Here is a 56,618-nt window from a genome sequence, read left to right on the forward strand (position 1 = left end):
AAGCAGCCAAATGGTTATCAGTACTCCATGCACAGCCATTTTAAGTTCAATTTTGCACATTATCAGTTGATAATAATAAAAGTCGGCAATTAATTGAAACTCTCTACCAACAACACTGAAACTACTTTGACCATGTGTAGTACTGTGAGTCATTGGAGCAACATAATATCTTCTTTTGAGGCCTAACAAAGATAGGAAGTAAATGCCAGCAAAATTTACATTAAATAATTTAATTTTAAAATATTCCATATACACTTTTATTCAATTATCTCATTTAAGACTGTTTAAAAATATTCTTTAATCATCAAAATATTCATTGCCTGACCTTAGATCAAGTAATGGAACTCCTGTTATTCCTTTCTGCGTTCGACATGTTGTGAACTGGATACTGACATTCTTGATATTTTTTTTCCCCATTGACTCCCTAACAGCTGCTCTGAGTTTTGAACAGCTGTTGTCCAGTAACATTTCCAGCTTTCTTGTCAGCGAAGCATCACTTGCCATCTGTGATGCTCAGCCACAATATTCAAGGTCTGCTTTCCTTGGACTGCAGTTATTTAATCTTGATAGATAGCCTCTGAGCAACCTTGTGTGTGTGACTGTGAATTAGGGAGGGGAAAATAGCCTTGCCGGTGTGGAAATTCACTGCTTTACATATTGCACAGATTCTCTGTATTGATGACGAGCATTAGGAAAATTTGTATTGAGCAAGCTTTCAACTCGTCAATGTTCTAAAAATGCCTAAAAGCATTTGAACAAAACATAGTAGGTGATAGAAGTAAATGTTCGACTTGGCAGTCAAACCCAGTGGGGTGCAAATGACTGAGATGATTCACCGTTTGATAAAGGCCAATCCCTCTGGGAAGAACAGAACATCAATAACAATAAAAACAAAGTGTCACAGTAACTAGTCAGCAAGTTCTCCTCATTTGACCTTCTTCTTCTTTCTTCTTTGGCTTGGCTTCGCGGATGAAGATTTATGGAGGGGTAAAGTCCACGTCAGCTGCAGGCTTGTTTGTGGCTGACAAGTCCGATGTGGGACAGGCAGACACGGTTGCAGCGGTTGCAAGGGAAAATTGGTGGGTTGGGGTTGGGTGTTGGGTTTTTCCTCCTTTGTCTTTTGACAGTGAGGTGGGCTCTGCGGTCTTTTTCAAAGGAGGTTGCTGCCCGCCGAACTGTGAGGCGCCAAGATGCACGGTTGGAGGCGATATCAGCCCACTGGCGGTGGTCAATGTGGCAGGCACCAAGAGATTTCTTTAGGCAGTCCTTGTACCTCTTCTTTGGTGCACCTCTGTCACGGTGGCCAGTGGAGAGCTCGCCATATAACACGATCTTGGGAAGGCGACAGTCCTCCATTCTGGAGACGTGACCTACCCAGCGCAGTTGGATCTTCAGCAGCGTGGATTCATTGCTGTCGGTCTCTGCCATCTCGAGTACTTCAATGTTGGAGATGAAGTCGCTCCAATGAATGTTGAGGATGGAGCGGAGACAACGCTGGTGGAAGCGTTCTAGGAGCCGTAGGTGATGCCGGTAAAGGACCCATGATTCGGAGCTGAACAGGAGTGTGGGTATGACCACGGCTCTGTATGCGCTGATCTTTGTGAGGTTTTTCAGTTGGTTGCTTTTCCAGACCATGAGTAAATATCACCATTTTTTTCAAAGTGAATGATTACCAGTAATACAATTCCTTTCTTTCCATATATTACTCCTTTTCAGTATTAATTTGAACAACAACTGAACAACTTCCGTGTGAATCATCATCATCTTCTATGTGCATCACTGGTGTTGCTGACTGGATGTTATGATGAAACATGAGTAAACTTGTTCTTAATTTGAAGACCTAGGGATGATTCATATTAGTTTATTTGGTCTTGTTTTCTGTTGGCAACAGACACCATTATCTGTAAATTTTAGACTTCTAGTTTTATGGTATTCTGAGTTGTCCTCAAATGGTCTCAGTCTGAGCAGGCATCTAATTGACATCTTGGCATCCTATCTCTCATCCCAAAGTTAATCCCCATAAAATAGTCTGTCAATCTGCTGACTTCTATTTCCTGAGATGAACCTCATTTCTTCAGTACAGTTTTTGCCAATGTATTGCTTTCAAGCTAATGTTCTCCAGGGAGTTTGTGGATTGCACACGAAGTCAAGTCGAGCAATCAGCATCTCAATGTCAGGGTTGTTAAGAGGCGGTGATAAGAACAGGGTATGGATATTGTACACGAGAACCCTGATGTGTCTTCAGATGACATCATGAAGCATGTAGATTGGAGGAGATAGAAAGTAAATCTCTGGAGCACTCCAAAGAAAGAAGAAATCGATGATATTTCAGGTTTCCTGTCTTAGACTAGAGGGTAAATGAGAGAAATTCCCATTAAACAAAGTCTGCTGGGGTCGAGTGCAATACACAAACATGCTGATGAAACACAGCAAGTCCATAGGAAGGATCCAGGCCCAAAATGTTGGTTACCCTTTCCTTCCTATAGATGCTGTTAAGTTTCTTAAACATTGAAAGAAATTCCCCTCAATTAAGTTTGTGCATTGATAGAAACTTAGCTGGAAAACCTCTGAGCCTCATGGTTCAAGATTCCTTTATAGTCATGCACACTTGTTCCCTTTTGTTTGCACTAGACCAGTGCCCCCACCAATAAGAGAAAGAGAAGTAAATGACAGTCCCTTCAGAGGCCCAGTGTCTGTGGATTTTCCTCCTGTGCTCCTGTAAACACTACAACCACACAGCCATGTGTCTGTTAAGCAGTGAACCTAAACTCTTGGTTCCACACCTCCGATAAAATCAAGAAGCTGTTGCTACCTGAGGCCCTTTGGGACCCCTGCTCACCAGTGACTTCCTCAAGAATCCTGGTGCCTTGACCGGTTCCCTCGAGCCTGCCCCCAGTATCCCACAGCATGGTGCAAGTCCTTCAGCCTCCGAGCCCCCTCACTGGTACGCCGCTGTGGCCACCTTCCCTGCAGAACCCTCTCTAAAACATCTCCTTCTGTATTCTTCCATTTTGGCACCCTGCGCCAGTCCACTGATTTCTCCTTGAGCCTGCAATTCTCGTGGTCTACTGCCAAGCATGTGTACCATGCTTGGGCTCAGACCTCCATGGGTTTGCCAATGCTTTTTGTAAAAATAAAAGTCACCCCGTTGCCCCCTTCTGCAGGCTGTTTAAAACCTGTATGGGGTTGCAGTTGAACCCCAACAGCAAGGTGAAAAATGTGAGGGTGAACAGTGCATCTGGGGAACATCCATGGTGGTTGGAATTTCCATTTGTTTGGGGCCCCTTAATACTTAACTCTCACCCTTAATGCTTTGGGAATGGGGGAAACATGGTTGAAGATGTTCAGAATTCGTATTACAGGTGAACTGGGCATGGATCTGAGTGGTGACTGCATTCCAAAAGTTTGGATATGAAAGGGATAGCTTTATTTTGAAGGGGTGCCTAAAGATGGACCATCTGAAGGGAGAAAATCAGGCAAAGGCAATGAATTGTTGTGAACTTCAGGTAATGTTGGGAATGGAAAGAAGGTTGGGTTGTCAACAGGTTGCTGGAGTGTGTCTGCAGAGATGATAGGAAATCGGGGAGACTGCCAAAAATGGCATGGATTTTATGGCAAATGTTGAGGAGAATATTGTGGAGAGGAGATAATAGATTATGTTTTAAGACCACAGTTACAGGGCTTCCACCCCCTTGAACCCCTCACTATGCATATCCGAACCATGCTTGTTGAGATCCTGCCAGGTCCAGTCTAAACATTGCTTTATACTTCCTTTGCCATTTAATCAGGCCAAGTTGAAACTCAAAAGTTTCAGTGAAAGGCTGTGAGACAATTCAGGACCATTGTTAATTCAACCAAATCACATTGAGCACTAACAGTTGTCTGGGTATCTTGAACAAGCCATAATTTTATTTTGCTGCAAGCTCTGATGGAGATGGGAACCTGTGATGTGACAGCACCAGTGATTCTCCAGGATGTTGCCTGGAATGGAGCATTTCAGAGAAACAGAGAAGCTGGGTCTGCTTTCCTCGAAGTGGAGGGGATGAAGAGGCAAAGTCATTCAAATATATAATATTTGATGTGTGTAGGGAGGATAGACTGCAGCAAATGTTTCCCCATACCAGAGGAAAAATGAAAACTAAAGCACATTGATTTGGAGCAAAAATTAAGAGACATGGAGGAGATCTGAAGGGGAGTGAGTAGCTGGAATGCCTTGCCTGAGAGAGTGGTGGAAGCAGAGTTGCAAACAGCATTCATGAGTTATCCAGGCAAGCAACTGAATCACCAAGGATCAGAAGGTAAAGGGCCAAGTGCTGACAATAGGATCAATCTAGATGGGTGCCAAATGTGAGTGTGGACATGGAGGGTTGAATGGCCTGTTTTCATGCTGTATGATTCTTTGATTCTGTGATATACTATTAAAATGGTCTTTACAGTTGTTTTCAAATGTAAGATTTTAGCAAGAAATTGCCGAAGGTATTAATGCTCACCCATTGGAAAATGTACAACAGTAGTCTATATTACCTACCATTCATCAAGTTCAAAAGGTGCTTCGAGAAAGAATTTTACTTCTGTTCCAAGTGTGGTTGCTTCATTAAAATTTTAACTAAATTGTTGAGTTTTGCCCAAGATAGCCAAATTAAATGGAGTGAAATGGTTACAGTGCAAGATCTAGTCTTTCTTTTCCTTCGAAGTCCCAGATTTTTTTTTAACTTTGTGAAGAAATGCATTTTTTAAAAATCAGTAAGTCTAGGGAAGTACTACCTCAAGTTTTAGTTCTTCCTTTAAATACCCAGTGAACTGTTCTCACTGAGGTGCTGGTCAGTAATGAAAGCATAATTGTATCTCATGAGCTCAAGGTTTAAAAGCCAAGCAATGACACCAGCTTCAAGGAGAACTCTGCCCAATAACTGTCAAAGTTACAGCTGTGACTGCAGCTGGGCTCATGCCAAACACCGCTTTATTTGATCACTTGGAATATTCTGTAAAATGCTAACACTTCTGCAGAGACCAATGGCAGCAGCATGAGAAAACAAAACAGAACTCTTTACTCCCTTGGACTCTCGAGAACTATGGATCAAGTTCATGGTATCATTATGTAGAATCAAAATAATTACAGAGAAATTCAGACACATTTGGACCATTGCATCCTCTGCCAGGTGAATCAAATGATCAACCTCTTCATTGGTCCATTATCTTGATTTAATTAACCAAATGTCATTAAATAATGAAAATCAGTTTGTTTTCAGATACATTGGACAATTGCATCCAAACAGATACTGAGTTTTTAAAAAAAAATGATACTTGTACACATTCAATTAAAATAGACAATTAATGCAGAAGAAAGATAGATGAAAGATGAATGTTTTGCTGACAGAATATTGTCTGAATCATTGAGCTACACAACATAGAAACAGACCTCACGATCCAACACATCCTTCCTGTATCCATTTGAGTAAGTGTCATTTCTCCCTGAACCATTCCTTTTCATGTACCTGTCCAAATGTCTTTTAAAAGTTATACTCGCCTGACTACTTCATCAAACAGCTTGTTCTGTGAACCCACCATCCTTATATGGAGATAATTGTTCCTCCGGTTCCCTTCAAATCTTTCCCTTCTCATCCTGAATTCTCATTTTAGACTCTCCTCCCCTGGGGAAAAAGATGACACAGTCCTGTCCAAAAGAGCTGGTCTTCCTCAAATACCATATTCAGGCTCAATATTGTTAGCAATACCCTCCATCATTTTGTTCATTTCTAATGTTCCATTCAGCCTCCTACAAGTCACATAATTGTGAAACTCTTGTGTACCCTTTCCAGCTGAATCCCATCCATGTTAAATGTCATTCTTGATAACTTGTCACATAAAGGTGTTTTGATGGGAATGTTTTGAGTTTATCCACATTTTTGAAGATCAAATGGATTTGTTTTACTCCAGGAATGATGTAAGCTTCAACTTCCCCAAAGGGTTTTGGGAATAAATTCAGACTTTTTCAAGTCAAGCCAAGATGATTGACTTTCTAAATCTGTGGACAGCAATTTGATAGGGGTGCAGAGATGTGAAGAGAGGGTTAAACACCATATACATGTCAGGTTCTCCTTTTCTTTCACACTCACAGTTGACCTACTCCAGAGATCTTGCTATTTCACAGTGCTCTGGGACACAAAATTTGGTCCAGTTTTGAATGGGATCCACAAAGCTTCCTATACCATGCTGCCAGTCAGCTCTGTTTCTGGAGATGCAGATGAATGTGTGCTTGTGCAGGTTTGCCGACGATGGGTTCATCCTAGTTTAGGCCCTTTATAATCTTATCTACTTAAATAAAGTCTCTCCACTGCCTCATCTGTCCCAGAGGAGAGACCCCTAATCTATCCTCTGCGCACAAAACTATGCTCCATCAGGTAAAGAAAGAACTTGCACTGATAAACCACCGTTGGTTTTCTAAAACTGCAATACTCTGAGGCTCAATTTTGCCTGTAAACTGCTGTGCTTTCCAAAACAGCACAAGTGAAACTGTTTTAATGCATCCTAATTCTGAGTCACAGCTGTGCAAGAGGATTTGAACTTCTCCCTATTAATTGGCTGCCTGTTGTGAGGGGAATATAGCTCAGCTTCTCACTCAGAAAGTGAAAATAACAAATTAATATGTAAACCTACAGGCTGTTGTATTCCAAAAGGCTCCTGATGATCGACACTTGAACACCAAACAGTGTCTCAATTGCAATTTCCAACCCTCTGCCACTTTAATCTGACATTGGCAGAGCCATGGAAATGAAAGTGTCAAAAACCTTTTTGAGCATGTACCAAGGACTTAGAACCACATTGGCAACTTAATTATTGTGACAGTTAATGTCATTACTGTTGAGGGAAAATATGAATAATGATGTCAAACTCAGTATTCTGATGAAGATTTTGATGTAAAATTCTATTTTGCAAAAATTTGTATTATTAATAAATGAAAGAATATCAGATAGAGTTATGTTTCTGAAAATCTGTCACATCAGAAATTTTTGTTTATGATTGTGGCTTGTCCTGAAATTAGGATTAAGACTTGCAAGATTTACCCATTTGATTTTTAGTTGTGAGAATACGGAAATAACTATTGAAAGTAAAATATTTGGAAATAGAAGGTAAAGGGGCAGCACGGTTAACGTAGAGTTGGCGCAATGCTCCATAGCGCCAGCAATTGGGACACGGGATCAAATCCCATGCTGTCCGTAAAGACTTTGTACATTCTCCCCATGTCTGCATCAGTTTCCTCCGGGTGCTCTGGTTTCCTCCTACTGTTCAAAGTATACTGGAGGTTGTAGGTCATTTGGATATAATTGGGCGGCACAGGCTCATGGGCCAAAATGGCCTGTTACTGAATTGTATGTTGAAATTAAAAATAATGATTCCATACTACAGCAGCTGAAATGTTTTTTGGTGAAGGATAATTCATTATGATATTCTTTAACAAAGGATAATTATGTTAACTATTTGCCAAATATGGTGCAGCTAAATTGATAAAATGGTGATTTAAAAATTTATATATGTACATTGGAAATTTATTGGAATTCACCAATAACCAACCACCAGAATATGCCCAAATTTGTCAACTTGTACATAATCTGCAGTTTAATTCCAAAGGTTTCAATATAAGACACTGCCAAAGTATTAAAGGATTAAGAAAACTAATTTCAGACATGAATTCTTGAAATTTTACTGAGCCACCCAGTTTTGGTCTCTGTTGTTTTAAGGTATTAGGTTTTTATTAATTGGCATTATTTTAAAATGAATGATGACCACTGACATTAAAATAACACTGAAAAGAAAATTCAAGCTTCGACGTGTCTGCAGAGAGAGAAAAAAATCTTTATCTTGCTGGATTGAGTCATGAAGCAGGATGTAGTCTGATAGTGCTTCTCTCCAATCTCAATAATTTACTTAGAAATTTCTTTTTGAATAAAACAGAAAAAAAACTACAAAGAAACTGTTTCTATTCCCTTTTCTATACGGTTAAGAGTGATTAACTGTGGTGTTTTTTACTTGTAAGAATATTGAAATAACTGTTGAAAGTAAAATATTTGGGAAAAGAAGAAAATAATAATTCCATACACAGCAGCTTCTTTCCTTGGGATTAGTTAGGGTTAGGGTTAAGGAAGATCAGTCATTATTATTTCTATCAGCATGACCCTCTCAATATTCTACATAAAGACAGGAATTTAAATTCAGTATCCATTTTACACTTTGGGGGGAATGTCAAAACATTTTTACAACTTGCAACTTGGCACATTGTGTTAAGTCTTGCAAGAAATAAAATAAGTTGGAAAGAAGTGTGTCTTTGAATGCTGGTACTAAACAGTTGTAAAATTATCTGCTGCCACTTGCACTCTTGTCCAAAGTATTTGGATCCATTGACTACTGTGCAATGATGATGGCCAAGACTGTAAAAGAAAATAGCACCAGTAAACTAAAATAAATTTATTCCGCACAATGCACCCAAAGTGACAAACGTGATTGAGAATCAGTTCAGAGTTCAATTGAAATTGTTGAGAGAGCTGATTAGGAGAATATTAGACTTGTTTTAAGGTCATTGGTCAAAGTGCCAGATTTAAAAATTGCATTTGTTCAAATAGTCTGCTTTTTGCATCAACAGCAAATGTTAAAAAAAATATGAAGAATGCATTTCATATTTCAGCAATTGAAGGAAGAAACTAGCAACACTTGATCACTAAATTTGGATAAAGGGAAATTGATAAGAGTTTTTGAGGGAATCTCAGGGATAAAAAAGGGAATGTATTGAAAATGCAGAGTCATTTCTCAAATATTTAGTTCAAAAGGCAGACTCATTCACAAAAAAAATTGCAATTGCTTGAAATCTGGAAAAAAAGAACAAAATTGTGGAAATACCCAGCAGGTCGAGCAGTATCTGAGAAGGAAACAGATTTTAAGTTTCAAATTGAAGACCCTTTCTCAAATCTCACTGAGGGCATTGAGTATCTTTAAATGAGTGATTGCCTTATCGAGATCTGTGAACGAAAACAGCTTGGCTCCCAACTGTGCCCTTTGACAGCTCTCTTAACACCGAGAACTCCAACCTTTGTGTTGAAAGTGGACTCGATCACAGTAATACAGTGCAAACCAGAGCCAAGCGGGACTGCATGCGGCAAAAGAGCGTGTATAAAATCGTGGGGAGCGCTGTGAGCTACAGATTGCCTTTGTTGTGGCAGTTCAAAGGCCAATGGGTTGCTGGATTTGTTTGCTCTTCATCTGGACTGGAGAGAATGGAATGCTCCTCAGTGCCCATAAATCAGACTTGACAACAGATGCACCCCTTCATCTTGGTATTTGTCAAAAGAGAAAGAAAAGCATTAAAAACTGAAAATGTTGAAAATACTTGGCAGATTAGGAAGGATTTATGAAGAGAGAAATGGCTTTAATATTTCAAACTTCACTGTCACTTGTCTGTGGAGAATGAAGAACATCTTCTGCTTGCTGTATTGGATCATCATGCTGGATATAAGAACTGAAAGTATGTTTTTGATGATCTGAAACATTACCTCTGGTTTTCTATCTTTGTAAGCTTTCTGGCCTTTTGGGTATTCCCAGCCTTTCCTGGATTCATTTTGCTTTTCTGCATTTGTACATTATCTTTCATGGAAGAAATGAAGATTGTTCTCTTTGGAGGGCTTCAGCAACTTTTTTTTTGCAGTGGATGGATGGCAAAGTAAAAGATATAGGGGGGAAAAATCCTCTAATTTCTGCTTGAAAAGCTCCAAATGCACAGTGTCTGAACCAGAAGTACCTGTGCTGTTCTTGCCATATTCAACAAGTGCAGCTTGGGCAGATGGCAGATTTCACTGAGAATATCCTGATGGAAATGCAAAGATCCCAAACATTTCTCTTTTTAATAAAGTGCAGGCTGGGATTTGATCCTGGAAGAGAACATGAGGTGAGTTTCTCTTTGCTCTCCTTGTCCTATAACTTTAAAAAAAAACAATAAGAAAAATAACCCCAGATGCTTGGAATTGCAGAAACTGTTTGGAGAAAGCAAATAGTAATTGACGCTGAAGTAATTTCCAGTTGTTCAAGGTTAAAAGAGGACAAGAACTGGGATTTGAAAGCTCCACAATAACAACAACAATGACATGACTGACTCCATTCCCTAACTGCTCTGTGTACAGTTGGTGGATGTCGATTGTGCCTTTGCAAGTCAAGTGATCAATGCATTTCAGTACAGAACTGTTGGACCTAAACACAAATCAGAATTGTTCTATGTATAATGCCCTTCTTTAATCACCTCTCTTGCAGAATACCAGATTCACTCATCACTGAGCCTGAGAATCTCTCCAGTATTTGTGAAATGCATCAAAAAGAAAAGAAATGGGTCATTTGGATTTGTCTTTCACTTAACCAGTACAGTGATTTTTTTTTAAATATGCTGCTTTTATAGACAAGAAAAAACATAGGATGTATTTCCTATATTTTCCTTCACTCACCTTAAACAGATGTCCTCTGTTATTGACATTTGTTGGAAAAAATGTTGGTTCTCCACCTCAATCTTAAGTAAAATATGAAACTCTGCAGACACTTCAGTGGTGAAGTAAAAACACAATGCTGGAAAAACTTAGCAAATCACATGGAGTACTTAATATAGCAAAGATAAAGATAGATAACCAATGTTTTGGGTTTCAGCCCCTCATCATAAAGGTACCTAGATGAAGGCCTCAAGCTCAAAACATTAGTTATGTAACTTTATCTTTGCTATATGAAGTACACTCTGTAACCTACTGTGTTTCTCCAGCATTATTTTCTTTAAACTTTTAATTCTCCTTTGTAATCTTAGATACCTCTATTAAGTAACATATCAAACTTCATTGCTCCAAAGAGAAAAACCTTAGCTCTATCAACCTTGCTTCATATGACAGGTTCTCCAATCCAGACAGCATCCTGGTTAATATCCTCTGCACCATCTCCAAAGCATTTACCTCCTTCTTGTAATGAGCTGAACGTAATGCTCCATCTCATGAGGTGAACAGGAATGAACATGATAATCCAAGATCTTTATTCTGCATCTGTATATAACCCAATTAAAAGCTTTCCAACCTGACAAATTTGCATGACTTCCAAGCATTTGTCCTGCATATTCTAGAAAACCTATTTCTACAAGATTTCTCCCCATTTGTACAACATAGTGAAAATGTTTGTAATTAATTACCTTTATATGGGATTTTGTTTTCTAAACCTGCAGTGAACTGGAATTCACTGTCTATGTATAGATTAGACAGCCTACCCCTCCTCTTGCCTCTGCCCCATCAGTCCCAATGTAAGCCCCGTTTTCCTGCCTTACCTCCGATTTACCTGAAGACTATTGCAGATACCGACAGTTAATTGTAGGCTAATAAAAGCGTGTTTGTACTCCACACAAATTTCCGAGTACCAACAATCACATGACAAAACCAAAAAACTGATTTCTTAAAAATCCAAGCGGGGCCTGATCAGAGAATTTGCATTTACTTCACATGAACTCTGTTCTGTTCAATGGAAAATATTTGCCAGAATAATCAAGTCTTGCCAGCAGCCAAATTTTGCTCTGTTAGTAATGTTTCAAGAATTATTATATTTTTCCATATGTAGGTCATCCAACCAATTTATTTTGTTCAGAGAAACCACCTACTCTATACATATTTCTGGCATTAGTTTGTCGCAGAACACAAACACGAGATTTGTTTTATCACATCAGTGTTTCTGGTCAAATATCAGCTGATTGTGTTTCATAGCTTATCAGCAAATATCTGAGGAGAAGAGGGAATTCTGACATTCAATCCCCAGTCTGCGTGTAATTAGTTCATCCCAATTTAAATGCTAAAACAATTCCTTCTTCTAGCTAAACAATAAAGTCTGCAGATACTAGAATCTAATGCAATGCACAAATGTACTGGAGAAACTCAGCAGGTCATGCAGCATCCAGAGGAATTAAAGTCTAAACAATGTTTGTCCAATAGCTAATTAGTTGAGCCAATAATAGAGAGGAGAGCTTAAGTGGAGTGACCACTATGGGAGTGGCCAGTGTAAGAGAGAGGCTATGGCAAGTAGATGCTGAGGTGGAGGTGTATGAGTTGAGGTAAGGACAACCCTATAAGGAATGACTGGATTCATCAAGAAGGGATAGGTATGGACAGGGACATGCTTCTCTTGCAGAATGTAGATGGTCAGGGAGGCCAATAGTATTTCATCTGTGAGGAGTACATCCAGCTGCAGCTCCTTGCAAACCATGTTAGGGAACACTGGAGATGGATGAAATTCTGGATCATTTGGGAGGCTGAGGAGGAGATAGACAGGACTTACAGGGATGTAATCACACCTTGGAGGAAGGAAGAAGGTAGCAGGATGACAATCAGGAAAGGGAAAGGGGACAGGCAGTCAGTGCAAGGCATCCCTGTGGCTGTTCCCCTCAATAACACATAGACTATTTTGGATACTGTTGAGGGGGATGACCTACCAGGACAAGCCATGGTGATCAGGACTCTGGCATAGAGTCTGGCCATGTGGCTAAGAAGGGAAGGGAGGAGAAGAGGAAAGCTGTAGTGTTAGAGGATTCAACAGTTAAGGGAACGGGTAAGAGGTTCTAAAAATTTTTAAATTTAAATTTAGTCACACAGCACAGTAACAAGCTATTTCAGCCCATGATTCCTTGCTGCCCAATTTACACTCAATTAATCTATACCCCTGTACATTTTGAAAGGTTGGAGGAAATCTGAGTTCCCAAGGAAAACCCACCAGACCTGGGGAGAATGTACCAACTCCTTGCAGTCAGCATGGGATTGGAACCCTAGTCTCGATTGCTGGCAATGTAAATGTTAGGGCATTGAGAGTTGCAGTAGAACAGAGGGATCTGGGAATATAAATACATAATTCTCTGAAATTGGTGTCACAGGTGGATAGGGTTGTAATGAGAGCTTTTGGCACATTGACCTTCATAAATTAAATTATTGAGTATTGGAGTTGGGATATTATGGTAAAGTTGTTTTGGACACTGGTGAGGTTAAATTTGGAATTTTGTGTGCAGTTTTGGTCACCTAACTACAGGAAAGATATAAACAAGGAGTGCCAAGAAGATTTACTAGAATCTTGCTGGGACTTGAGGAACTGAATTACAGAGAAAGACTAAATGGTTAGGACATTATTCCCTGGAGCTTAAAAGAATAAGGGAAGATTTGACAGAGGGATACAAAATTATGAGGGACATATATAGAGTAATTACAATTAGCTTTTTTCCACTGAGGTTCAGTGAGATACAAATGTCAGGACATGGGTTAAAGGGAAAAAGTTTAAGGGGAACATTAGGAGGAATTTCTTCACACAGGGAGTAGTGGGAGTGTGGAACAAGCTGCCAGATGAAGTGGTGAATGCAGGCTCAACTTTGAAATTTAAGAAGAATTTGGACACGTAGATGAATCAGAAGAATATGGAGTGAGTGGAACTAGGCAGAATAATAGTTTGGCACAGATTAGAAGACCTAAAGGGCCTGTTTCTGTGCTTTAACATTCTTTGCTTCTCTGGTCTGAGACACAAGTGAAGTGTTATCAGAAGTTGTCCAAGATTTTAAATTCTTCAGAATTTCTTTGGTACTCGGATGCATTCAAAATTTAATAGAAATATAAATCTCGTAAAAATAATAGACTTGTTTTTAAATAATCAATAATTTAATACCTTTTTATATTGAAGTAAAATACAATTAAAACAATGTAAATTATCTAAATATAACCCTCCCTCTTTGCAGTTTCTGTTCTGGTGAATGGACTCACTCTTCCTGTGCCAGATCTGAAGGAAGCAGAGGGAGTGATCCCTGCGAAAAGTAGGAAGTGGTGATGAGGGGAACTTGCGACTGTTGATGGGATAGCATAATGACTTGGAGAAAAGAAGGTGAATGATGCCTGGAGGAAGAGGTTGATCAGTTGGAAGGTGAGCACTAAGGGAACCCTATTCCTATTCTGTCAAAGGAGAGGTGGTGTGAAAGAGAGAAAAGGAGGAAATGCTTTGAGGGCTGCATCAACCACAATGATGTAGCCTGGGGAAGGAGGATATTACAGATGAATTGGAAAAGAAAGCCTCGGCATGAGAACAGATGTAGCAGTGATGGAGAGAGTGAGATGAAAGGATGGTAACCTTTAAAGAGACCAGATGGAGGGATGTCTCCGTTGGAGTTTATGGAATTATTTGTAATTGATGGTGGATAGTTTTGTCTCTTGATATGGAGGCTGAAGTGGAAAGAGAGAGAAGTGTCAGATGTGGTCCAAATGAATTTGTTGGTATGATGGAATGTCATCACAAATTTGATCAAATTGACAAGTTCTGGAGGCAGAATCAATTCCAGTCAGCAGTGCAGCAGAGGCAGAGTTAGGAATTGATGCCAGTAGGTTTGGAACAAGGCCTGATCCACAAAGCCAATGATAAAGCAAGTCTAGCTGGGACCCACATGAATGCCCATGACCCCTACTTTTGATTCGTTGATCCTGAAAATTTGTTGCAAATTGATGATCTTCCCTTCTGGCCAATGTAGTCTGACTTTAGAACATAATGAGTAATTTGACAGCAGAGCTTGGCAGCAAGTTCAGGACCACTGTGTCACCACAGGAGTCCAAAAATGGTGACATTTGCTGGGAATTAAATGATAGCTTCCAACTTGAATGGGTTATGCTCCTTCCTTCCTGACCATGAGAAACCATGTCTGCCTTTTGCCTTTTACCCAATTCGGTTACTTTCATGTGGCACTGCCCATGACAACTAAGCAGGAATATTGCTGCCGACTGGCATGTCTCTGAAGATTCTAACGGATTCTCCCACAGGTGCTGGAACAAGACTTTGTATGTTTATGATCTTTCCTCAGGATATTTTTTAAATTGTGTGAATGTTCCATCACAGAGGCTGATTCAGTCGAAGGGCTGTGCACAATATGGACACAGGCATTGGCTCATGTTGTCACTGGGATACTGCCCCCTCACCTCTGTTACTGACTTCTGCTGTGACATTCCTAGTACATCATCAAGTAAAGGGCAATTCTGTTCTGTTCTGAGTCAGGATTGAAATTGTTCCTGTCTGCCTGAGAGGTTGCCATGTCAGAACATGTTCTCCAACCTTCATTGTGCTGTGATAGCTTATTTGATTTGTTCTTTGTCTTTTAATTGTTTTTCAAACTCTAACATCAACTTACCTTTGCTTTGTCCCATTTATCTTCATTTGCTATCAATTAAAATTCCACAGAGTGTACCTTGTCTAACCTGAACTGAAGCCAAACGAGCTGAAACCTTCATTGAAAGTTTATTCTCTTATTAATCATTGATCAACCTTTGTGCCATTGGTGGAGTTTAAAACTGCTGTTGTTTGCAGCTGATGGCCTACCTTTATATTGCCTCCCTGGTGACCTCCCCAAAATAATTTTCAGCCAAAAAAGTAATTTGGTCACCATTGTGATGTCAAAAGCAAGAGCCAGACTTAAAGTAACATGAGCAGGCAATCTTTTCTTCTTTTGCTGAAGGTGATTGGATGTGTATGAGCAAGGGCACATTGTTCTTTCTTGAAATATTCTCATGGGATCTCTTATGTCCACCTGATAAGATGTAGTGTTCGATTCAGTGTAAGGCTGCCAAAGATGTAAGGCCTCCTTGATGACACACCAGCCGTAAATTTCATATTGACAACCCCATTTCATACAGGGATAGCTATCATTTACTAACATATGGTTAAATAAGGCAGACAAATGCATAAATAATCCATTGGCTGTCATAATTCCTTTATTTTACAACGGTCTTCTGGCCTTTTTTTTAAAAGGAGCAGGCAAATGAAAGAACTTCTAGGTACAAAACCAGAATACTCTCTGGAGCCCCAGTTGTTCTCAGAAGTGCAGTACCTCCATTCAGATATCAAGGAAGTGCAATTAGAATTGTGCACTCAATTTTCAGGTGAGATGCATATCAAGGATAGGAAAAGAGCTGGGGGTCAGCCAGAAGGAATTGTACAACACAATGCCAGCTGAAAACAAACGTCTGAGATGAAATTGGGTGGGATCGATCAATTCAAATTTTAGGTGCCTCAAATGAACAGTGAAGAAATAATGATATTAAGAATTAATTGGGATAAACACCATGAGAAGCTCAGGTAGGTTCAGTTTAGAGAGTTCATACAAATGATTGTTCCTCAGAATAAAGTGATGCTCTTTCATAATGTGATTTGGGACATCTTTATTTGGTAATTTAGCTAAACAGATGTGAACAGCACCAACCCATGCTCTGTTCATTTATAAGTGAGATTGCCGAAGTGATGAACAGTATATTGTCAGACAAATTGGTGTTTTGGGGCATACTTAATTTCTTGCAAGTTGCAGGAATTTCAAGACACGGTGAAATGTATTGAGGGATTATGGAACGATGGAAAGAATGGCAAGTACAACAATTTTAACAGTGGGAGCATCTGCAGGAATTTTAATTTAGCTGATGTTGAAAAGGACACATCAAACAAATGTGAGAAATGCACATCCTTAATGTACTTGGTACTCATCCCCTAAGGTTGCACATCCTTGAGTCTAACCCTTGTGTGCCCCTATAAGAAACTTTCCACACTTGTTCCCTTTATCTCCCACAGTAAAATTTTGTACAACTGCTGTGTAAAATGTGTTCTGCTCTTTATAGTACTTGTTCAGATCACTGTAAATAATCTTGATATCTTCATTTGGAGCCTATTATGTAGTCTCATTCATATACATCTATATTGTGCAACAGCTTGAAATGATTTAGGATCTGTATGTCCAGAGGGGATGAGATATTTGCATGGATAGAAATCTGAGAGGGATTTGAAGCTTGGAGCTTTCTATGATCAATCGAAAGCAGAGGTCAGAGCTTACTCCACTCTTATGCAGGGAGAATGCTGAGGTGCACAGATGGAATATGAGTGGAAATACTGTCCCTTTTGGCTTCTATACTGTGATACTATCCTGTCTGTTGCTTCCATTGAGTACCTTCTGATGCAGGTGTCCATGTGCTAACTGCCAGAGCAGATGCAGAAGTTATATAGCTGGTAATTTGGCATTCTGATCTACACACTCACAAACTCGCCTCAGGTTCCATCTTGAATGATGTAATTGCACATTCCAAGGTGACCTTTAAAGTTTTAGAGAAACACAAAAGCTGCTGATGCCAGAATCCTGAGCAACCAAAGATTTGTTGGAGAAACCTGATAAGTCAAACAACATCCATGGGCAGTTTCTGAATCGTCCAGTAAATTATGATATTGTTTATCAAATCCAGTTCTTCAAGTGAAAGAACCATTCAGTGAAGACCTTTAAAATTGCACATCAATGAACATTGAAGGGCTTGTGATTCATGCATCAATGGAAGTTAAGTAAAGGAATGTCCAACCAATATTTTCATTTGCATACAATGGGTGTTCTATAAATATCTCTCGACTGGTTATCCAAAGTTCCCCATTGAAATGGGACTCGGGCTCTCTTCAAAGGTGGGTGACAGGTTGAGCTATTCCGTAGATTTCAGCTTGAACAGTGAAACCGTGTAAATTACAAAGTTGCTGAGATTTCTGTACAGTACCATGGAGGTCAATCCAAGGTTGGAATGCATAAGCTGAGGACCTCTCTCCTACACCTTTGGCCAATATTTGGAAAGCTATGGAAATGCCTCATGGTCACATAAATACATTTTGTGACAAACTCTTGCAGCATTACTGAATATAAACATGATGAGAATATAAACATGATGAGACTGGAGCAGCTGTTGTCCTCGTCTCTCTCACTCTCTGCTGTTGGGCTCAGGAGTACCCATTTGTTTCACCACACCCAGCACTGCTTTCAACACAGGCAAGTCATCTGACCTGACAAGTATATCTCTGCAATCCTTTAATAGCCTATGAACTGACACATTTTAAATCTATTTGTGGCATGCACAAATATCCCCCCCTCCCACCCCCAATCCTTCCTTGTGTTCAACCAATGAAAGAGGCTGCCTTGGGTGTAATGCCCAGAGTCAAGGCAGAAACAAAGCAGACATTGAGATCAGATGTTGCATCTTGCTCATTCATCTGCCTCCCCACACACACTCAACATTCCTATTTGATGCTGCTGCTTATCCTGGCAGGAAAGCACTGTCGTCGGCTTTGGAACTGAACTAATGCCTTTACCGAAGAAGCCTGTATGGCCCTTACCACTGAGCTATGGGTCATACTGAAGTTCCACTGTGGAGCTTTCTATGATCAATGGAAAGCAGAGGTCAGAGTTTACTCTACTCTTATACAGGGAGAATGCTAAGGTGCACAGATGGAATACGAGTGGAAATACTATCCCTTTTGGCTTCTATACTGCGATACTATCCTGTCTGTTGCTTCCATTGAGTACCTTCTGATGCAGGTGTCCATGTGCTAACTGCCAGAGCAGATGCAGAAGTTATATAGCTGGTAATTGGCATTCTGATCTACACACACACAAACTCATCTCAGGTTCAATCTTGAATGATGTAATTGCACATTCTAAGGTGACCTTTAAAGTTTTAGAGAAACACAAAAGCTGCTGATGCCAGAATCCTGAGCAACCAAAGAATTGCTGGAGAAACCTGATAAGTCAAACAACATCCATGGGGAGTCAACATTTCAGGTTGTGACCCTTTCTCAAGTCTACAGGGAAGGGGGGGATATTACGTACATCAAGTGAGAAAAGCTCGGGAGGAGCCCAGAGGTGACAAAATAATAGGTATGAGAGGTGGAGAAACAGGTAGGGGGAGTAATCATGCGGCAGGGAGAAATAAAAGTTAGAGGGGAAAAAATTTCAGTGCAAGTGTCGATAAAGAAGAGATGGAAACAGCTGAACAAATTTGACTGGCAAAGGTACCTAAAATTAGAAAAATCAATATTCATGCCATTAAGTTTAAGGGTGTCCAGAAGGAAAATTGTGTTCAGTTCCTCAAGTTTGCATCTGGCTTCACCCTTAGAATTGGTCGGGGGAGTTACAGTGGTTGCCACAGGAAGCTCCAGCTTATACCCACAAACGGAATATAGGTGTGTGGCAAAGCAGTCACCCAATCTGCGGTTGATCTCACTGATGTAAAGGAGGCCACACCAAGATGCTTGGCACTTCTTATGGTTATGGTGGGAAGTGCCAGGGTGGGAGGGAGGGAGGAAGGAAGAGCAAACCCAGGGGATCTTGAGAGGCTTACACCTATGAAAAGCAGTTAGAAGTGGGAAGGGGAAGGTATGTTTGATAGTGGGACCGCACTGAAGTTGGTGGAAGTGTTGGAAGATGATGTATTGGATGCAGAGACTGATGGGGCAGAAAGTGAGGACCAGAGGGACTTTGGAGGGAGGTGGGGTAAGGGCAGCAGCATAAGAAATAGAGAAGCTATGGGTGCGGGTCTTGTCAATAATAGTAAAGGGAAATGCTCATTTATTCAAGGGGCGGCACGATTGGCAGAGTGGTTAGCACAACGCCTTTGCAATGCCAGCGATCAGGACGGAGGGACAAATCCTCCTATCTGTCAGGAGTTTAAACATTCTTCTGGTGTCTGTGTGGGTTTTCCCCGGGGGCTCTGGTTTCCTCCCACCATTCAAAATGTATTGGGGGTGTAGATTAATTGGGTGTAAATTGGGCAGCATGGACTTGTGGGCTGAAATGGCCTGTTGATGTGCTATATGTCTAAAAATTTAATAAAATAGAGCAAGGACTTTTTGGATGTCCTGGAGTGGAATGCTGCATGGGAACAAATGCAGTGGAGGATGTCATGGAGATAGAGTTCTTTTCCACTTTGTCTTTCCCACCAGAATCAGCATTAATATCTGACAGGTCAGGAACACAAAGGGTCTGGAGAAAACTATGGCTCTGTATCCATCTTGCAGTTCACGGTTGTGGAACCCAACAATTTTCTTCAGCTGTCCACACCACTTTTAGCCCTATTATTTTGTTCTGCCGTTCTTCATCAGGGTGATTTTTATATCCAGTCATGGTTTTGGAACATCACTGATTTTGGAATTTTGCTATCATGACCCCTTTTCCTTGCTTTTGAATGATTAAATATTTTCTACAGTGTGACAGTAATTCATTTGCTTCCAATTGCAGTGGGCCATCTCTCTGATTGATCTTGTGTTGGACTTGAAAGTCAAATGAGATTGAAGAGCAACAAACAATTGAAGAAAATGGAAGTAATGTTAACACGTCCATTTGAGCTTTCAAACCTTCAGAACTCGATAGAAAATAGGAAAGGACAAGAAAGTCTGCAGATGCGGTGATTGTATTAAATACATGAAACTGCTGAGGTAAAAAAGGCTTCAGCTCGAAGTGTTAGTTACATATCTTTACCTCCTACAGCTGCTGTGTGATCTGCTGAGTTCCTCCAGCTTTTTTGTGCATTTATTAGCAAAATGTTTGTCATTTCCCAAATATTTCAGTTGAACAGTTTATGAAGTGCAAGAGCCAACTGACCACTTTAACTCCTCCTGAAAGCTCCCCAAGTTACACATCTGAATATCTGCAAGCCAACATAACATGACTGGACAGCTACCCACAGAACACAACAAATTCGACGTGCTTGTTGAGAGTGTGGATTGATTCTCTCCTTCAGCCTCACACGAGCAAATCAATGCCCTTCCATTTGTTCCCAGAGATGTTTGTCAGCACTGTAACGCCGCCCCCCCCCACCCCCAGATTGCATAAATTGAAATGTATCAGGGGAAAAAAAATAATTGTGCTAACAATTGAGTTTGTCAATAGTTAAATACATCTGTAATTGAATGCAACAAATCATCAGTCTGAATTTTAGCAAGTTTAAGCATGGAAGCAAAAGAGCCCTTTGATAAAGTTTTGAGTGGCACAGGTATGGCTTTTACAGAGTAAACAATGGAATGATCGATATTATAAAATCGCAATTCTGTAATAGCTGCAGCAAATACAATGAGATTTAGCTTGCAGTGCTGCTTTATGACCGAAGTAAGTCAGATCCAGGGCATGTCAATGTGAAAGCAGCATCATTATTTTTGAAAGGTTTTTGCCTTCTGGTTTCATTGGAGCCAAGTCTGGATCTGTGTCAATACACCACGTGGTCTATACATTGAAGAGACTTTAAAAAATCCAAGAGGGTATTAATATAAATCAGTCATCTCTTTGGCAGTAAAGTTGTGTTTGAATGCAGTGACATAATTCGTACAATGGTATTTGAAAGTAGCTGAGAATATTTTAGTTTTTAATGAGTCAAATGACAGCAAACATGATGGAAGGAAGTTTATGAAGATGCTGGTTGATTCACAAGTAGCAACACCATCAATGTGGCTTTATATTTCAAACCTCTGGTACTTCAACATTATTCTCTCATTTTCAAAGTCATCCAGATGAAAAAAAAGTGTTTGTTTATCTAATTTATTTTTTTCAGTTCCAATAAAAGAAGCATCTTCATTGAGTATCTGTTTAGGAAAATGGGAGATGCAGAGAGACTTGGGTGTTGCTGTGCATCAGTCATTGAAAGTGGGAGTGAGGAGGACGAATGCTATGTTGGCATTCATAGCAAGAGGATTTGAGTTCAGGAGTACAGAGCTCCTGCTACAGCTGTACAGGGCCTTGGTGAGCCACATCTGGAGTACTGCGTACAGTTTTGGCCTCCTTATTTGATGAAGGACATCCTCGCCATGGAGGGGGTGCAGAGAAGATTCACTAGACTGATACCAGGGATGGAAGGATTTGCATATGAAGAAAGGTTGGATAGACTAGGCTTGTATTCTCTGGAATTTAGAAGATTGGGGGGGGGGGGATCTTAAAGAAACATATAAAATTCTTAAGGGATTAGACAGACTAGATGCAGGTAGGTTGTTTCCAATGCTGGGAAAAAACCAGAATGGAAGTTTTTTAGGACAGAAGTGAGGAAAAATGTCTTCTCTCGGTGGTGGATCAGTGGAATTCTTGAAGTAGTTGAGGCCAGTACCTTGTAAATATTTAAGAGTAGGTTAGATTTGGCCCTTGTGGCTAAGGGGATCGGGGGTATGGGGAGAAGGCAGGAATCGGAACTGATCAGGCATGATCATATTGAATGGTGGTGTAGGCTTGAAGGGCCAAATGGCCTACTCCTGCACCTATTTTTCTATGTTTCTATGAGTAAATGCAGGGACAGTTGAAGAAAAACAGCTGTGTACTCTTACATTTATAGAATATCTCCGTGAAACCTTCCTATCTATTATTGTGGTATTCCATTGAATTACTGTAGTGCTGGTTGGATAAAATAGAAATTTACAGACTCGAAAGGCTTTTTGCTTTCCCAAAGGAAGGAAATAAAAATCAATATGTGATTGATCCACAGTCTTGCACCGGGATACTTAGTGACTACAGCACAGGGTTGTGAAAGTCTCAGAACAGGTCATCTACCTTTGATCCTACAATGAATAATGTAACAAGTCCAAAAAAATTGGAATTTTATTTTTAGAATTGTCAGGAACAAATATTTCCATACATGGTCATTTGCCTGTAGAATCAGATTGTGCACAAGATGACAAATATAATGTGATATTTTAATGCCATCAGTGGCAAAACTATCCAGGGAACGAACCACCTACGCTACCACCTGACCACTTGCAAGATGCAGTTTGATGTTGGAAGTGGTCAGACTTGCACTTGGAATGTGCGTAAATTCCATTAACATTTGTCTTCTGCAGATAATTGCACAGTTAACAAACGGGTAGTCCTTTATCTTGTGTAACTCGGTCACTGGTTGTACAGATAAGAGATGAATGTTTCCAGAGATGTTTGAGGGGAGTCCTGCAAGGGAAAGCTGAAAAGATACTTGGTCACTTTGTGTTTTGTGCTCCTGTGGAAGGTGCAGCATTCACTGTGCCACCAGGAAGCAGTGCCCAATGCTTCTGGTAGTCCCCTCTGAGATACTGCAGCCAGAATCCAAAATTGCTTGGGTTTCCAGATTCAATAACTATGAATGGTCAAAAGTCACCCATCCAAAATATGCCCAAAGTGCCAATCACAGTCCTGACCTCATCACTCCATACCCGAGATTCTTCAACATCAGCCTTTTACAAATATAAATATTATGAACACTTAACATTATAAAAACCTTAAATGAAAATACTAATCTCAGGTTGTGAGTTGTAATTTTCTTTTACTGTTTAGCTGATTTTAATTGAGAGAACTAATATTGAAATTTAATTATTTAAAACTGGCTAGAATGAGAAGATTTTTCCTCCTCTCTCATCTGTTAAACTGAAAAATATTAAAATGCAGGGCAAGTCAAATGACCTTCAGGTCTCCATATTTGACTTTCTGCACTCAACAGGATTTGCAAATAAAATGATATCATAGCATTCTTTCTTTCACAACAATCTTTTCTCCTGCACGGATGCTGCTTGATTCGCTGAGTGCATTGAGTTTGCTTTTTGCTCGAGATTCCAGTATCTATCATTTCTTGTGTCTCCAGCATTGGAACATTCTCCACCAATCGCAAAGCATATTTGACAAATATAACTAATGTTTTAAATAATCTGCCTCAGTCTGATACCTTTACATCTTATGAGTAACAAATCAATTCTTGTTTGATACACAAGGGCTGATGTAATCATTTTGCTTAAAATAATCCTTAAATAATATGAATAACTGTATTTATTTTCAACACAGCAAATACAAATGATAATCCCAATTAAATTTTCATTCAATAAAACAAACTGAAGTCTCATTCCAAACATGTGCTGATTGATCTGTTCCCTCATTGTATAATAAATATTCTAATTACTTGCAAGTTTGAATGTGCATTATGTCTGTTTGCAAGTTTGCATGTTTTTGCACTGTGGGCTGGAAAACACTGTCGTTGGGTTGTATTTGTACAATCGGATGATAATAATATTGAACTTAAAGTTTCACTTTGGAAAATGCAGCTTCATTGACAAAGGAAGTCAGGATGTTTTTGGTATGGAGCCTCTGGACTTCACTGCCTGAGGCATAATGACTGTCCCAACCGTGTTGCTCGTGTCAACAGGGAGGGCCAGTGAGGTGGGCCTTTCCGTCCAGCCCAGGTGTGGTACACCACTGTCTATATATTTATCTGTCGGGCACACCCATAGGCTGACTGCACCTGTGACTCCACCCACAGACTCCTGAATAAAGATGTCCGTTCTATGGCTCCCTCCCCAGTTCAGGACAGTTGAGCAGCATGGACGTGCCTCCATTCTATTGTGAATAAAAGCCTGTCAGTTTTGCATAACTTCCAGTCTTTTGGAATTATTGATGGTCACAAGGCAAATAAGGATATGGGGGAAAACTTCAGATAACAGGATATGTGAAGCATAATGAGGCCCAATGACTCAACTGGAGAAATTCAGAGCAGAGACATCTGATGCCAATGCGGTTGCTCAAGACATTCTCATTCTTCAAGATCTTGCAAACATCCAACTCTGTATTTTTTTGTCTACTTTTGCTCAGTTATGTTTTCATTCATTACACATTGACTCACATTGAGCACTAAAACACAAGTGAATGTGGAAAGATATTCCCCTCCCTGCCCGAACCAACTTCTTGAGACCCCTTGCTTGAGTCAGAGTCTGAGCATATAATCTCTTACATCTGATTTATTACTCGCTGTTAATTACGCTGACAAATTACTTCTATCAACTGTAGACTAAGTTGGATTTTTACGGTTAATGCCAAATTTAATTATTAGATTAAATTTCACTTTGTGATCTATGTACCCATATCAAAGCCGCTGTTGTTCCCAAGCAGTTCAGTAAAGACTTCTCTTCATCTGTGAGCTGTACTATTTATAGTGGCTCATACCTAGTCCCCACCCACTCCCTGATGTTTTTCGCTCTCTTATCTGACAGGGGATGAAAAAAGCCAACGTGAATGATTGTAGTTTGTTCGTGGGATTCAAGAATCAGCAGTGGTAAATGAATAGATGAGAAGCTGGTGTTGGAAGGGAGTGAACTTTTCTGAAGCATAAGGTTGAGGAGGAGAGAAGAGATGCAGAACATATTTTGTTGCATCGTTGAAGGAATCCATTCAGCCCATCAAGTCCACGCTTCAACACCCCTACTTGTACCTTGACAAACTATTCTCTCTCTCATGCCCACAATTCCACCTTGATTTTTCTGCCATCTCACTTACTCAAGGAAAAGTTTAAAGTCCTCCATAATCCTTCCATTCAGCATGTTTTTTTAGGATGGTGGAGGAAACTTAAGCACTCGTCACACAGCCACAGGGATACCCTGCAAACCCCTTATGATCTGTAGAGGAATCCAGGATTGACCCTTGGCTACTGGAGCTGTGAGCCAGCAACACTAAGTTCTGTGCCAGTGCCCTCTCTGCCAGGATTCGTCTTTATTTTGGAGATCTCCATTGTCAGGCCCTGAAGAGCCAGAGAAGTAATGGATAAAGAATTGCAATTTGGCTTCTGAGTGTGTGCACACTCCAGCTCAAAGATTGTAATTAGGAAGGCTTTTCAACACATTATTGCCAACAAAGAGGATTCATCTGATTTTTACACGACTACACTGCCACATTAAATGATCTGGTTCGCCAGTTCAAAGACATTCCCTTTATTCCACTTGTCTCTCCTCCACCTTCTCTGCTACTCAAAATTAATGTGTTCTTCCTCTGATTTCCATGTCTGAGGAAAGGCCCTGGACCTGCAAAATTGGCTTTTTTCCTCTCTCCTCAAGCCAGCAATTTCTGTTTTAATTTCAGATTCCCAGTGACTGCATCTTTTAAAAATTTTCATTGGTTCTGGAGCTTCAGCATTGCAAATTAAATCGCTTTCCATTTGAACTATGGATTGTCTGCATTCCAATGAAAACCTGGTTATAAATTAGCTGCAACATTGAACAACAAGGTCTAAATAAAGTATCAGGCTGAAAATGCAGCCTTTTTTTACATATCAGTCTCGGCTGTGAAGGAGTCTGTGGTGTACTCTTTGATTTAGATCACTGCTTGCAGGCTCTTTATGTTGTAAAAGTCAGATTGAGTCAGAGTTCTGTGGGCAATCAAGTTTTGGAAGGAAACTCCCTTGTCCCCCTCAATTGTCAATGCCTTTGGTAAGGCTTACAGTGTCTGATGCTGCTCCCTGCATCTCTCTTGGAGTTGATGAGTGTTGAAGGTTATGTTTTGCAACTTTGGGTGGACACTGATTCAGGAAATAGTTCTCTGGCAACTGCCAGAGCTTTGAAAGGATGACTCCACTGGAAAATTTCCACTGGGTCATTCCTCTGTGGTTGCTGCAGTTCCTTGAGAATGGCCATGACAAAAGGACTCCTGGGATATTCTCTCCTCTTGGATGTGGGAGGTGAAACCTGAATTTATGTCATAAATCCCACTGTCAAGTTTCAGAGCTTCAGTAGAGACACTATTTGCCCCCAAATCTGTTCTACTTTTAATTGGCTTTCCAAATTCTTGATGGTAATCTGAGACACAATCATTTACTGTTGAGGGGGTCATATTGATGACTTTGTCGCAGCTGAAACATTCTTCCAAGTGCTCCTTTCACCAGCTGAAGTCTGCATCTCTGTCTTTGTCCAAATGTTCATCATCCTTTGTTTCATTGGGGTGGGAACAAGGATTTTTTTGGGTGGAAGATAGCTTTAGTTGGAGCATGGCATTCATGTTCATGTTGAACTTTCTCCACTCTCTTGAGGTGAGGGAGAGTTTTGAATCCAGGAGTATCTTGCAGTTGTAATTTAATAATTCCTGTGTTTCCCGTCACTCTCATGAACTCTTTCTTGGTTCTTTCTGGTCAAGAAGCTAAGGATCCCTTGACAGATGCAAAATGTGGTGGCATTTGGGGTTTTGCAGATACACACAGAAACTGAACAAATGTAAGGCATGAAGCATGACACATTATTTCAACAATAAATATGATGACATTTTTCTTTATCTGGTTAAATAATTAAATGATTCTCCACATTTTGTTCTTGACCTGGATATAATTGTCCTACTGCTTACCTTTACCTGTCTTTTCTTGGTGAGAATAACAGGTTTGTTACTTCATAGCTCAGGAGAAGTCTGTTATTCTTGCGAGAGGTCAAGGTGAACTGTAAAACCAGCTCAGCAAACTTGTTAGCTGTCCCTGCCTTCCACCCATCACTCCATGAACATGGCAACCACCTTCAGATTAATGTATAAATCTTAGGAAAATGTATTTGGAATGGTATGTATGTGTGAAATGTGCAATTTTTAGCAGCAAATTTTAAATTGTGCCATAAACAGTAAAACTCCTGGTATCCAGCACCTATGGGGATTGGTAGATGTCAGATGAGTGAGTTTTCTGCTTGCTTGAGACTCTTTCTCACCAATACACCTGCATTAAAAATTAGCAGTTCAAAAGTCAAAAATACTACCCTGTACTTATATCGAACAAACTTCACTTGCATGAATATGTAAACCTTAAAGCATTTTACTTTATTTTCAGTTACATTCTTTGAAAACATTTAACCATCACTGCATTGCAGGTTCCTCCCCCTCCATGGAGCCTCCCGAAAGATAAACAATAGCATCATGATTACCCCCACCCAAGTTTACAGATATTGCCTGACTTAATAATATACTAATAAACGTAAAGACTCTTACTAAGCAGAATTAAGAAGACACTTCAAGAGATTCAGCCCAGCAGCGATCAGCAACTAGCTCTTCATCCTGATGAATGCTATTTCATTCAAATGCAACTTCATGGTTGGCATAGTGGTTAGCATAACGCCTTTACAGTGCCAGTGATCAGGACTGGACCTGGTTTGAATCCCATGCTGTTTGTAAGGAGTTTGTACATTTTCTCAGTGTCTGCATGAGTTTTCTCCAGGGGTTCTGGTTTCCTCCCACCCTTTAAAAAAAACCGACTGTGGTGTAGATTAATGAAGTGTAAATTGGGCGGCACCGACTCATAGGGTCGAATTGGTCTGTGACAGTGCTGTATGTCTACATTTTTAAAAATTCAAACAGCTGCTGTGAGCAAAGCATGACCAAGGCACTCCGCTAGCTGAATATTTGCTCCCATTTTCACCAAAGGTTTATGTTACTTCAGCAAACATTTACTTCTACAATTTTAAACTTTTATTTAAATGTTTATTTATTGTTATTTATATTCCCTTTTTTGGTTGATTCCTTGAGGTTGCTGATTGTTTGCATTCCGCATACCAGAGTGGATTCCTCTCACTCAACCACATGCATTTTAGATCAGAATGAAAAATGTAAAACTACTTAATGGCAAAATATAAATGTATATGCATCTCTCCACACTTTCTCCAATTATTGGAGTAAGAATTGTATTAATTCACCTTTCTCTTGTTCCATGTAATTGTCAACCACTTTTAAAAAATATTTTATTTTGGGTTTTTTTTTCAAAAATTAGAAATAGTAACATTTGAAATGTACAATATATTCAAATTTTTCTCACAAACAAAAACAAAAACCAAACAGTCCCTCCCTCCCTCTCTCCCTCCTCCCCTTCCATACATACAGATCCATTCATTGTGAGAGCTTGCATATATTTTAAGTATCTAGAGAACAGTTGGGGAAACTATGTTTTTGTATATATAATAGTTACTTTCATACCCTTTTTTGTTCCTTTTTATTACTATATCTGGGTCCCTATGTGGGTAATTTTCAACCACTTTCAAAAGATTTTCCACATTTGGATTGCAATTTCCTATACATTTGAAGGTATCCATTTGGAAAAGTACAGCAATTATCTATCACAGCTGCAGTTGTCCATTTTATGACTTTTTTAATTTCTGAAATTTTCCATTCAGAGAATTTCCAACAAACCTTGAAAATGTCCATAACAGAAATGTAATGAGGACTAATTTATACGTCCAATTTTAATTCCGATGTAACTGGGTGTGGAGGAGGCGGCCTGATTCTTTTGCTGGTTTGAAACCCACAAGTAACAGAACCAATCAACCAATCATCTTACCCCCTTGATGGTGAGCAAATTCAACCCATTGAGTCCATGCTGGCTCTAAACCCATTCCGCTCATTCCCATTTTCTGTCGCATGGATTCCCTTTGACTTTCTGCCTTCTTCCTGGAGATAATTTAGAATAGCCAATTAACCCACCAACCAGTATGTCTTTTTCATGTGGGAGGACTTCATCAGGCACCTACCCTCTGCATTGAGGTGACAGCTAGAATGCCTCCCTCCCCATTTCCACCCAGATAGAGTATGTACATTCTTGATGAGAAAGGTTAAAATAAGCACATCACATTTCTCTTGGGTTGCCTCAAACCCAAAGTTATGAACACTGAATTCTTCAATTCTAGCTGGCCCACATCCTGACCCAGTTCAATTATTTTCTCTCCTTTACCTGCTATTGTTCTCATTTTTCTCTTAAACTCTTTTCTCTTAAATGAATCTCCATGCCTCATTTTCCACCTTCACCCCTTCCTCCCTTTTCATGTTTGCTATCTTCGCTTTCCACTTTAGCATGGTCAAAGGGTCTGAAACCAACTGTGTCTCACTATGTCCCTCCAGCTTCCTGAGGGCATAGCTGTAGAGCGCGTCAAAAGAACCAAAGACTTATTGATCCAAACCAGACTTTTATTAACTAGAAGACTGGAGCATATCACATGTAGGTTGCCCAGTCCAGAATGACCAGGTCTGGTTAGGAGCAACACTTTAAGATAAGACCTGCCAGTAGGCGTGGCTACGCTCTCAGCCAATCACAGTAATCCTACACTACAATCTGAACATATACACATTGGTGATAGAATCTGTACTATCACATTCACCCCTTCTTTGAGAACTGACCCCAGGGTGGATGGAGAGCTGTAAAAAAAAAGAGAAAAGAAAGAGGGCCCAATGGAGGTTAGGGGCTATACCGGTCAGGGGGTCTGACCATCCGGTGTGACTGCCGTGGTGCCGGGATTGGGTTCGCTGGAGTCGTGTCGCAGGCAGGCTCGTCGGGTGCGGCCACTGCTTCGCTCAATTCCCCAATGGCATTCTTGTCAGTCTGGTCTGAGCTGGTGGGGTTGTCCCTCTGTTCAAGCACATGACCTGGGGGAGAAGGATTTGGGGGAGGTTGGGTTAGAAGCACTGCTGGGCCTGAACTGGCTTGGGCTAGGTCCCTTACAGAGACTGGGACCTCCCGCCCGTCTGGGTACTCAATGTGGGCATAATGCGGGTTCGCATGGAGCAGAGTCACTTGGTCAACCAAAGGGTCATTCTTTGAGTACCAGATGTGGCATCACAGGAGGACCAGCCCGGGAACCGTGAGCTACGCTGGTATGATTGTTCCCAATTCGGATTTCCTCGGGAAGGAGAACATCCTTTCATGGGGGGTGGCATTGGTCGCGGTGCATAGGAGGGAGCGGATGGAGTGTAGGGAACTAGGTGCATATCCTGCCAGCAAGAGGTGGGGAGACCTTTGGACTGGAGGGCAAGCCTAACCGCTTTCCAGACGGTGGCATTCTTTCTTTTGACCTGCCCATTACCTTGTGGGTTATAGGTGGTGGTCCTTGTTGAAGCAATACCAAGCTCCAGAAGGTACTGCCGCAGCTCTGCACTCATAAACAAGGTCCCCCTGTCACTGTGGATATAACTGGGGTACCTGAAAGTGTGGATGTAACTGGGGTACCTGAAGATGGCGAAGGTACTGTGCAGGGCCTCTATGACTGAGGAGGCGGTCATGTCTGTGCAGGGAACAGCGAATGGGAAGTGGGAGTACTTGTCGATGGCTGTAATGATGTAGGTATTATGGTTGGTCGACAGTAGGGGCCCCTTAAAGTCCATGCTGAGATGCTCAAAGGGGCGGGTGGCCTTGATGACATGGGTGTTCTCCGGACGGAAGAAGTGGGGCTTGCCCTCAGTGCATATCGGGCACTTCTGGCAGCTGGCTTTTCTCGCTGGGCACTGGGACCTGCTGTGCTTGTCCCTCCCGCAGAAATAATTCTTTGGGGTCGCATCAGGCAGAGTAGCAGCAGCCAACAGGCCGTCGGTGTGCCAGGGGGTAGTAGGGTAGAGGGAGGGCATCCTACTCACATCAGAGCATGGGGTCCAGCCCCAAGAGTACACGTCCATCCTCCATTGTCTCTGTGATCCAGATCATGTCCTCTAGGTTTTCTCCCCTGTGCTCTAGCAGGCACTGCCTCACCTCATTCGATTGGACCCCGGCCACATAGGCATCCCGAATGAGAATGACTGCGGTTTCCGCAGCAGTTCTGTCTGTGCAGGCACAGTCCCTGCCCAATGTTCTACAGGACTCACCGGGCTGTTGCCTCCTTGTCGCAAGTTTGTACCAAGCATAGACCCTGTTCACCGGTCGCTCGTAGAGCCCTTTCAGCACCTTCATGGCTGCAGCATAAGTGGTCGCGTCCTTGATGCTCTGGTAGACTCTCGGGGACACCATAGTCATCAAAATTAGTAGTCGATGGCTCTCCTCTATCACGGCAGGGTCAGAGAGCTGTAAGTATGTTTCAAAGCACCTCACCCAGTGCTTAAAGTCATTCGAGGCTGTAGCTGACTGTGGGTTGATGTTGAGGCATTCCAGCCGTAGCATACACTCCATCCCTCCAAAACTTTATAGTTAATAAAATGGTAGAGTACGTCAAAAGAACCAAAGACTTGTTGATCCAAACCAAGGCTTTTATTAACTAGAAGATTGGAGCATATCACATGTAGGTCGACCAGTCCAGAATGACCTGGTCTGGCTAGGAGCAACCCTTTAAGACCTGCTAGTAGGTGTGGCTACACTCTCAGCCAATCACAGTCATCCTGCACTACAATCTGTACATATACACATTGGTGATAGAATCTGTACTGTCACAATAGCCTTGATCATACACTCTCTAAAAAGACTTCTGAGTCAGAATTCAACATGAGTTATTGGATAAGGTATAAATAAGGGAGACGCAGAAGCCACGCTTCCTGGAATCTTCAGCAGACCAATAATTGCTGGAGGAACTCAACAGGTTAGCAGCATCCATGGCTTGGTAAAGAGCTCCAACTCAGAATCAAAATTTGTCCTGAACATGACACGAAATTCATTGTTTTGCGGCATCATCACAGTACAAACATTTATATAAATCACCTTACAAAATAAATAAAAATAGAACAAGAAAAAGTCAAAGTAAGGCAGTATCTGGGGTTCATTGATCATTTAGGATTCTGAGGGCAGAGGCAAAGAAGCTGTCCTTGTGCTGCTGAGTGTTTCTCTTCAGGCTCCTGTATCTTTTTTCCTGATGGTAGCAGAGTGAAGAGGGCATGGCATGGGTGGTGGGGGTCCTTGGATAGAGGCTAAGACACGACCTCTTGTAGATGTCCTCAATGGAGTAAAGACTGGTGTCCATAATGTTGCAGGCTGAGTTAGCAACACTATGGAGTTTCTTTTTCATGTCCTGAGCATTGGCATCTCCGTACCAGACAGAATGCTTTCCATGGTACACCTTTAGAAGTTTTCAAGAGTCTTTGGTGACGTACCAAATTTCCTCAAACTCTTCATAAAGTAGATTGCATTGTGATTGCATCAACTTGGAGGTTCCAGAACAGACCCTCGGAGTTGTTGACACCCACGAATTTGAAGTTCCTATCCCTCTTCACTGTTGACCCCTTGATGAGGATTGGTTTGTGTTCTTTTGATTTCTTTGAAGCATTGACTGACCATTTCTGCCCATGGGTGCAGTCTGACCTGTTGAGTTCCTCCAGCAATTCTTCGTCTGCCATAAATTTTAGGGATTTTTAAAATTCCACTAAATGTCCTCATTTCTTTTGTAATGTCAAAGGCAAAATGCAGATTTTATTATATCGTCAATAGATTAGAAACTGTTGATCACAGAATTGTTTTGTGAGCTTCAAAATATTTAGTTTTGTGGATTAAAGCCAAAAGTCTGAACAACTCATTAATGTACAATATGCTTTAGATATCATGTCTGCAGCAAGTGGGACTTGAAAATATAGTCCTCAAAACACAACAAAGTGAATCAAATCACATTTGAAACAGTCATCATCTAATTACTATCACTTGTGAAAATTTACACCTTCTTTCAAACTCACAGAATGCTCAAGGGAAACTAAAAACTTTCAAGTGGAAGAAAATATCATTCGGAGATTACATTATAGATATATTAATTAACTGGCCACTTTCCTGCAAATAGATTATCAATGTTTATGAATGCACACATGATATATTGGCAAGAACAATTATTGAATATACTCTCCGGAGCCCCACTGAGAATTTACGAGGAATTAACGAACAGTTCCTGAAGCATGCATATGACCAATGTCCATGCATGTTATTTACTCAACCTCCGACTGCATTTTGAAACAGCAAATAACTATAAATCCAATCAATCCTCTAAATTAGTTCCTGACTGAATTTAAAATGCATTTCCACAATTACTATTACCTTGGGATTTTCTCATACACTCTATTTAATCCTCGCTTCAGTCATGTTAAGATGTATATACTAGTTTCTTAATCATGATGAATTTTGATAAAAACACTGCACAAGAAAGTCCTTTATATTGGGTCATTAAGGGATGTATTGGCTAATGACTCATGCTATCAAATGCGGCATTTGAGAAATAACCGATGAAGGTCTCAATCATTTTGCCCTCAAAGAGAATGCAACATCCAAATAATTTTTCTTTCAAGCCACAGCAATTAGGAGCACTTTCACTGGCGAGAGGGTCCCCTAATCAATGTTAACTTATCCATTGAGGAAAAACTGCACAGTTCGAAGTACTGTCTTCCAAATGAAGTACGAATTGAAAGCCTTGTCTGCCCTCCAAAGTGGATGCATCAGATCCTGTGATACTACTTGAAGAGCAGCAGAGTTTGACCCAATGCTTGAAACTAAGAACTGATTTTTTTTAGAAGAAAGAGTGAATGGAAGTGATGTGGTTGATGCTGTGGAGATAGACTTTCAAAAGAAATTTGAACATCAAGTAAACTGCAAATGGTTAACAAAGTTCAGTCCTATGAGTTTGCGGGTCCGTGTGGTGGTTCTTCGCTTCAAGCTACTAGACTTTTTAAATCTAAGTCTACGAAAAATGTAACTTGTCTCTGCTGTGACCACTCTCTAGTTTTTCATCTTTTACTGTATTGTTTGCACTTTTTTTATTCATGATGTAGCTCAGTGTTAAGTGTGTTTCAGTCTCATGTAGTTATTTTTTTCTTTTGTTTTTTTCTGGTGTAGGATGGCGTAGTCTTGTGTTGTCTACGATGTTTTTGTGTAATCTTGTGATGTGTTGGTAGCATTATGGGTTTGGAGCAATGTTGTCTCACTTTTTACTGTTCTGTTTTACAGTCTGGTCTTAGAATTAGAAGTATATGACAATAAAGGTATCGTATATGGGGGCCAACAGCAGCATAGATAGAGGACAATATTAGCCTCGTGATGATGTTGATAGACAATTTACAAGTGACTTGGGATACAGGACACAATTTAAATCCATTAAGTGATATGAAATTTGGAAATATTATGAAGAGTGAAGAAGATTTGACTTCAGGATGACAGGCTGGTGGCATGCAAACAACCACTGAAGATAATGTTTGCAAAAGAAAAGTTGCATTTTCAGGGAAGATTTGAATGAAGTAACACAATCTTGATGTTATAATAAGTGGGAGATTGGCTTCACAGTTTAATTTAAAAAAAACTATGATGTGCATTTGACATTAGTCTGATCCCAGCTGTGCCTATTTTGCAAAGACAAAAACGTTTTGAGAAAGGTGCTGTAAGAGATTTACTGGAATAGTTCTCAGGATGGAGGAACGCTACATAACAGAACTGCAAAGCTGATATCAATGTCACAACAATGACTTCACTGCACAAGTGCTTAATTGACTGGAAAATGCTTTGGGATGTAAGGTGGTGAGTTAATGGGAGTCTGCTTTTCTTTTAAGCAGAGAATACAAAGCAAGAGTTGAATATACTCTCCGGAACCCCACTGAGAATTTACGAGGAATTAACGAACAGCTCCTGAAGCAGGCATTTGACCAATGTCCATGCATATTATTTACTCAACCTCATGTTTAAAAATCATATCGCTGAGTGTGAGACATAGAAAAGGGAGTGCTAGAATCACAGACTGCAAAAAAATCAAGGAGAATCCTTTTATTCAGAACGTGGTTCGGGTTTGGATTTGCATTGCATTGACTGATAAGTTTATATTGTAGAATCATGGAGTCGTACAGCAGAGAACTAGCCCAGGTGTCCAGGCAGACTAAATTGGCATGCTGGACTCCACCCATTTGCCTGTTTGGTCCACATCCTTCTGGGTCCTTCTTATCCATGTATCTGTCCATGTGCCTATGAACATTGTAATTGTAACCATTTCTATAGCTTCCTTAAGCAGCTCATTCTGATGTGATTTATATGCCAGTGACTTCTGCATGTAAATCTTCTCAACAAGCAAGAAATTGTGAATTCACTGCTGCTAATTATCAAATCAAACCGCCAGATTACAGAAGATCTATGATGATGTCACCTTGATCCAAACTTCCCCAGGACCAGTCACTTAAATACGATGATGACAATGGCAATTCAGAAGCGGGATGTCCTGACGTGAATAACTCACCTCCTGATATGCTAATGTCATTCCACAATGTAAAAGATGTAATTTAAGTGCTGCCTGACTGTCCTGGGTAAACTTGCGCCTCTCACTTTGTTCATTTTAGATCGGTCACAGTGTTTGAGCTACCGAAAGAAAATTAGACACACACACACCGAGAGCAGTTCAGTTTATACAAATGTTTATTACAAATTCAAAAGCTGATTTCAAACTACAATATGCAAGCCCTTCCCAATGATACTTATCAACGCCTGGACTGATCCCAACTGCCGAAGCGAGGCAACGACTGCACACTTGTAGTAGGTTGTCTGGGCGCCGGTAGCAGCTTCTCCACCTCCCCCGACCGGGACGTTGGCTGGACTCTAGAAGTTCTTCTTCTTGCTGAGAGATGTTGCCACCTCTCGGAGAGTCTCAAACTTCAGCAGCGGGACCATGGCTTATATTACCCAAAAACTGTTTACCCAAGCACCTATTCCCAGCACAGCAAGAAAGATAAGCGAGCAAGCTAGGCTTCTATCGAATAACATAATTTTCAGCTTATCACTGTGAATACAATGGTTTATTTTGCATCAAGCCTAGGCCTCTGACAGACTGTGACCAAAACAAGCAGGAAGATTAAATGTTCTTGGTACACAGATGTCCTTTCGTCAGATAACTGCATCTCTGGCCCCTCGGTGGAATTTAGCTTATGTCTGCTGATTCTAAAACACAAGCAGGTTCTCAGCCTTGCAGAAGCAAAGGCTGCAAAAGTAAAAAAAAAACATGGTTTAAATCTTCCATTACACTGACCTGCTGGGTATTTCCAATACTTTTTGCATTGATTTCAGATTTACAGCAACTGCAGGATGCTGCTTTTGGGTTGCATCCAATTGTATGCACTGCCGCATCAGTCAGTTGGATTTCTACACTGTTGATTATAAAGCACAAGTTAGAGAATGTCAAGCATTATGCAGGAAATTAATTTGTTTCCACTAGTATTGTTAGTCATCCAACCAGATACTTTAGAACAATGGTTCTCAGCCTTTACCTTTCCACTAACATACCACTTTAAGCAATCCCTATGCCAAAAGTATTCTGTGATTAGTAAGGGATTGCTTAAAATGGTATGTGAGTGGGAAGGGAAGGTTGGGAGTCACTGCTTGAGACCCAATTGTTACTGAAATTCTGAAAAGGGTCAACTTGGTGCAATGCTACAATCTCATGCTGGTGGCAACCCACACAGTGGTTCTGTGGAACTCCCTTGTGCTTCCACTTGGGTCCAACAGATGATTGCAGTGAGGAGAAGACCCTTTTCAGAAAGTCTTTGCCTTCTTTGTTGGATGGCCTACTTTCACTCCTAATTCTAATATTCTTATATTATGATATTTGTACATTAATAGTTCACAAGCCCATAATTGCCTGGTGACAATAGTTAATATTGACTCTGAAGCAAAATAGCAGCCGTTGGAAACCTGAAATAAAAAGTGAAACTCCTCTGCTTCTCAGCCATTGATTGACAATAGTAACTGATTTTACCTTCACAATTTCAACAGGACTTGCTCAGCACTTCCTGAATTCGCTTGCAGCAGTGGGATAGTTGGAAAGGGACTGGGCTGTGATCTGGATTTACTGGGGAGTATAACTGTGCTTTGGCAGCACAGCAAAGTGCCTCAGGAAAAAAAAAATAACTCAATTGGAAGAAAAAAAAAATTAAACTTGATTACCTGATCAAATGAACCAAATACCTCACACTTGACTGATGATGACTGGCTTCTGGGAACCAAGAATTGGGCGTAGGATGTATGTGGATGCGATAACAAGCAGGGCTTCTGAAAGATGCCAACAGCTTTCTAACCACTCAGGGATCTGGAACCAGGTACTGAGGAGATGCAATTTGGATATGGGGCCTTGAACTTGGATTTGAGGCCCCATACTGCACAAGCTGCTGAGTGGCTGTGGAGGTTATGGGTGGAAGGAGGGGAGGGGGTGGACAGAGGTGACTACATTGAAGGAGGCAGTGAGTCCGCAGACCACTCAATGTCTGCAAAGGGACTTTCCTTTGCTTTCATTTCTTTACTTGCCAACTCTGTTTGCTTTTGCAGGGCAAACAAAGGAATGATTTGTGTGTACCTGGTGCAAATGACAATAAATTGAAACTAGGACTTTGAATCTTATTTTAGACCCTCAATATTCCACAGCAAATAGAATTCAAATTAAATGCATTGTTGTATTGAAAATTTAATTTATTTTTTGGTGGGAAGGAAAATTGGTTTGGCTGCATTATACTGAGCAGGATAGTACTGCTTAATTTTTCTTCCTTTCAAAATTGAGTCAGCAATTCCAGAAATTCTGTCAATATTGGACATTGTCCAACAATGGATCATCTATCTGCTTGATAACAAATGGAGTTGTCACCTGGAGTGGTTTCTGCTGAGAGTGGAAAGAAAAGAATCATTCAATTCAGAAGCCACATGTCTTATTGGCCTCTGCCTGAGGACTTTCAGGAGACAAAGTCCCTGCTTCCTTGTTCCCAAGAGCAGAGCTAATGACAGGCCAAGAATTGTTCCATTTTCCCTCACTCCACTACTAGTGTCAGAATCTTCAAAAATCCCAGACCTACACCTTCAAATTCTCTTGTGCCACCCTTCATACATCAAAGGCACCTTATCAAGCCATCCAAGGGTGAATTTATACGGATCTATAAAACCATGATGGACATGGATAAAGTGAACATTTGCAGTCTTTTTCCCAGAGTAGTTGATTCTGGAACTGGGGCATGCAGGATGAAGGTGGAAGAAGAGAGATTTAAGAGGAATTTGGGAAGTAACTTTTTGAATCAAAGAGCACTCTGCATTTGGAACAAGTTAGCAGAGGATGCTTTAAAAGTGGTACAAATATGACATTCAAAAAGCACTTGGACAGATAGAAACAGAAACATAGAAAATAGGTGCAGAAGTAGGCCATTTGGCCCTTCAAGCCTGTACCACCATTCATTTTGATCATGGCTGATCATCTACTCAGTATTCAGTACCCAGAACCTGCCTTCTCCCCATACCCTCTGATCCCCTTAGCCACAAGGGCCAAATCTAACTCCCTCTTAAATATAAAGAATTGGCTTCAACTACTTCCTGTGGCAAAGAATTCCACAGATTCACCACTCTCTGAGAGAATTTTTTTCTCTCATCTCAGTCCTAAAAGACTTCCTCCTTATCCTTAAAGGTGACCCCTGGTTCTGGTTTTCCCCAACATCGGAAACAACATTCCTGCATCTAGCCTTTCCAAACCCTTAAAAATTTTATATGCTTCTATAAGATCCCCCCCAAATCTTCTAAATTCCAGTGAGTAAAAGCCTAGTCGATCCAGCCTTTCTTCATATGTAAGTCCTGCCATCCCTGGTATCAATCTAGTGAACCTTCCTTGCACTCCCTCTATGGCAAGGATGTCTTTCTTCAGATAAGGAGAACAAAACTGTACACAGTACTCCAGCTGTGGTCTCACTAGGGCCCTGTATGACTGCAGTGGAACCTCTCTGCTCCTATACTCAAATCCTCTTGCTATGAATGCCAACATACCATTCACTTTCCTCACTACCTGCTGTACCTGCATGCCAACTTTCAATAACTGGTGCACAGTGACACCCAGGTCTCATTGCATCTCTCCTTTTCCTAATAGGACACCACTGAGATAATAATCTTCTCTCCTGTTCTTACCTCCAAAGTGGATAACTTTACATTTATCTACATTATATTGTATCTGCCATGCCTTGGCCCACTCACCTAACTTGTCCAAGTCACCCTGCATCCTCTTCACATCCTCCACTCTGCTAACCCTGCTACTCAGCTTCGTGTCATCTGCAAACTTGGAGATGCTGCTTTCTTTTCCCTCATCTAAGTCATTGATATATATTGTAAGTAACTGGGGTCCCAGCACTGAGCCTTGCGGTATCTCACCAGTCACTGCCTGCCATTCTGAAAAGAACCCATTCATTCCTTCTCTTTGTTTCCTGTCTGTCAACCAATTCTCTATCCACCTCAGTACCATACCTCCCATACTGTGTGCTTTAAGTTTGTTCACTAATCTCCTGTGTGGGACTGTATCAAAAGCCTTCTGAAAGTCCAGATATACCACATCCAATGGTTCTCCCTTATCCACTCTACTAGTAACTTCCTCAAAAAATTCTATTAGATTTGTCAGACATGATTTTCCCTTCATAAAACCATGCTGACTCTGTCCAATGATGTCACTACTTTTCAAATATATTGTTTGGAAGGGTTTAGATAGATATAGATCAAATGCAGGCAATGGGAATGTAATGCCAACTCGGACAGCCATGGATGAGTTGAGCCAAAAGGCCTGTTTTATGCTTATTTTTATTTTATGTTTATTCATGACTCTCCATAATTCCATATGATTTTATGTCTTTGCTCAACACCACTGTGTAATTTATTTTCTGTGAATTATCTGAGAATGAGTTTTTTTTAAAACCAAAAGCAAAATTGAAGAATAGTTGCCTCTGGTCTGGCAAATATTGTTCTTCAGATTCAGCAGAAAGTCACCTCTGCCCTTACTCTTTGTAACTTGTGAATTCGTTCAGCTGCCTCGTTGGAAACTTAAAACTATGTTAATTTTTAGATGGTTATACAATGCTTTTGCATTCACTTCATCTGTTTTTATTTGTTCCTTGAAGATAATTCTTGCTTATTTAACATTATCTTCCTCGAGGATCAGGGTGGTGCAACGCTGCTTCAGTGCCAGTGACCAGGACCAGGGTGTGAATCCCACGCTGTCTGTAAGGATTTTGTATGTTCTACCTGTGTCTCTATGAGTTTCCTCTGGGTTCAACAATTTCCTCCCACCCTCCAAAATGTACTGGGTGTAATTGGGGCAGCACAGGCGCATGGGCTGAAACAGCCTCTTATCGCGCTGTATGCCTAAATTTTTTTTTTAATTACATAATTTTAAACTGACTTCCCTTTCGTATTATCAGATTATTAGGCCAGTAATATCACTTCCTCGAGCATAAGATGATTTCAGACAAGAAGATAGATTCATTATTTGAATATGGATGGATTGTTCCATGAGGCAGCATAGACTCGCATGCATTGACCCTGCCATTTCTGCCAGAAAATAGTTTTATTCATTGCCTATGCTTTGCAAGAATGACAGCTATGCACACAGATGAATGGGTCCATTGACAAAATGTGTGTGTTAGGGTGTCAGTCCATAATTCTTTACAAGAGAGTGAGAAAAAATTGACATGGGGCCACTTCAAGAATATTAGTGCAATTAACCAAAGGCTTGGAAGAAAGGTAGTTTTCATTAAATACCTTAAAGGAAGAAATGGAGATAAAGAGAAGGGTAATCAGGAAAATCCTGAGCTTTGAATTTCACTCATTGAAGGGCTCCTGATGGAGCAGTTAAAGTACCAGATGTAATCGTGGATTGATTTGGAGGATCAGGAGAGGGCAAGGTTTGCAAAGAATAAGACCTTAAATGGGGCATTTCTTCAAACTAGTGCCAAAAGATTCAGGAAAGATAAACTGAGCACTGTGAGCATGTTAATGGTCAGTGTCATTTTATCACTTTGTTGAAATAATCTTTCATCATGTCTGAAGATTAAAAATGTACCTGTGGCAATTCATTCAATTTACATGTACACTTTATCATGCACTTCCAACCCATGAGCTCATGCCACCCAATTACAGCTCTATTTCTCATCAACCTGCAAGTCCCAGAAGTCTTTGGAATGTGGGAGGAAACCCGAGCACCCGGAGAAATCTCATGCGGACAAAGGGAGAACATACAAACGCCTCACAGACAGCAGCGAATTCGAATCCAGGTTACAGGCGCTGTAATAGTTCTTTGGCTTGGCTTCGCAGACGAAGATTTATGGAGGGGTAATGTCCACGTCAGCTGCAGGCTCGTTTGTGGCTGACAAGTCCGATGCGGGACAGGCAGACACGGTTGCAGCGGTTGCAAGGGAAAATTGGTTGGTTGGGGTTGGGTGTTGGGTTTTTCCTCCTTTGTCTTTTGACAGTGAGGTGGGCTCTGCGGTCTTCTTCAAAGGAGGTTGCTGCCCGCCGAACTGTGAGGCGCCAAGAAGCACGTTTTGAGGCAATATCAGCCCACTGGCGGTGGTCAATGTGGCAGGCACCGAGAGATTTCTTTAGGCAGTCCTTGTACCTCTTCTTTGGTGCACCTCTGACACGATGGCCAGTGGAGAGCTTGCCATATAACACGATCTTGGGAAGGTGATGGTCCTCCATTCTTCAACGTGATCTTCAACAGCGTGGATTCGATGCTGTCGGCCTCTGCCATCTCGAGTACTTCGGGATGAAGTCGCTCCAATGAATGTTGAGGATGGAGCGGAGACAACGCTGGTGGAAGCGTTCTAGGAGCCGTAGGTGATGCCAGTAGAGGACCCATGATTTGGAGCCGAACAGGAGTGTGGGTATGACAATGGCTCTGTATACGCTTATCTTTGTGAGGTTTTTCAGTTGGTTGTTTTTCCAGACTCTTTTGTGTAGTCTTCCAAAGGCGCTATTTGCCTTGGCGAGTCTGTTGTCTATCTCGTTGTCGATCCTTGCATCTGATGAAATGGTGCAGCCGAGATAGGTAAACTGGTTGACCGTTTTGAGTTTTGTGTGCCCGATGGAGATGTGGGGGGGCTGGTAGTCATGGTGGGGAGCTGGCTGATGGAGGGACCTCAGTTTTCTTCAGGCTGACTTCCAGGCCAAACATTTTGGCAGTTTCCGCAAAAGAGGACGTCAAGCGCTGAAGAGCTGGCTCTGAATGGGCAACTAAAGCGGCATCGTCTGCTAAGAGTAGTTCACAGACAAGTTGCTCTTGTGTCTTGGTGTGAGCTTGCAGGCGCCTCAGATTGAAGAGACTGCCATCTGTGCGGTACTGGATGTAAACAGCGTCTTCATTGTTGAGGTCTTTCATGGCTTGGTTCAGCATCATGCTGAAGAAGATTGAAAAGGTTGGTGCGAGAACGCAGCCTTGCTTCACGCCATTGTTAATGGAGAAGGGTTCAGAGAGCTCATTGCTGTATCTGACCCGACCTTGTTGGTTTTCGTGCAGTTGGATAACCATGTTGAGGAACTTTGGGGGGCATCCGAGGCACTCTAGTATTTGCCAAAGCCCTTTCCTGCTCACGGTGTTGAAGGCTTTGGTGAGGTCAACAAAGGTGATGTAGAGTCCTTTGTTTTGTTCTCTGCACTTTTCTTGCAGCTGTCTGAGGGCAAAGACCATGACAGTAGTTCCTCTGTTTGCGCGAAAGCCGCACTGTGATTCTGGGAGAACATTTTCGGCGACACTAGGTATTATTCTATTTAGGAGAATCCTAGCGAAGATTTTGCCTGCAATGGAGAGCAGCGTGATTCCCCTGTAGTTTCAGCAGTCTGATTTCTTGCCTTTGTTTTTGTACAGGGTGATGATGATGGCATCACGAAGGTCCTGAGGCAGTTTTCCTTGGTCCCAGCAAAGCTTGAAAACCTCATGCAGTTTGGCATGCAGAGTTTTGCCGCCAGCCTTCCAGACCTCTGGGGGGATTCCATCCATACCTGCTGCTTTGCCACTTTTCAGTTGTTCAATTGCCTTATATGTCTCTTCCCGGGTGAGGACCTCATCCAGCTCTAGCCTTAGGGGCTGTTGGGGGAGCTGGAGCAGGGCGGAATCTTGGACTGAGTGGTTGGCACTGAAAAGAGATTGGAAGTGTTCTGACCATCGGTTTGGATGGAGATCTTGTCGCTGAGGAGGGCTTTGCCGTCTGAGCTGCGCAGCGGGCTTTGGACTTGGGGTGAGGGTCCGCACACAGCCTTTAGAGCTTCGTAAAAACCCCTGAAGTCGCCAATGTCCGCGCTGAGCTGGGTTTGTTTGGCGAGGCTAGTCCACCACTCATTTTGGATCTCCCGGAGTTTGCACTGAAGATGACTGCATGCGCGACGGAAGGCTTGTTTCTTCTCTGGCCAGGGGCAGTGGGATCAGTGTGGGGGAGAGAGGGGCTGTGGGGAGAGCACAGGGCAGTCGGATCAGTTTGGGTATACAGTATTCAATTTCCTATGGCTTGCGATCGCTTTTTCTAAATTGTTGCGAAGTGCTCGCAGTCACTGAATAATTATAGGAGTATGGACATATATGCGGTTGGGCGTTGCCAAAATAGCTGTTAAGCAATGCAAACCTGAATACACATCTGAAAATGTGTGTGAAAAAATTGACGCATGGAATGTAAAAGGTTGGCCATCCTCGGTTTGAAGAGTCATGGGCTGCTGCATCTGTTATAAGTCGATGGTGAGGAATAGGTCGAGCTTTTCCCTTATGTTTGTTTCCACACAGTGTTTGCTGTCCACGTTTAACAGAACTCTGCCCACTTGGTCACCATTATTCCTCCTGAACCATGCTGGTTCATGAACATCCTTTCTCGTCATACATTCTGTGTTCTTCCTCCCCACCATTCTTCTCCAACCTGGTATTCAACATGGAGGAGTACAGCATCATCAGATGAAGGAAGGCTTTTGTTGCCATTCCTTGTCCAAATAATATGATGTCATTTGACTTCAGGGGATTTTATTTATTAATTTTAATTTAATCAAACAGCACAGAAAGAGGCCATTTCGGCCCATGAGTCCAAGCCGCCCAATTAACCTACACCCCTGGTACATTTCGTGCGGTGGAATTAAACCCGATCCCCCAGGGAAAACCCACACAGTCACTGGGAGAAAGTACAAACTCCTTACAGACAGCGCGGGATGTGAACCCCAATACTGATCGCTGGCACTGTAAAGGCATTGCGCTAACTGCTATGCCAATTGTGTCGCTTGTGCCATGATCTGGAATTAATGATGAGTACTCCCCAGGCCATTCCCACACCTGACCAAACTCTGTTGCGTCATTACTGACATTTTGAAGTCATGATGGAGTTTTGTAACATGTTGATCAACATGAGCTTCTCATGAGTATTTTTTTTAAAACATTACAGATGCTGGAAATCTGAGATAAAACAGAACATGCTGGAATTACTTGGCAGTTACAACAGAAAAGAGTCAATGCTTCAGGTTGAAGATTCTTCTTCATCAGATGTTTCCAGCAGTGTCTGGTCTGATTTGGGGAATGGCACTGTGCAGTGCCACTGTGCACAATTCTCTTTACATCTGAGAAGTGCCAAATTTCCTGCAGGAGACTTATTCTTTCTTTTTCTTTGGCTTGGCTTCGCGGGCGAAGATTTATGGAGGGGTATGTCCACATCTGCTGCAGGCTCGTTGGTGACTGACAAGTCCGATGCAGGACAGGCAGGCACGGTTGCAGCGGTTGCAAGGGAAAATTGGTTGGTTGGGGTTGGGTGTTGGGTTTTTCCTCCTTTGTCTTTTGTCAGTGAGGTGGGCTCTGCGGTCTTCTTCAAAGGAGGTTGCTGCCCGCTGAACTGTGAGGCGCCAAGATGCAGGGTTGGAGGCAATATCAGCCCACTGGCGGTGGTCAATGTGGCAGGCACCGAGAGATTTCTTTAGGCAGTCCTTGTACCTCTTCTTTGGTGTACCTCTGCCTCGGTGGCCAGTGGAGAGCTCGCCATATAACACGATCTTGGGAAAGCGATGGTCCTCCATTCTGGAGACGTGACCCACCCAGTGCAGTTGGGTCTTCAGCAGTGTGGATTCGATGCTTGTGGACTCTGCCAGCTCGAGTACTTCGATGTTGGTGATGAAGTCACTCCAATGAATGTTGAGGATGGAGCGGAGACAGCGCTGATGGAAGCGTTCTAGGAGCCGTAGGTGATGCCGGTAGAGGACCCATGATTCAGACCCAAACAGGAGCGTGGGTATGACAACGCCTCTGTACTCGCTGATCTTTGTGTGTTTCTTCAGGTGGTTGTTTTTCCAGACTCTTTTGTGTCGTCTTCCAAAGGCGCTATCTGCCTTGCCGAGTACCTAGACTAAATGCTACTTTATTCCTTTATGGCATCTTTAGCATCACAGTCAACTGGCCCTTCTGCCGATTTTCATTCTTGTTCTTTTCAGATGATATTTTTAAAAATACATGAACATCACTGTAATTCTGATGCCAAATACACACATGACAGGTTAGGACAGCAGGTTCCTTTGCCTAAACAACATCAATCAAGCAAATGGCTATTTATGTTTTGTAGTCACTTTTCCAGATTTATTTCGTTCAATTTTTCCAACTGTTGTGAAGTTTGAACTCCAGTCACCAGATCATTAATCGTGGTTACTGGATTGCCACTCTTCAAATTTCAACTCCACCCAAAATGAAAGAATCCAGGCATTTTTTTTTGGATCTTGACTTGGGACTGTAAGAACAAGCTGAAAGTGAGGGGTGGAGCAAGCAGGTTCCAAGCAGATAAATCGGCAGCAGGATCGGTAAGTGTTCTTTTGGATCTCTCTATTGACCAATTAGATCCTGCCAATAAAAAGAGGGGAAGCTGAAGTGGAGTGGCCAATGAGTGGGTGGCCCAATGTAGGAGTGCGACTAGGAGGCTTTGGGGAACAGAGGCTGAGGACATTTGATTTCAATAAGATAAGATATTTGAATTTAAGATAGGAAGAGTTAATGGAGTCAGCATCTCAGGCAGTGGAATGCTCCAGTTGCAGGATGTGAGAAATTTGGGATAGCACAATTGTCCCTTATGGCTACATCTGCAAGAGGTGCATCCAGCTGCAGCTCCTGGGAGACCGAATTAAGGAACTGGAGCTGGAGCTGGATGAACAGGATCATTCGGGAGACAGAAGATGAACAGGAGCTTTAGGGAGAGAGTCACCCCTAAACATAGGAAACAGGTACTGGGTGACTGTTAGGAGAGGAAAAGGGAAGAGGCAAACAATGCAGATCACCCCTGTGGCCATTCCCCTCAACAACGTCTACTGTTTTGGATGAAATCGGACATTTTGGCACTAGATATTTTGGTGATGGAAATGGTGTTTAATTTACTATAATTTTAATTAACTATAACAAATACAAATATTATAATTTTAATCAAATATAACAAAAATAAATATGAAGAAATATTAAAAATAATTACATCTCCACATTCTCCGTGATATCATCTCCGAACTCCTGTCTCCCCACAGTGACATCTCCGCACTCCCTTCTCCTCACGATGGGAGGGAGTGTAGGGAGTAAGGGTGGTAATCTCAGGATGGCTACCTGTGCCATACATCAGAGACACTAGGGAAACGAAGTTGTGGCAGATGGATGTGTGGCTGAAGAGTTGGTGCAAGGCGCAGGGGTTCAGATTTCTGGATCAGTGGGATCTCTTCTAGGGAAGGTCTGACCTGTACAAAAAGGATGGACTGAACCTGAACTGGAGAGGGACTGGAGAGGGACCAATATCCTGGTGGGCAGGTTTGCTAGAGCTGTTGGGGAGGGTTTAAACTAATATGGCAGGGGAGGGGGAATCAAAATGTGAGTGTAGAGATTAGAGTAGAAGGACAAAAGCATTATATTATGTGTTCTGAGTTGGTGTGGAAGGACAGGCAGGGAACAAATGATAATGTAGCCAGTTAGAGATTGAAATGTGTCTATTTCAATGCTAGAAATATTAGGAATAAAGGGGATGAACTGAGAGCATGGATCAGTATGTGGAACTACGACGTTGTGGCCATGACTGAAACTTGGCTGGAAGAAGGGAAGGATTGCCTGATGCAGGTACTGGGGTTGAGGTGTTTTGAAAGGAATGGAATGGGAGGTAGAAATAGGGTGAAGTAGCATTACTGATCAGTGACAGTATCATGGCTATAAAAAGGTAGGACGCTGCAGAGGGAGTGTCCACTGAGTTGGTGAGGGTGGAAGTCAGAAATCAGAAGGGAGCTATCACTGTACTATCGGCTCCCCAAATAGGCCTCAGGACACTGAGCAGCAGATAAGTAAGGCAGATTTTGGAATGGTGCAGGAAATACAGGGTTGTAGTTATGGGTGATTCCAACTTCCCTAATATTGACAGGCACCTCACGTCTGCAAGAGGGATAGATGAGGCTGAATTTATCAGGTGTGTTCAAGAAGGAATCTTGACACAGCATCTGGACCAGCTTACATGAGGAGAGGCCGGACTGGATCTGGTTCTGTGTAATGAACCTGGTCAGGTGGCAGACCTCTCACTGGAGGAGCATTTTGATGAGAGTGACCACAACTCCCTTAGCTTCAGCATAGCTATGGAAATGGATAAAAACAGTCAAACTGGGAAAGTGCTTAATTGGGGAAGGACTACTTATGAAGGGATGAGGCAGGAATTAATGAGAGTAAATTGGAAACAGATGTTTAAAGGTGAAAACACAAAAGTAACATGAAGGAAGTTTAGGGACCATTTGTGCAGGGTTCAGGACAGGTTTGTCCCACTGGGACAAGGAAAAGATGGTAGGAAAAGGGAACTGTGGCTGACGGAACAGGTCAGGCAACTAGTCAAGAGGAAGAAGGAACCATATGTTAGAGAAATGAAGCAGGAAACAGGAAGGACTTATGAAAAGTATATGGTAACCAGAAAGGACTTAGGAGAACTCGAAGGGGGCATGAGAAGGCTTTGGCCTGTAGGATTAAGGAGAACCCTAAAGCATTCTATGCGTATGTGAAGAACAGAAGGATGATGAGAATGAAGGTGGGGCCACTAAAGGATAAAAGAGGCAACATGTGCCTGGAGGTGGAGGTGGTAGGGGATGTCATAAATGAATACTATGCATCAGTACTCACAAGAGAAAAGGACCTTGATCATGGTAAGGTCAAAATTGAACAGGCCTGTATGCTAGACAATGTGGAGATTAAGGAACAGGAAGAGTTAGATCTTCTTAAAAACATGAAGATTGATGTTCCTGGATCTGGGTCCAATATACCCCAGGTTTCTCTGGGAAGAGAGAGAAGAGATAGCTGGGGCAGTAGCCAAGATCTTTTAATCCTCTTTAACCGCAGGGAGGTGCCAGAGAATTGGAAAATGGCAAGTGTAATCTCTTGTTTAAAAAAAGTTATAGGCAGAATCTTGGAAATTATAGACTAGTGGTGTGCAAACTAATAGAAATGATTCTGAAGGATAGGATCTATGAGCATTTGGAGAAGGACAGTCTACTCAAGGATAGTCTTCATGGCTTTGTGAAGTGAAGCCTAAATGACTTTTTTGAAGAGGTAACAAAAGAAATTGATGAGGGTAGAGTGGTAAATGTGATTTACATGGATTTTAGTAAGGCATTTAACAATGTCCCCCATGAGAGACTCATCCAGAAAGTCATGAGGCATAGGATCAGTGTGGATAAAAAATTGGCTTGTAGGAAGAAAGCAGAATGTTGTTATGGAAGGAGAGTATTCTGCTTGGAGGTCAGTGACTAGTGGAGTGCCACAAGGATCTGTTCTGGGACCCACCTGCACTTAGTGATTTTTATGAATGACCTGCCAGTCAAGGGTTAGATCTTCCTCCAGGTCAAGCTGACACATAATTGGTCCTTGCAGGTCACGTGGATGGGTCTTGCATTGAAAAAGCCAAGCTCATGCAGTCTCTGATCTCCCTCTCTTTGTTTGTTCCTGCTGCATGGAGACCAGGCATGGAACTCCAGGCTGCAGACCTTTGGCAGCTCCAGAGGGTTGAAAGTAATGGGCCCGACTGAATCCTAAGCCATAGGCAATGCTGGAGATCAGGTTCATTTGATATACTTGTTAGTTGTAATTCATTTATTGTTTTCCAGTGTGCTGCACCTACAAGAGACGGAGAGAGTTGATAGTGCTGTGTGTTTAACCCTTGTGTTCCCAACAGGGAGTTGAGAATGATTAGCAGTGATTTATTTGCACCTGATGTCTAATTATTTGTGTATAATTGATGTGTATGTGTTCGTTAGTTGTGACTATTGCTGAACTCTAGGCTGCAAGTCACAGGCAGCTCCAGAGGGCTGAATCAATGGGCCCATCCCAGATCCTGAGCAGCAGTGACACTGGAGATCAGGTTCATTGTATGTACTCAATAATTACGCAGCAAACTGTGCTTATGGGTGGTGAGTGCTGAAGAAGTTAAACCCTCCTTTCTCAGTATAGTGTACCTGTGGGTGGTGGGTGCTGAAGAAGTTAAACCCTTGTTTCTCAGTATTCCATGCCTGTGTGCTGTATACGTCACTCTCTGTGAGAGTGTGCCCTCTTGTGTGTTCTCCTGTGCGTAAAGCCCACTGTTTGTTGATAACACCTGTCCAGCCTTGATTCTCTTTGAACCCATAGAACCTATTCTTCAACACAACATTGCTTAAGACAGATCAGGAGGAATATCTTCACAAACAAATTTATGAGGCATTGACATTTTTTATGCTGGAGAGATCTGATTGCAAAGTTTGAAATCTGTATCTGAAAGAGATTTTGGACCAGAGGGGACTGTTTCACATGCTTTAATAAAGTAAGGAAATTTTATCAAAAAGATACTTCTGATTCTTTGTGAATTGATTTTTCACAATCTTGAAAGGTGCATTCAAAGGGAAAAGTTCACTTCAATGCAGATTTCATCTGTATCCTAAAAACTGACTAATTAAAAATTTAAAAGCCTTTATTGTATTTTCACAAGAATCAAATATTTGTAGTTGTGATAAATCTTACCTCATTGTAAGGTGGGTGGGCAGCATTTTCATTTTTCCCTTCAGGCTTAAGCTGGGGGGGGGGGGTCCCTCAATTCTTATTAATCAAAATATTCCTTTTGTTCATCAGTGTTGTATCAGATACAAATGGTCATTATTATCATTCTTTCAGGGAAATTGTATAATAAAATGGTAGATTTTGCTAATGTTTATGCCCCTTATATTGATGATGTGGGCTTTTCCCCCCCTGCCAGACTCTGATGCTTGGTGGTGATTTTAATTGTCCCTGCTTTGGATCGTTCGTCTCCTCGCACTACCACAATGAGTAAATCTGCCTCATGAATTCATCCTATGGTATTTCTGATGTCTGGCATTTTCTTTATCCAAATAGTTTTTTTTCACATGTTCAACACACTTTTTTGTGAATTGATTATTTTCTTATTGATCCCACTCATTCATTCTTGTAACTCTGTTATATTATCGATGACCCTTTCTGGCCTCCCTCAAATAAAAAGACACTGGTATTTCAATTCCACTTTACTATCAGATAGTAACTTTGTGAAATTTATGGAGGAGCAGGTAAATTTTTCTAATACAAATACTTCATTAAAAACTTCTAGTTAATTGCTTGGGATGCTTTGAAAGCTTCTCGCAGGGGGCAAATTATTTTTTATACTGTATACATAAAAGAGAAGGTCAATAAAGAAAGATTAGAATTAGTTAATCAAATAGATTAACAATATGTTCAAGTAATAATTGTTAACATGGCAGTGCCTACAAAATGTATGGCAGTTGCATGGAAATCTAATTCACATCTTCTTCCAAGAAAATTAAGTGGAATATGAAATTATGATCCATGGAGTGTGCACCAATCTTTTTTCTTCTTTCTTACTTTTCCTTTATCTCTTACTTTCTTTTTCTTTCTATATCTATCTTTTTATTTGGGGCTTTTTCTTGGGTGGGTTTGAAGAACACATTCAGGAATCGCACTGGAAGGCAAGTACAAAATATCCAAAAGTGATGGAATTTTAATAAAACCAGTCTGATCTTAGAAATGATTGATGGCAAAATATCCTCCAATCTATGGGTCGAAACATTAGCCAAAATTTTAACATCAACATTTACTAAAGAAATTGGCTTGTAGAAAGAGCACTCAGTTGAAGGGTTGGGTTTAACCATCATGGAGTAAATACTGGATATACTTTTGTACTTGTATATTTTAATTTTGTAGTTGACTATGTATGGTCAAAAATGTTAAATAAACTATTTTTAAAAACTATATACTCAAGTTAAAAAAAATCCTAAGCGATATAAAAAGCAAGTTGAACTTCAAACTAAATTTTATCTCCTCTCAAAGTATCCAATTGAAGGTCAACATTTGAAGAGTAAGAATCAGTTTGATATTCACAGTGACAAATCTATTAAGCTTTTAGCTAATTAGTTGAAAGTTTTTGAAGTCAAGCGGCAAATTAAAAAGATATGAATGGATGATGGAAACATTAATATAGATTATTCTGAGATAAATGATGTATTCAGGAAATTTTATTCCTGACTTTATACTTCCGAATTCACAGATGATAGCAGTTGATGAACAGTTTCCTTGATCACTTAAATATTCACATGCTTTTTTCAGATAACCAAATGAGATTAGATAAACCTATATCATAAGAGAAAACAGCTGCTGCTATTTCTTCATATCATTCTGGAAAATCTCCAGGCCTGATGAGTTTCCTGTGGAATTTTTAAAATCATTTTCTCATTTGCTTTCACCTCAATTAGGTTCTGTGTTACTTGATTCGTTTAAACCAGGGTAATCTCCTAGCATCATTTAATGAAGCTTGCATATCTCTCATAGTCAAGAAAGGTGAAGATCCAATTGAGTGCTCTTTCTACAGGCCAATTTTTTTTTATTAAATGGTGATGTTAAGATTTTGGCTAAAGTTTTAGCACATAGATAGGAAAATATTTTACCATCGATCATTTCTGAAGATCAGACTGGTTTTATTAAAAAGTTATATATTTTTTAATATGCATCACTTATTGGATATTTTGTACTTACCTTCTAGTGCGATTCCTGAATGTGTTCTTCATACCAATAGAATGTAGCAATCTCTTGTCCATGAAGAACCACTTCTTTGCTTACCATTGAGTTTAGCTTTGGAAAGGGTGTGGGTAGATTTTCCTGGATGCTGTCTGAATTAGGGAATATCAGATTTGGGGATAGGTCTCTGGAGTGACAGAGTTTGAGGGGAGGTTTGATTAAATTATGAGAGGCATAGCCACAATAGATGGTCAGAATCTTTTTCTCAGGGTAAAAATGTCACCTACTTGAAGACTTGCATTTCAAGTGAGGGAAGGAGGTGGGGGGGGGGTGGAATTTGGAGATTTTGGGGTTTTTTTTACATAGCGTGGTGGGTGCCTGCAACAGGCAACCAGGAATAATGATGGAAGCAGCTATAATAGCAATGTTTGAGGTTTCTCAATGGGCATGTGAAAATATGCAGTGAATAGAGAAATTCATGACATGCAAAAAGCTGAGTTTTATTCATTTTGGGCATCATGTTCAGCACAGACAATGTGAACAAAGGGCTTTCCTGTGTTGTACTGTTTGATGTTCGAGTATCTACTTTATCCTCCCCAGTAACCCAGGATGCTCAGACCTACACTGACGGTGGAAAGTGTGTTCCAACTCCCTGTTCTTGCTTCAATGTATTAGGACCTTGGAGTAATAGTAAAGAAAGATGTCTTGTAATGCCTTCAAGCAATATCATTATACTACACAAACTCTGGCTCATCATGTCCATGCTGACTGTCTCATCCCTGCCCCTCTAGTCCTATTTACCATTGCTTGATCAGTCACTGAGAATGTCTTCAGAATAAGAGACCTCCTCAGAAAATGTAAGATGTCCAGATGAACCATTCAGACTGCAAACACTCAAGATGGTTCTTCATTATGATTTTCTTTATAGTCATCTAGAGACTGGTATGAAATGCTGATCTTGTCAGTAATGTTTAAGCGAAGAATGACATATTTGAATTGTGGTGCGGGTGATGACGATTGACAACTTGCACCTCACCCCTCTACTTCCCCTTCTCTGAGCAACTCCAGGCTGAAAATGCAAAGGATCATTTTCAATAATGAACAGATGTTCTACAATGTTGGACCCAACCATTGTGAAGAATCACCTCCTGTGAACTTGCACAAAACTTCCAGATGTTAGAAATTGGCCAGACCAACTGTGTGAGCTCAATGATGGGTGTAGTTTCCAGAGCTTGTGTGGAATTTCCATAATCCATATGGGGGAGACTGAAAGCCCAAATGAAAATTGAGGGTAGAATAATATTTCCAGTTATGAGATAAATTTGCCAACTGCTCTTTTATCTCAGTAGATTCAAAGCATAAAATATTCAAAGGATCCCTTATACTTTTCAAATATCTTTCTCACAAATTAAACATCAGCCTAATTGATTCTTAAACCCAACCAATACTATTCCCCATCCTCGTTAGATAAATTTTCCGCAACAGCAAAGTAATAAAATCTAAATTAACGCAATATTCGTAAGTATGCAGTTGAAATTCTGAGCAGAACCTCCTGCAAACGCCTGGAGCACACTGTGTGTGTGTGAGTGAAAGAGAGAGTGTGTGTCTGTGTGTGAGTGTGTGTGTCTGTGTGTGTGTGTCTGTGTGTGAGTGTCTGTGTGTGAGTGAGTGTGTGTGAGTGTGTCTGTGTGTGAGTGTGTGTGTGTCTGTGTGTGAGTGAGTGTGTCTGTGTGAGTGAGTGTGTGTCTGTGTGTGAGTGTGTGTGTCTGTGTGTGAGTGTGTGTGTCTGTGTGTGTGTGTCTGTGTGAGTGTGTCTGTGTGTGAGTGTGTGTGTGTCTGTGTGTGAGTGAGTGTGTCTGTGTGAGTGAGTGTGTGTCTGTGTGTGTGTGTCTGTGTGTGTGTGTCTGTGTGTGAGTGTGTGTGTGTCTGTGTGTGAGTGTGAGAGAGTGTGTGTCTGTGTGTGAGTGTGAGTGTGTGTGTCTGTGTGTGAGTGAGTGTGTGTTGAGGTGCTCCACGAAGCTTGCTCTCCAAAGGAAGAGAGTCAGTCATGATGGGGCGAAGGGAATCGGGACTAAGGCAGATCGGGATGGGAGAAAGAGATCGGGGGTGTCGCTGATTGTGGGGAGAGAAGGGAAGACTAGAACATGAGCTTTAAATCGATAATTCCCAGCACAAGGGTCTGAAGAAAATGAGGGGGGGGGGGAATTGTTTGATTCGTTTGTTTAGGGGGAAAAAAGTGATCTGGAAATGTAAATTATTTTGAAACAAGTTGGATGTCTTCGCAGTGTTATATTTGACTCACTTACCGCAGACAAAAACTTGTTCTGATGTTCTCCAATGATTCAACTGGGACAAAAGAAATGTGAAATGGAGTCAGGTGGTTGCGCTGGGGGTCACCGTCCCTTGAAACGACGGGGCTGCGGTTGTGTTGATGTCAGGCCGGCAGTTCGCCCCGCTTTCGCCTAATTTGTGGGGTATCGGGTTTCCTCTGCTGATCCTGCACTTGGGTCGGGCCGCTCGCTCGCTCTCTTTTATGGAGAGGATCTATTTGGGAATCGGTGGGGTGGGGATGGGACGTCGGGATGTGGGACGGATGATGTGCACCTGTTGAACTGGATCCGTGGCAAGTTGTGACAGCTCCAGGCAGCGTTCCCGGAGTGTGGAGATGTGCCCGCGGCGGGAAGACGGCGAGATGCCTCTCTGTCCCTGCTAAGCGAGCGGCGCGCCGGACCCCTCAGCCCGAGCCGAGCCGAGCAGGGCTGGGCGTTCCTTCGGAGAAGCGGCGGCTGGGACCTTTCTCTCCGGTCCGAATCCTGAGGCAGGCCGATGGCAGAAGGTCCGACAGACGAGTCGGCGGCGGCCGGCGACGAGTTCAACGAGATAATAAAAACTCGGACGGGTAAGTGCCGAGGATGGAGATGAAAGAGCGGGGAGGCTGGGATGGTGGAGTCTGCACGTTGCAATGGGACTGAAACCTTGTGGATGGTCGAACATTGCCTCAACTTGGGACCGCGTCTGTGTGCTCTTGGTCAGAGGGCGACTTGGAGCGAGTGCAGGGCAGAATTGGCAGCGACCCGTTTGAGAGTTGACACACTGGAAATGGAGCCTGCTCCCGAGACGGGGGCTCCCAATGCAGCGGGATGCATTTGGACCGAACAGTGAGGGAAATGGTTGCTGTTTTAAATAGCCCGAACTGCAATCGGATCCGACCGGATTGGATTGCAGAGTGCGCGCAACGTGGCGCAATGGTTGGCATGAAAGCCAAACTTCACTCGACTCTCTCGCTTGGTCGAGAATTTTCTTTGTGCAAAGAGGGGGGGGGGGGGGGGGGTGGGGGGAGAAAGGGACAGGCGTGTCTGCATGTGACTGAAGCCAAGATGAGCGGAAACCTTATTGGGTGCCTGTGCCAGCAGTACGGTGGAACTACCTCTTCAGGGCACAGGGCATCAGAATCCATTTGTTGCATCCTTTGCCCCTCTCATCAGCCCCTTTTCCACTTGCGTCCCACTCAATCAGCCTTTCAGTGTCCCAGGATAGGAATGACGCTTTTGCTGTTCACACTTGACCACTCCTAACTGGGACACTTCAGGAGTCCCCACTTGCAAGGAGCCATCCCCAGGTTAGGACTGTTCTACCTTCTACTGGTAAAGTCATGAGGCATTGTGTGATGGTGGACGCGCTCTAAATCCTGATCAATGTATGGTGATCTTGTATTGAAACAAAATTAATCATGCATTATTATAACATAATTAAGCTTTATGTACAGCACAGCCCTTGTTGTTGTGCCGACCTCGATAAACCTTTATAAGGGACCGTGGGAAAATGCTAGCAATAAATACCAATGGTGGACAATTTTTAAGTAGGGTGGGAAAGGTGGTCGTGCTCTAGCGCTCAATTTATACAGCGGGGAACGTTTTTAGCACTATAACGCACAATTTATAGAGTGCTATCGAGTACAATTGAGACAGTATGGAAAAGTTGGTTGCGCTATCGTGCACAATTTATACATATTGTGGAGGAAAAGTGATGGTGGACCTGGCCTCCCAGAATGCCATGCAGAAGAGAAAGAGCTGCCTGCATGCAGCTCTAATGGAGGGATTTCTATGCTGCCTGGCATTCTGGGAAGTTGGTCTTCACTTTTTCTCATGGTCTATATAAATAGTGCCACCAACTTTCCTACACTGTTTAAAAATTGTCTGCTATTGATTTTCTCTCTCTCTCTCTCTCTCTCTCCACACCCGCTGCAACTTTCTCATGGCAAAGTTTATACCTTTTTAATCTTTTCTTCCCTTATCATGCAAAAACGTGATAATTTCTATCCTAGAATGCAATTGCCCATTCTACCCTTGCCTGATTACAATGGCAGCATCTGCAGATGCGAGGGGTGGCATTAGGAGTCAGGGCAGTCTATTCCCAGAAATGATGTCATTTCACAACGGCGTTGAGACAATTTTTATTCCACACTCAACCCTTTTTAGGCCGATCAGCCATTAATTCCTGTAAGTGTGAAAAGGGCTAGAGTTTTAAGATCAGATACTGTTTATTGTCATGTAATA

General features: G+C 41.6%; 2 long non-coding RNA genes across 2 annotated transcripts in view; both read right to left on the reverse strand.

The window, feature by feature from the left end:
• LOC138739848 (uncharacterized) overlaps nt 1-602 on the reverse strand; it is a 16,246-nt gene extending 15,644 nt beyond the window's left edge. Inside the window, exon 1 of the long non-coding RNA XR_011342478.1 lies at nt 326-602. This is a non-coding gene — a long non-coding RNA (uncharacterized lncRNA). The remainder of the gene's footprint in view (nt 1-325) is intronic.
• A 35,064-nt stretch (nt 603-35,666) lies between these two features.
• On the reverse strand, nt 35,667-55,283 carry LOC138738931 (uncharacterized). The gene is made up of 3 exons (XR_011341873.1): nt 54,369-55,283; nt 48,835-49,164; nt 35,667-45,894 (listed from the first exon to the last, which is right to left on the reverse strand). It is a non-coding gene; the product is annotated as an uncharacterized lncRNA (long non-coding RNA).
• Nucleotides 55,284-56,618: the final 1,335 nt, after the last annotated feature.

This window comes from Narcine bancroftii, chromosome 7 (assembly GCF_036971445.1).
Source record: "Narcine bancroftii isolate sNarBan1 chromosome 7, sNarBan1.hap1, whole genome shotgun sequence".
NCBI classification, from domain to species: domain Eukaryota; kingdom Metazoa; phylum Chordata; class Chondrichthyes; order Torpediniformes; family Narcinidae; genus Narcine; species Narcine bancroftii.